A 72089-nucleotide genomic window follows, 5' to 3' on the forward strand; every position below is an offset into this window, starting at 1 on the left:
GGTACAGCTAGTGCCGGTTCATATGAAATGTGATGCTCTGCAGTCAGATGGCACTTGAGCTCACAGATTGGTCGAAAATGGTGGAAGCAACTGTGAAAATATCAATCAAGACAGTTCCAGATTAGCCGCTGTTCCTTTTAAATCCACTGTCACCAAAGCATTTCCCGCACAGTAACCCTCCAGTAGAAATGGCAGCATCATACCAGAGAGAAGAATCAGGAGCGGAGAGAAAGCAGTTGATTCCTTGTGGGTGTAATGCCATACACATTAGAAGACCAGCCAAACTCTCCAAAAGGTGTTTCATTAATCTTATGCGCTGGACTAATTGTATGGGAAGCTTAAAGGGGTTGGCCACTTTATAACTAACAGTCTGTAATGTGTAGCCCAAAGATAACTAATAAACTTTCTCATAGACATTCATTTTCAGTTCTGCTTCTGTCTCTTTATTTTTGAAGCCATGCCCCCACTTACCTTGCTCTGCCGGCTCTCTGACACTCCTCCTCTGACCACTGAGCTCATGACATGGAGGGGCATGTGACCCAGCTTGACCATGTCACGTGTCTGTGCCTGCTCTGCTCTTCTGCCTGGTCTTTCACTACTCAGCAAGGACCTTATGATGTCATATGACTCTCTAGTCTTGTTACTGGGTAGGCGTGTCTGTGATTGCAAGAAGGTCCTTGAACATGTACTGTATAAAAGTTGTATCCCATTGCAGTGGAGGAACATGCAGAGATGTGAGGTGCCGGGTGTAATGTGGGGATGTGAAAGATGTGGGGTTTATTGTGTAGTGTGAGTGAGATGTAGGGTGCATGGTGTGGAGGGGAGGACAAATCTGGGGGAGAGATCTGGGCTGCATTGTGTAGTGGGGCAGATCTCAGGTGCATGGTGTACTATGGGGTAAGAGTTGTAAGGTGCATGTTGTAGTGTGGAGGTGGAGAGATGTGGGGTGCATTGTCTAATGGGGAGAGATATGGGGTGTACTGGGGGGGGCAGATTTGGGGTGCATTGTGTAGTGTACTGTGTGGGGGGGTAAAGATCTTGAGTGCATGGTGTACTATGGGGTAAGAGTTGTCGGGTGCGTGTTGTAGTGTGGAGGTGGAGAGATTGTATAATGTGGGGTGTAGTGTGTACTGTGGGGAGAGAGATGTGGGGTGCATGGTGTACTATGGAGGAGAGATGTGAGGTGCATAGTAGAGAGGCACATGGAGAGCTGTGGGGTGGTTGTGTGTGCTCCTTGCACTGAAGATACATTCAGGAGGGGGGGGGGCTTGGCAATGCACAAGAGGCTCATGAAGAATGGAGGAATCTTTCATACCTGTGTTAGGGCTAGTTCACACGGGGACATGGAGGCGAATTTTGACAGCGGAATCCACGTCATAATCCGCCTCCATACAATGATAGTCCATGTAGAGGCTTTTTTTTTTTCGCTAGCGTTTTTTTACCCTAGACGAAAAAAGAAGCTACATGATCTTTCTTCAGGCTTTTTTTTACCGCACAGTTTTTTGCATACAAATGCGTCGTGTTTTTTTTTCTACAAAAAAACGTGCGGTAAAAATGCAACGCAGTTTTTGTGGCCCGTTCTCTTTTAAGGGATGGGGAAACCGCCTGGCCTTGTTGGAAGCAGTTTTTACAAAAAAAAGCTCCACAAAAACAGGCCAAGGTCCAAAAAAACGCTTCCTAATTAGGAAGCGTTTTTTTCCCGTGCCAAAATAAGCCACACGTAATTTACGTGTGAACTAAGCCTTAGGTTTCATGAGAGGCAAACGTTGGGCTTCGGCCATAAAAGACACATGGGGAGCTGTGTGAAACTTGTTTGGAGTGTTCTGAGCTGTGGAGTGCTTATTAACGCTATGGGGGTGCACTAGAGAGGTGTAGAATGCTTGTCTGGGGGTGCACAGGAAATATATAGCTATTGGTGAAATAACTGCTAGCAGTGCAGGGGTAGACTTACAGGGGCTATCTGCGACAAGTTATCCCCTCCCCTGTGGGTATCTTGCAAGGGGGGTCATAAGAATTTGAACTTTTCTCTGGAATTTGGACTGGTGAGGACCTGGCTGTGTATATATATATATATATATATATATATATATATATATATATATATATATATATACAGGGGTGAACCTGCCCCTCTCGCCGCCCGAAGCGAACGAGAGAAAGCCGCCCCCCCCCCCCGCCGGGGAGGGGCGGGGCTTAGCGGATGGGGCGGGGCTTAACGCCGTTCACAGGCATGAGAGCAGGCCTGCTCTCTGCCTGAGTGTGAGGGGAGGCTGCCGGAGCAGCGCTGCTTCAACGGCCTCCCCAATCCACCGCTCCGTACTAAGCCAGTCCAGGACAGCTTGTCCTGGACTGGCTTAGGGGAGCAAAAATGCCGCCCTCCCTGAGGCCCTGCCATAGCGCCGCCTGAAGCGCTCGCTTCAGGTCGCCTCATGGGAGGTGCGGCACTGTATATATATATATATATATATATATATATACAGTCACTGGTGAGGACCTGGTCTTTCTGGAGTAGGAGATTTAGCCATTTTACTGTGAGCTGGCTAAATACTACTTCAGTTCAGATCCTGACCACTAGGGGGGGAATAGGTCCTGACCAGTAATGTGAAATAGATCACACTGAGGCGGCTAATACTATAAGTGATAAGGACCAGGTCCTTACTGAGTATAGGATTTAGTCACAACCCTATTGTAATTGGTGGTGTCCAATGGCATTTTATTGATTGGTCCATTTGAATTTAGCGCTAAAGAAGGTGTTTTGGGGCTCCTTTCATATTGGATGAATCATAGCGGCCCTCAGCGGCTATTAGTTGTGCAGGACCCCTAGGATTCAGCCCAGTGTTGTGCCAGTGACAGCCATTGTGAGCGCATTCTGCTAGCCGGAGGTGCTGAGGTGAATGAAACTGTGATCACATCCTATGTGTGGGCAGCGGAGTGATGCGCCTCAGCCTGGAATGTAGGCCATGGTGTAATAGACACAATTTCTTTAAAACCTAGACACAACTAACTTTAACCTTAACAAGCATAAATAAAAACTCCACTACGACTTTATGTGGCAAAATAGGCCGCGATGTTTATTTGTTAAGGGTTACATAAGAATTTGTAAGCATTAAAACCAATTAATTAAAATTATTCACCAATAAATAAATAAATAATTAAATAATGAACCATAAATAATAAATAAATAAATAAATAATTGACCAATAAACCAACTCAATCAATCAAATCAATGACCAATAAGTATGAAAAGCCAACAATCTAGTCCACCCAGCATTAGCTGGGTGACCATTTCCCTCTAACCAAAACATCGCGACGGCGAAGAGTTCATCTCCCCTTATGGGAGGGCGGGCGGGAGCTCCGGTTCCAGTGACACTTTGACTAAAACTGCTTGACCACGGAGTTGCTTCATCCTATTTATACTCTATTTTTCCCGCTCTTTTACAGGTCCGGACCAATCACCAGCTGTTTGAAGAAATCTGCCCGGTGATGGAGAAGACTGCCCAGTGATGGAAGAAACATCTGCCCGGAGATAGAAACATCTGGAACCAAGGGTGAAGACCACTGCGACCAACTTCAGAGGGGGACCCTCCTGGTAAGTACCACTTTATTCCTGAGGAGAAAAGAGGGGAGAAAAAAGGGGGAAAAACACAACAAAACATACCCACATACACCATACATATTAAAATTAAAACTAAACCACTATCTAAATTATGTGCCATTACACCATGTGTCCCCCAGGCGAAAGCCTGGGGGGCCCCTTTGCATGGTGTAATAGACACAATTTCATTAAAACCTAGACACAACTAACTTTAACCTTAACAAGCATAAATAAAAACTCCACTACGACTTTATGTGGCAAAATAGGCCGCGATGTTTATTTGTTAAGGGTTACATAACAATTTGTAAGCATTAAAACCAATTAATTAAAATTATTCACCAATAAATAAATAAATAATTAAATAATGAACCATAAATAATAAATAAATAAATAAATAATTGACCAATAAACCAACTCAATCAATCAAATCAATGACCAATAAGTATGAAAAGCCAACAATCTAGTCCACCCAGCATTAGCTGGGTGACCATTTCCCACCCGCCATGTCTAGGACATGGCCCCACCAACCAAACATCGCAGCCAATTTTCAATTAGATTTTGTAGACCTAGATTGAATATGTCATTACCTATTTCCGACAGGTGTACCAAATCATCCCTGTACAATCCATCACAAAATCCCTCCAAATCCAGGTGCCTATAACTAAGGCCACCTAACACTGGCAGGAATTTCTCCATAGATTTATTGACTCATTTACGAATTTGATCTTTGAACTTAGTGTCCTTCAGGGACCACTGAAGCCGAGGGACAATCTCTGAAAATGCAACGGTACAGTACGGGAACATACTTTTTAAAACTGACATATCCCTTCTGATCTCAAACATTAATTGTAACGTTTTATAATTACCAATGTCATTACCTCCTGCACGCAGAATTAATAAATTAGGAACTGGCTATAACAAAGAAACTTTCTTTACCTCACTAATCAATCAATTCCACTTCAAACCCCTTACCCCATGCCAAAATACAGAAAAATTTTTAGAGTCCAGAGCCAGATTCTCAGAGTAAGGTCTCCTATCCGCTCTCTTCTTAGCTCAATAAATGAAGGAATGACCAGTAATCCATATGGTCAACTTTCCTACAAAATAAAACATTAAACTACAACTAAATCAGGTCTAATATACATCTTAAATCGATTTGAATCCCAACGCCCTAAACGCTTAATAACACTTTCATCAAGACCCAACTCAGCCGCTTCCGTGGCAGCGCCAATCCTAAAAGAGTGTGAGGAGAAATCCATATTATCTAACTTCAACTTCTTTAAACAGCCTTTAAAAACAAAATTAAATTGAAACTTTGTTACTGGCGAACCATCCATGTGAATCAGAAATCCTTCCTTACCATCAGGTCTCAAATTAATATACCTTTTTAATGTCTGAACCGGACATAACTGTGAACCTTGCAAACAATTCAATCTGATTAACCTACCTCTCCCTAATTGGTCAGTCTTTGACCGTACAATACGAAGCAAAATATGATCAACACCCATTTGCACATCGCTCCATAATAAACCCGATACCTTATTTCTACTTTCAGCGACTAATTCACCAATTATTAAAGCTGCAAAAAATGCCAGAATAAAAGTTGCTCTAAACAGACACGCCTCAAAACCATTACTACATACTTCCGGTAACATATCACAAATTTTTTCCAGTAGATTAAAAGAAACAGGTCTCCTACTAGGCAATTTAAAACTTCCTCTCTTATAACCCTTCAAGGCCTGTTTCACTATTACATGGGCTGTAATAGGTAACAAACCTGCTAATCTCAAAAAGAATGACACACCAGCTAAACACTTTGCAATTGAAGAATATGATAATCCCCTAGACAACAGTAAATTAAGAAATCTTACCGCTAATCCTACCTCTTGATTCCAACATCCAGCTTGATTCAGGCTACAAAATTCCATCCATTCCCTCCATGCGGCTGAATAATCAGCCCATGTTCTGGGCGCAATGGATTTCTTTAAATTAACCATAACTAATCCCAAATCAAGGTCCATAGGTGGGGTGGACACGGAATCCCCTGCGTCTCGGCCTCTGGAGCCAATTCCTTGAATTTCTGGAAGTTACGGCGAGATAAAGCATCTGCTAAGACATTTCTTTCACCTTCCAAATAACTAGCTTTCAACCAGATATTGAACTCTAAGCAACATAGCGTCAAATGTCTTAATAATTTAACTACGAGGTCACATTTAGAAGAGAGTGTATTAATAGCAAATACCACTCCCTTGTTGTCCGTGTGTAACAATATCCTCTTATTTCTAAAGTATTGACCCCAAATTACCATAGAAACAACCACAGGAAACAATTCTAAAACGACAATTTTCTTAACCACCTTATTAGTAATCCAACTAATTGGCCACAGTTCAGCTGACCATTGACCTTTAAAATAACACCCATAACCTGCACTCCCTGCTGCATCTGTAAATAATTCAAATTGATCTGCACTCATAAATGCACTTTGACAGATAGCATTTCCATTGAATTTTGATAAAAATTCTAACCAAATAGCAAGATCCTCTTTTAATGTTTTAGTGATCCTAATATGAGCCCTAGGCGATTTTAAACCCCTGGTAGAAAAATATAAACGCTTTGAAAACACTCTTCCAATCGGAATAATTTTTGCAGCAAAATTAAGCATACCTAAAACAGATTGCATCTCCTTCAAAGTGCATTTATTTTTTGATAATAAATTAATTACTAAACATTTTAATTTTATTAACTTATCATCAGGTAAACTAAACTGCATTAAACTAGAATCAATACTTACGCCTAAGAATTCTAAACATGTACATGGTAAAACCGTCTTATCATTAGCTAAAGGAACACCAAAATCAACAGCAATATCAATAAAAGCATTTAATAATCTACTGCAAACATTAGAATCAGCTGGACCTACAAACAAGAAATCATCTAAGTAATGCGCAATGCCCCCTTCCGGAACCAAACACTGAACAACCCAATGTAAAAAGGAAGAAAAAGCTTCAAAGTAGAAACACGACAGGGAAAAACCCATAGAAAAACATTTATCGAAAAAATACTGACCTTCAAATTGCAAACCCAATGAACTAAAACCGTCAGGGTCAATCGGGAGAAGTCTAAAAGCTGATTTAATGTCAGCTTTAGCTAACAAAGTGTTAGGTCCAAATTTCTGAAGTAACACTATAGCACTTTCAAAGGATGCATAACGAACAGATGCCTTAGACTTATCCACCTCATCATTAAGAGAACCATTAACCGGATAAGATAAGTGATGTATAAGCCTAAAAGCATTAGGTTCCTTTTTTGGAACTATTCCTAAAGGGGATAATCTGAAATTTTCAAAAGGAGGAGATGGAAATGGACCTTCCATCCTCCCCGCAGAACCCTCTTTCAACAATTTTTCTTTCACAATCTCTTTAAAACTGTCAACTGACTTTAAATTGTTAACCCATAAACAACTGGTACCTTTAAAGCTAGGGATTACAAAACCAGTATCAAAACCTTTTATTAATAAACTAGCTTTCTCCTGATCGGGATAGCGTTTTAGCCAGGGAAGCAGCTTTTCCAGCCTCACTGGCGTCGACGCTCTTGGAAAGTTGCTCTTTTGTGGTAGGTGTTTGTAGCTGGTTAGCTCTTTTATAACAGCGACACATCGGATGCGACCCACCACAAAAGCCGCACTCATGCCTATACCTACAACTAGCCATCCATTTGCATTGAGACTCATTAAAGGCAAAACAAACACCTTTACGCATAGAATTGGCAGTACTAGCCGACTGATTAACATTTGTATGACCAGGGTTTGCTTGTCGGAAAGACATTGATTTCTGAGGCAACATTAAATGTAACCATAATCCAATGTCCTTCGCTCCGCAAGACAAGGATGGGAAGACCGCTAACTTTTGTCTGAACATCTCATCGTAGGTATACCAAGCCATACCGCCAAACTGGCGGTATGCTTCTAGCACAATATCTAGATGCTGAAAAAATCCACAACATTTAGAGGAATCTTTCTCGCTGTAAACTGAAGCATATATACAAAACGCTTGAAGCCAATTGTTAAACGACCTCGGCGGGCCTCTCCTTTTATCCTCCTCTTTTTCTGACTTACTATCCTTAACTACATGCTCTCTAGTAGAAGGCAGAAGCGACAATAAATCTATATACTCATTCCGCCAAATACGCTCCTTGACAGCGGCTTTCAAATGGAAGCCTAAAGGCGAAACAGCACATGGCAGAACCTCTTTAGTAACACTCTCAGGCACCCCGATTCCTCTCTCCAAAACAGGCAACATGACATCAGGCTTGTTCAGCATCTCATTCTGACTACCCGACCATACTGAAGCAGGTGAACTAGCAGGTTTAACTAAATTCAGCATAACTTTTAAAAATTCAGACATTAACCCCAAACTGTTACTACTCTCAGCTACACTCTGATTATCAACAATATTAGTAGGGATAGAATTTATCTCACCCCTGACGTCCTCTTCTTCCACAGCTGGGCTTCTGCTCCTGTTTGCTGATCCTTCCCTTTGGGACCTTCTGGATGTTGTTCTGTTCCTGCTGGATAAGCTCCTTCCCCTAGAAGAACTGGCTGGAGGTGAGTATTGAACCCTTGATCTTCTGGCCCTCTTCTCCCTGATGTGCTCTGCTTCAGGCGCCGCTTCTAATCCAAATGAAGCCGGCGCCGCTGCTGCCTGCTCACCACTGCTCCCCCGGAGGGCGACCCCTCCCCTCCCTGCTTGAGAGGCCGCCACCGCTGCTGCCACTGCTGCTTCTGCCGTCGGCGCCTCGCTCCAGGATGCAAGCGCCAGTGGATACAAGCCAAGTGCCGGCACCTCCCCACGCTGTGCCGGCACTGAAGATGCTGCAGCCTCCGCTGCTACGGAGGTTGGTGACGTCAGCGCCCTAATCCAGGCTTCGGGCGCTGACGGAGTTCCTGTGAGCGCCGGCACAACATTCCTATGTGCCGGCGCCGGCCCCTGACTGCTTCCTGGAGCCGACGCCTCTTCCTCCCTGAGCGCCGGCGTCCTCCTCTTCCTGCCGCTGCGCTCCGTGTCTGCTCTGCCTGCCGCACTCCTCTCAGCCCCAGCTGCTTCTGATGGCTCCTCTCCACTTCTGCTGGCTAGCGGCTCCTCCAAGCACCGCCGCAGCCAGGCTTCACCGCCGTGGGATTCAGCTCTCCTGATGAGGTCTGTCAGAAGCTTCTCCATGGCAGGTTCAGCAGCTCCGGTTCCAGTGACACTTTGACTAAAACTGCTTGACCACGGAGTCACTTCATCCTATTTATACTCTATTTTTCCCGCTCTTTTACAGGTCCGAACCAATCACCAGCTGTTTGAAGAAATCTGCCCGGTGATGGAGAAGACTGCCCAGTGATGGAAGAAACATCTGCCCGGAGATAGAAACATCTGGAACCAAGGGTGAAGACCACTGCGACCAACTTCAGAGGGGGACCCTCCTGGTAAGTACCACTTTATTCCTGAGGAGAAAAGAGGGGAGAAAAAAGGGGGAAAAACACAACAAAACATACCCACATACACCATACATATTAAAATTAAAACTAAACCACTATCTAAATTATGTGCCATTACACCATGTGTCCCCCAGGCGAAAGCCTGGGGGGCCCCTTTGCAGGAGTTTTACTTTCAGTTTATTGATGTCCCGCCCACTCAGGCCGGCTGAGCTCACACTGCAATATCTCATTTTAATGGGGAACAGATAAGATAAATTTCATTTTTACCGCACATTTGTCCTATAACCATCTTTCTGAGTTGCCTGGGGCACTGTGGTTTTTTCAGCTTAAGGGTGGCCAACCCCTTTAAGCATACCTCCCAACTGTCCTGGATTTTGTGGGACATTCCTGTATTCCAGGTTGTGTCCTGTGGTCCCGATTGGTGGGAGGTGGCCATGATATTCTATCCTTAGAATTATCCTAAGGTTCTCGGTTAGATACTTCAGACGTAGACCTTATGTACTAAACACAAATCACATACATTATAGCAATAGATGGAATACTTGAATAGAGGCACAGAAAAGCAGAATGTGGCTGGAGCACATTTTTACTATATCTACTTATATAGTAAGGACGGACCAAGGCATAGCCTGAGGGGAGGCTGCCATGTCAGGGCCTGAAGGGGTCGGTGTAGGGTTGCTAGGGAGACTGGTAGGGGGTAGGCAGTGGCGGGAGTAACTAGAAGGGAGAGTATAAATAATCCTGCTCCTTTTCCCAACGGTCATTCACCACTGGGAAGGAGCTGCAGTCCCGCCCACTCTTAGTTTTTTGTAGTAGTAGGGGTGTTTCGTTTGTTCACAGCAGTTAGCGGGGTGGGGGGTCCTTGGAGTTGGTCAAATTTGGGGGTGGGGAAACATGGTGGGTAATTTCCCCAATATTCTAACTACTGCTGGTGGTTGGTCTAGCCACTTTTGGGCTCCTGCTGGGTAGTGTCCTGGGGAGTGGTTTTGGTTGTTTGTGGTGATACTTCCATCGGTGATTATGGCGCCCCTCAGCCTGTGGTTGCGGCTGGAGGTAACCTGTTATGATGGATAGTTTGGCGGCCAGATCTTTTAGCTCCAAGGGCCTCCCCCTCTGGGGATTATTCAGGAGGTTGTGTATTCTTGATTGGTTTCGTTGTTATTTATATATTTATTATATTTAAGGGGTATAGGAAGAGTTATTTATTTAGGTAGGATGTTTAAAATATACAAGTTTTATAGAAAGTGGTGGGTGTAAGGGGATTAAGTCTAGGCCGCAGTGATGGTAAGTAAAGGTTAGAGTAGCTGACAATGCCAATGTCAAGGATACACATACTTAGATGTAGCACGAAAACAATTAACCAATTAAACTCAACACATGAACTAAGCAAGCTATGCACAGAAAGACTAAGGGTAAGTTCACGCAGAGATTTTTGGTCCGGATTTTGAGGCCGTATCCTGACCAAAAAGACGGCTCCCATTGAAATCAATGGGAGCCACTCAGGTGTTTTTTCCGGGAGATGCTCATTCTTCAGACCTTTTTGCCTTGCGATTCAGCCTGAAGACACACCCTACTCCGGACTAGGCCCATTCATTGGTGAAAACTGCCATGAAAAATTTCTATTTTTATCTCTGTTTTGCAGCTGAGAGGCCCCTGTTTTCACAGATCCTTCATACATTGCAGTGTTTGGAGATGAAAACAGACAAAACTACAATATACAAGATCAACATTTTGCCATCAAAATATCAGTCTTGTGACTAGCCCCATTTCAAAGTGAAATAAATGTGGCCATTATAAAGGTTTAAAAATTGACTTATATTTTTTTGACTTTGACAAACCACAGGGAGGGTTGAATCTGTCACATGGGTTTGAATTCAGCGTACTGTCGGCTTTCCCGATCTGTGCCCTGGGTAAAGAGCTTTTGGTCCCGATGCCGTAGCTCTTTACAGTCAGAAGGGCGTTCCTGACAGTAAGTAAGGGATGTCCTTCTTCAAAGCAGCGCCTATCGCGCTGTACAGTGTGAGCGGGGAGGAACACCTTTCTGACTGTAAAGAGCTACAGTACCGGGACCATATGCTCTTTACCCAGGGCACAGATCAGGAAAGCCGAATTCAGCGCACTGTCAGCTTTCCAGCAGTATATAGAACTTCATGTGCCCCAAACCATGAAAGGTCCTCTTTAAGTAAGTTTTTTTTTATTAAAATTTTCCTCATAAAGAATGGAACATCTATCTATCTATCTATCTATCTATCATCATGAATCCGTATCACTTACCTCTGCTCCTCTTCTTTCCCCAGTCAGTATATATTTATCAGTAAACTACCGTATATACTCAAGTATAAGCCGAATTTTTCAGCCCAGTTTTTGTGCTGAAAAATCCCCCCTCGGCTTATACTCGAGTCAGCAAAAAAAGAATTTATTTTTTTTTTAGGAGGGGGGGGGGTCTATGACCAGCCACAATATTAATGTATACAATCTCCCATAAAATAGTGCAAAAAAAATAAAAGTTCTAAATCCCTCCTTTCCCTAGAATACATACAAAAGTAGAAAATGGCTGTGAAACACAAACACATTAGGTATCCATGTGTCTGAAAGTGCCCGGTCTACTATCGGGAAGGGGTTAATAGGAGCACTGCAGATACCCTATATTCAGCCAGACTGAATTCCAAGTGGGGGAAAATTAAACAGTCCTCAAGCTCAGGGAAGGGGCAGACAGACAACCAAAACACCCCCTCCACTTTCCCAGCACCCAGCATTTACTGCACCCAAAAACTCCGACCATTTAAATTTTTGAAATTTTCCAGTAGCTGCTGCATTTCCCCCCTAGGCTTATACTCGAGTCAATAAGTTTTCCCAGTTTTTTGTGGTAAAATTAGGGGGGTCGGCTGATATTGCGGTCGGCTTATACTCGAGTATATACGGTAGTTTATGACTTGACTCTAATAGTGAAATATTTATTTGACTTTTCTAATTCACTGAAACAAACACGTGATATATTGTATAACAAAATCACATAATACCTTTAATGTGTAAATTATCTTTTCTCACAATTCTGCCCTATACATGTTTTTACAAGTTTCTAACCTGTGGCCAAACATTCAGAACCTTAAACATGTTACCTAACAACTTGTAAAATAGTTAATTATTCATTCCACGAAGGTAATTTGAGGTAAAACTGCCGGGTACATATGACTAATCTGTCTCATCAATGTGAGATCCTGATGAAGAACGCAGAGAAGCATTGTACACCAGGCATTTCTCTCCGCTGATTTCCAGCATTTTCTGGCGATTTCGATTTCCACTAGAGACTTCAGCGCAGATGTGAGCTTAGCCTTACTGATAAATTTGGCCACCGTAGACACCAGCAAAACTGGCTTTAATTTCCCCTCCTCTTAAATTTTCCCCATTATCTATAGGATGGGAATCAAAAGTATTCAGGCCCCTTGAAATTTTTCACATTTTGTCACCTTATACCCACAAACTTAAATTAATTTTATTGAGATTTTAAGTGATGGACCAACCGAAGTAGCAGATATTTGTGAAGTAGAAGGAAAATGATACAAGGTTTTCAAAATTTTAATCAAATAAAAATCTGAAAAGCATGACGTGCAAAACTATTCAGCCCCCTGTACTCTGATACCCCTAAATAAAATCCAGTGCACACAGTTGCCTTCAGATGTCTCTTAAAGGGGTATTCCCATAACTCTTGTTCTACAGCCTGCAGGGCTCTCTGCTCTCTTCACTTCCTGCATTTCTCTGCACATTGGTTGGCGGGGTTTCACTTGCTTTGCTATCTGCTATGTTTGCAGTAGTAATGAGGGATTGGTTGTAAACGCAGTACCACAGTATAAAGCTGATGTGGAAACTGATGTAGCAGAGCTGGATTTGAGTCAGCTTGCATTACATACAGAGGTAACTGACTCCTTATCTCAGCCCTTATCAGCCAAATTCAATTAAACCGGCTGATAAGTTAAAGAGCTGAAGATAGACAGCACAATAATCCTGGAGCTCTCACCTCCCCTCTCCCTTATCTGAAGAGCTCCGTTGCTTGTCAGGTTGCTTGAGCCATTTTTTTCGGTGTGGACTGCTGGGGGAGCAGTATATCAACCAGGGACAGAAATAGACTTGACAGGCTGATCAGAAGGGCCAGCTCTGTCCTGGGGAGCCTCCTGGACCCAGTACAGGTGGTGGGTGACAGAAGGATACTGTCCATAGTGAGCTCCATGCTGGAGAATAAATCCCACCCCATGTATGAGACCTTGACAGCACTTGGCAGCACTTTAAGTGACCAACTTCTTCACCACAAGTGTGAGAAGGAGCGCTATCAGAAGTCCTTCCTCCCAACCGCTGTCAGGCTACATAATCTACATCAGACAAAGCAAGACCACTCCGCACAGAGAACTAAATGACTCTGAAGTCTTCCTTCTTTCTTTTCTTCCATAGCTGCTATGGATTCCTAGTATTTTTTTTATTTATTTATTTTTTTCTCAACTTATGTGTGTCTACGTCTGTAATATATTACTGTTTATTATCCTGTATCTGTATTACTATGCTGCTGTAATGCACTGAAATTTCCACGGTGGGACTTTTAAAGGATAATCTTATCTTATCTCTCTTGTATAGAACGTTTCAGTTTTTCTGAAGGCCGTGAAAAACTGTCAAAAAATTGGACATATCAATAGACAAATTGAAATAAATGTATTCACAATTGACCATGTAATAGCTGTTACAACAACGACTGTGACATAGCCATTTTTCATTGTCATGTGAATAAGGTCTAAGGATTCCACCACTTTAGGCTGGGGCCCCGCGTTGAGAAAAATGCAGCATTTTGCAGTACCTGCAAATCTCATCCACGCATTTCAGCAAAAAAACTAAAGCAGAAATACTGCAATTTCAAAAATGTTTGCATTTTTGTAAACTGCAGCATGTCAATTATACCTATGGAAATGGTGACATTTTCTATATAGGTATAATAGAAGCAGAAAGTCTGCAGAGGAAAACTTTCTATGAAAAGCCGTGCGGACAAAACCGCAATGTGTTTCCTCTATGGACTAACTTTTATTGGGTGAGTAACAAACCCACCCCCCCCCCCCCCCCCATAACAAACTGAGATTTTTTTCAGATTAGCGCATGCTGTAAGACTGTTTATTGGGTCAGCAACAAAAAACCTTAACAAATGGAGATTTTTGAATTTGTTCTTGAATTTTCTCTGATGTGTCGCACCTTTTCATATCTCTATTACTTGTGCCACAGACCCCTCACAGTTTACACTGCTAAAGATAAATATTCTTTTAATACATTTTAGTCTTATTTCTTACGTTTGCAATATGCTTGAGCAGGAGTTTTCTGAATCGACCCTTGCCAGAAAAGGAAGACTATGTGTTCCTAAGGTGCGCCCATCAAGATTTAAATAGGAGACAAAGAGCCGTATTGAAGTAAGAACTACAGAATTTTATGCTTATAGATGTTGGTAGAAGTGGGTGTTACTACTAAATGTGGATTATATGCCAAGAACTGTAATTGTACTAAAAAATAGAATTTATAGAATTTATCTTGAAAACAGATGTTCTATCATAGAGGGCTAGGTGTTTCCTTAAAGAGGTTGTCCCATGAAAAGCATACTATCTATACTGCTAGTTTATGTGGATTTAAGACTTTTCCTAAATATATTGCTTTATCAAAACTGCTTTATTTAGCAGCTATCTTAATTTATTCACTTCATTGTTGACACTGGGCTTCTATGGCCACTGGGCTTATCTGCTCATTTCTCAAGTGCTCTCAGGGGGGGAGGGAGGGGCTGACAAGCAATGGAGCTCCTCAGATAGAGGAGGGGGGAGGTGAGAGCTCCAGGATTACTCTGCTGTCTATCTTCAGCTCTTCCACTTATCAGCCGGTTTAATTGAATTTGGCTGATAAGGGCTGAGATAAGGAGTCCGAGTCCGTTACCTCTGTATGTAATGCAAGCTGACTCAAATCCAGCTCTGCTACATCAGTTTCCACATCAGCTTTAAACTGCGGTAATGCATTTACAACCAATCCCTCATTACTAACTGAAAACATAGCAGATAGCAGAGCAAGTGAAACCCCGCCCACCAATGTGCAGAGAAATCCAGGAAGTGAAGAGAGCACAAAGCCTGCAGGCCCCAGAACAAGAGTTATGGGAATACCCTTTAAGTACTTCTTTTCTGCACTTATCATTTTACAGTACACAAAGTATGTGCGCCCACCATTGTGATTGAATGTCCACTGAATGCAACTTCTCATCTTTTCATCTGTTGGAGAGAGATATTGCTGTGTTGAAACCCAAACCCTGATGTTTGGATTGAACTAAAGGCAATGTTTGTTCCATGCAGCTATATTGTGCAATAGCACATATTCCTGAATCTTAATTATGTGTAATTTTACAACATTAACTATTCAATGTAAATGGGCTAGACAAGACATGAACAGATTCAGATCTGTGGCAGATTTTTTTTCTTTTTTTTTTTAGAATAGCTGCATACACAACTCATAGACATAACTTATTAGATCTAAATTTGATTTAAGTATAAAATACTATGTCAAGGATGTAAAAAACTGGAATCTTGGAAACGTAACACATAAAAGTAACAAAGAGTATGTACACTCATTGACAAAAACCATAATGCAACAAGGAGAAGTGGTTGGTATGGAATAAGACTTTCTATGTGTGGCTGTAATAATATGTAAGTAATCACAATATTAGATTCAATGGAGAAGTTTATTGGGGAAAACTGTACAACTGAAAGAAGCTTCTAGCCTGGATACCAGATGGGATATTTTTGGACATGGAGACCTACTGGTTCCATATGGTATGATGTGGCACATTTACCCACAGACAGAGGTGTAGCTCTAGAGGGACAGATGTAGCAGTCACTACCAGGCCCTGCACCTCAAGGGGGCCCAAAGGTTCGACTGCCACATAAAATGTAACACTATTCAAAATACATGATAAATAACACTAAATACAAATTTTGCATTGGGGCCCATGAGTTTCAAGTTACACCTTTCCCAACAGATGTTGCAACAGGACCTGGAGTTCCTGTATGCTTACATTTTGCCTAAGTTATTCCAGCTAGTCCTGTAAATGCTCAATTGGCAAAAAATCTGGTGACCAGACATGCCAAGTAAATGTTGCAGTCTGGAGTTATTCATGAGAAACCTTTGTCGAGTGTGGGTGAGCATTATCCTGCTGAAAAATGCCAGTTGGAAGCCCTGCCATGGCTATTGTATCTGTTACACGTTAGTGTTCCTCGTATCATTACTAGAAGTGGCCGACTATCACATGTGATAGCTTCTTAGGTCATCACACCAGCAGTTGGGGCAGTGTTTCCCTCAGTAGCAAAGTCAGGAATGAGTTGCTCACCATGAGACCACATGAACCCATTGTCAGATCATAAACACAGCCTTGTCAATATGGTCCAGTCCATAGCAGTTTGGGCTTACCAATAATGACAACACTACTAACAAGGGCAACAATGCCTAGCTGTCTAAGTAATAGAGCTATGACACCAAATTTCCTAAGCACCTGTAAATGATCAGATACAGGGATATATAATGAAGGTGCCTGGTGTCTGGATGGTGGACAAGGAAGCTGTAGCAGCTGCTTGTGCTTGTTGGCAGATCAAACAATCTCTCTACTGGTGGTCTGTCTGAGCCTTCTGGAGTCTGTTCATCATTTGCGTGTGTGTTTACATAACTTAATCTCCCAATGCCTCCAGAACGGCAGGCAATTCATCAAACTGTTGTTTCTCTCAGTTCAATGATGTGCCCCCTCTAAAATTCTGTCAACTGAGTAAAATGTGTTGTAAAGGCTTGTCTCATCAAGATATCTCACCAAGAGGTACACTACCCAAAAGTGGCCTCTAAGTATTTTTATAGGCTAACAGTGGAAGCACATTTACATCCTCTTGTGTCAAGACCAATGTTTACTCAGGCCATACCTTTAATCATTTGCATATATGGTTGAGACATAACTATTTGCATCTGAGTTTTGCATCTCACATTTCTATCTGGGTGTGTTGTTTTTTTGTCTTTGAGTGTATTTGGTAGTAAACTATTGTCAGGGTCTGGGGTTGCTAGGTGGGGCGGCATAGACACACAAGTCCAGTTTCTTTAGTCCAAACAAAGGTAGAGTTTATTTTCACTCAAAACAAAATGGTGCAGCAACAAAAGGAAACAATACAAAAAGTAAATACCTGCCCGGCTAGGCTCTAACTAAACATAGAATAAGTTACCTCACTTAGAATAACAGCAATCCAAAAAGTCAGTAGAATCACTCAGGACACAGCTCCAAAAATATGACCTCTCTATTAGCTCTCCAGCCAAGCTCTGCCAAAGTGGTGCTGCTGGAGCAACTTCTTAAGCCTCCTTGACAAGGAGACTCTCTGCAGCTGAGTCGCTGCCGGAACATCCCCAAAGTGTGGACTGGAGGGGGGTGGAATGACAGGTCCCACCACCAATCCTACCTGTCATTCCTAAAAATCCAGCCCAATAACTGGAACTTTGAAATAACCCTCAGCAGACAATAGTTATCTGCTGAGAAATGTTCTTCCTGGAGTTTTCTCCTCTCACCCACCTTAATAGTCTGGGTGAGATGTACACCCCCTCCATTACCTGACCAGCCATCGGCTTACACTATGCATGTTGGAGATGGAAAAAATATGTACTGCTATGAATGCAAACCATCAAAATTATACAGTTAGTTATCTAATAGCTCAAGATTCCTATGTCAGCCACAGGCATATGGATATAGTGTAACAGCGCAGCATGTGATATTCATAAAAGGGCCATACGCCCAATATGAGCCATATTAAAGGGGAACTGATGATCCATAAAAGCACAATAAATGTTAAATAGACAAAGGATTCAGTGGCCCTCCCACAGTGAAAGATCACCAAATGCTATGTATGATATTTGGGAGGTGCCCCATTGTTCGGATCTGTACAATAGCCTGAATTTGCAAGTATGTGCTGAAACTATAACTATTGATGATAGTGCCCCATGATGATAGGTCTAGGTGCATGAAAAAGAAAAGGTGAAAACCAAGTAAGTGGTTCACATACTTTTAATGTTGAAATATAGATTTTTGAAGCATAATGGTGCAACAATCACACAAAAATAGTCAGCGTTCGCTAACAATCTGAATTATATGGACAGGTGCACGTGGTCATGGCTGCAGTAGTCCAACATTGGTCTCTAGCACCGAAATAATGCTGCAACACACTGTCCCTTCCTGCCTGCCTGCCCTATCCTAAGCAATAGGTAACAACTGGTCAACAAGTCCTTCCTATATATGTGACAACACAGACAAGACAAACAATAACAAAGGAAGGTCAGCTAGCCAAGGGTCCAGTAACAGTCGAGAAACGCAGTACAGGATCAAAATCCAAGAGAATAGTTGTAAGGGAAGCCAAGGGTCAGAGATCAGTAATAATAGAAGCAGAAAGAGGAGCTTAGCAGGGACAAAGTCTAAGGACAAAGTCACAATAGCCAGCATGCCTGTGTGGGCTGATGGTCTGTATATAGGAAGTCCAAGACCCGCTCTAGGCTTGATTGGAAGACAGGCTGTCAGTCACACAGGCTAGAATTAACCATTTGATGAACAGAGGAAACAAGGTGCAGGAGATGGGTGTAGTGGAAATTCACACAGTGCGGCGAAAAACACTAAGCAAAGAATCAAACTGAACTCGCCTCCTCCGCCACAGCGTGCGAGCAGAGGGAGGTGCAGAGATCTGAACAAGCAGAGACGTTACACTGATGTGAGAGATGATAAACTGTATGAGTTTGGGATATATAATTCAAATGAAACATGCTAAAAATATTAGGATTCCATTTTCCTTTCCATACCACTTTCATGCAAATTTTTTATTTTTTTTTTTTTCTTCAGCAAGTCACTCCACACTCTTGGAAATCTAAAAATTGTATAAAGCCTTAAAATTGTATGGTGGCAGAGTAAATATTGGAGCAAGTATTCTAGCTTTTTTCAGTTATTATATGTTTCACTAATAATATAGGAACAGATTTATACAGTCGGCTCCTTCTATTTGTACATGCGAGAGATTTTCATTTTTAACAAAGCATAGATCACATTATTATAAGCATCCATGTTGTATCCTGGTGTTCAGTGCAACATGAACAACACTGAGGCCTGCTTCACATCTGTGTTCAGTATTCTGTTCAGGAAGTCCGCTTGGGGACCCCCAAATGGAATACCGAATGCATTGGCAAGTGGTGAGCAATGAAAGCACATGGACCCCATAGAATATAATGGAGTCCATGTGTTTTCCGCACACTGTCCGCACGAATCATGCGGAGAGAAAAGTACTTCAAGAACTACTTTTCTCTCTGCATGATTGGTGCGGAAAACACACGGACCCCATTATAGTCAATGGGGTCAATGTGCTTTCATTGCTCACCGCTTTTTAATGCATTTGGTATTCCGTTCAGGGGTCCCCAAATGGAATACCGAACACAGATGTGAACCAGGCCTGCTAGCCAATGCTTTGTTGAGTGTCATGAAGAAGGTAAGGTGAAGATAGAGGAAGAAATCGAGTGTGGATCATCACTTAAGTCATTTAGTTTCATATACACAGCTATAGTATGTCTGTGCATGTGAACATCATAGTTTACTCCCATCACCCCATGTGAACAAAGTAGGTACAAAAGAAATTTGTTTTATTGTAATAAGATATAATCCTTTTCTTGGCACATATTACATTTATCTCATATAAAGCCATATTACAGATACGTGGGTGTGGGCCTTCCCTTACTGTGGTTTACGGGCATGGACATAGTAACAGGCATCATAATCACTGATGTCCATCCCTAACTTTTCAGATCTTGGCTCAACCTTTAATCTGATAATTTCATACCCGGCCTCCTTAAATGCTTGTTCCAGATCATCCTTAGTCAAGGACAGACAGGAAAACCATGTTTTACCCACATAGTAAAATGTGCAGTTGAGAACACTCTGAAGTATAATGTGACCTCCAGGTTTGAGAAGGTCCATAAATTTTTTCAGTAGATTGGTGAAGGCTTCCAGGTCCTTACATGGGGCTTCTAAGCACAGGCAGCTAATGAGACAGTCGGCTTCTGGCATGGGCTCGCCATACGGCTTCTTTGCAAGGGCATCACACTTCAATACTTTGGTTATTTTTTTCCTCAGTGTTTCTTCCTTTTTTTCCAAATTACTGTTAATAAAAATGTATAGACATATTTTCATTACTTTATAAAACTATGACTTCATTTTATTTTCTATGTTATTTTCTCTTTTAAGAACCCTACAATGTTTGATATACTTGCATGCTTTTACCAAAGAGTGGCTTAGCTATAGGGATTGCAGCAGAGGAGTAAATTGAAGTTCCCGGGTCCCAGAGCAAAATTTATAATAGGGCCCCTATCTACCTCATGACATTTCGACTAATGATATATCTTGTCTGTCAATGGAACATTTTGGGCCCCCTCAGGGTTTGGGCCTGGTAGCAACTTATACTACTGCACCCCCTACAGCTACGTCCATGGACGGCAGTGATCACACTTGTAACTACGCCCTTCAGGCAGGAGAGCACAAAGTGCTGCTGTCTGATGTAATGAATTATATAACAGCTTTCTCCCCAAGAAGCAGAAGCACAACAGGGTAGGAGACAGCGGGGTCATGACTAGTAAAATATTTATACAAGTTGTGCCCTGACTTCCAACCCCAACCCCCTTTGTTACCTTCTTGATCCCCAATAACAGACACGAGGCTGGAAGAAAAGGCCACGGCGGCATTTATTAAATTAACACTTTAAATAGCAATGAATTACCACTTTACCATAACAAATAACATCATCCACATTTAAATAATATGCAAATATCACGTAAATGTATAACAGCCCCAAATAAAACCAATGCCCCTCTCAATAGCTGCCAATTACCCTAGAAGGAGTGGCCCAGGGGCACCAGCATCGGAGGGTATATCCCTCCAGGGTACCGTGACCGCAGGAGTATACACCATTCTGATTCTCCAACCAGCATCCCCTTTTACCAAAACTACCAAATGGGTGGAGATAACCCCCTTGGTCCTTCACTCGCACTGCTGATTACATACCAGTAAAGCCTCCAGAGACTACTCCTTTCAATGCCGCCATGACAGAGTAAAATTAAGGGAGGGACAACTTTACTCTACCAGCTTCTAACAGTTGTGACCCACACCTCTGTCCACCACTATTTATCAAAACAACTTTTATTCCCCACCTCCTGTCCTTAACCTGACCTTCTGAACTTATTCTAACTAGAGATGAGCGAGTAGTATTCGATCAAGTAGGTATTCGATCGAATACTACGGTATTCAAAATACTCGTACTCGATCGAGTACCACTTGCTATTTGAGTGGAACAGTTTGATGCAGAACCAGCATTGATTGGCAAAATGCTATACAGTTGGCCAATCAACGCTGGTTCTTCTCATACCTTTAGAAGTCTTCTCCGTGCAGCTTCCCCGCAGAATCTTCCGGCTCTGAATTCACTCTGCCAGGCATCGGGCCTGGGCAGAGCCGATTGTGCATGTCCGCTTGTAGTGCGGACATGCGCATTCGGCTCTGTCCAGGCCCGATGCCTGGCAGAGTGAATTCAGAGCCGGAAGATGCCACGGGGACGCTGCAAGGAGAAGACTTCTCGGAGGATCCAGCCCGACCCTCACTCGTGGACTTGGTAAGTATAATTTGATCGAACGTTGCCTACCCCTGAAATGAGCATTTTCCCCCCATAGACTATAATAGGGTTTGATATTCGATTCGAGTAGTCGAATATTGAGGGGCTACTCGAAACGAATATCGAATCTCGAACATTTTACTGTTCGCTCATCTCTAATTCTAACCCATCTGCCCATCTGGCTCTTCTGCTATTTTCAGTCATGAGCCCCTTCTAGCTCCCCCCACGGGTCCGCTGTCTGGGGGCTATCTTTAAGAGAATAGAAGACACACACTGCATCTTTGCTGTATTGGGAGAAGGCGGTAATAAAATTCAATACATCATAGACCATGGCTTCATAGTATTTTAATTTCCAAAGTTTCTGTGTAACTTTCAATTGTACTTTACCAATTTTCCATGTTGTACCTGTTACCTTCCAGTTCACACACAAATTTGAAAACATGTGTCCAGTCTAAGGCATCTAGATCCTTTTTCAGCCACTTCTCCACTTGTTTTCGGTTTTGTTCAAGAAAATCTGAGGTTATGATGATGTTGTACGCTTCACAAGCAGAGATTAGATGGTAAATTGTAGGCCCACATCCAAAGTCGATGAGTATGTCTCCCTTTAGACCTCCTAAAGAATAAAACATCGAACAAGTTACAGATTAGCGACATGGAACAAAGCCTGACTATCTCATTCATTCCCATTGACAATGAATGGTGTCCTCGTCATGCGTGAATACTAAGACTCTCTTCACAGAGGAAACATGGAGCCCCCATAGTCATTACCACTGGTGGTTCTAATCCATGTGATTATGCCTTAATGCTAAGATCTTACAAATAATTCTCTACAGTCTCACAACCTCCAATTACATATTTTGCCTGACTAAATAACTTTGCCATCTTCAGCCTTATTTTGCTTACTGACATTCGACCATTGCTGATCCTTCTGTAGCATGATGAAACTTTGTTTATTGCATGATACAATACATTTGGCTTACAACTTGTGAAATAATCTTACATTCTACCTGATGGAACTCTCCAGGAAAAGATGATTCACTGTGTTACACTATGTGCAGGACCTGAGTGGACAGGGCAGTGAGAAAATCCTACCAGGTATTACACAATGAATCAGTTTTGCTTTAATTGTTCCTTTACTCTCTTCCGTTACTAACAACTAGCACCATTGAAACGGTTGTAGGGTTTGGCCGTGGCATAGTGATCATAGCTTTCTTATGCACACTTGCTGCTAAGAAATTCAACTTTTATTCCATATGTTGATGATCTGTTTGGTGAACTCTTGGCAGGACCTGTTAGGGAAGTGCCAGACAGCAGTTCCCCAGTGCTGTAGATGAATCCTGGAGGAAGGGGCACAAGAGACAGTGATCCCTGGTCTGACGAGGCAGAGACGTTACAGGACCACACCTGCTGGAGCACCGACATCTTTTGTGGTTAATGCAAATAGTAGTATGTCTGTTTTTCTGTTCTGAGGAGTGACAACCGCAAAAGAAAATGGATACTCACCATGAGTGCACCAAACAGGTCATTTGAATATGGAAGAAAAGTTGAATTTCTGTTATGACCCGGTCTCAGCCTGTTAGGTTCAGGTGTACAGTGTCTTAACAGCATTCAGCGCATTAATCATCTGACGCGCTACAGGGGAATATTCACATTAGGCAAGCGGTTTCTGCGGTAGCACTCATGCGTAGATCATGTGATGCGTTGCATTGTGGGTCAGTGCCTTAGTGTGTCTGACTCTGAATGGGTTAAGTCATCTGCAATGCTGAGGACTTATTACAGGCTGTGGGCAGTTCTGAGTGCATGCTGTCAATTGCTGGAGTTAAACTCCAGTTCCAGTGTTCCTGAAATTATCCATCTGCCTGAATCTGCTTCATCCATCTGTGCCTGAGTCCTGGCCCTTTCAGCTCACCTTGCTTACTGTTCATACCGTGTGGAGTTTTCATAAGTATTGAACACATATTTCCAAGCATAGTTCGGTTTTACCTATCAATTTGCATAGTGTCATTTTGCTGTGTTTCACGTTTATTTTCTGCTCTATACTTTGTGTTCCCTCATGTTCACCATTAGTCCAGTTGGACACCTGTGGGGGGCTTTCTCTGTATCTTGCCTCTCCTTCCTAAATGAGAAACAAGACAGGTTTTCTGTTTCTCTTGTAGGTGAGTTATTTCTCCGACTGTGTTCGCGCCCTCTCAGGTCAGTTAGTTGAGCCCAGGGCTACTTCTAGTGTGCCAGGCAGGGATTAGGAATATCACACACAAGTCATTCCAAATGGCTCATTACACTAGTTTAGCTTTTGTTTTTCTTACACTTGACTGAGAAATTATCAGTCAGGGGTCAGTCCATGGTCAGAGATCTCCTGATCATAACAATTTCTTAGCAGCAAGATTTCATTTCAACTCAAGAATGGTCTGTTCATTATTAAAGATTAGTGAACAGTGAAATTTTCGAGATTCGTTTCAAATAGTCCCTCAATATTCGACTATTCGAATGAATATCGAACCCCATTATAGTCTATGGGGAAAAATGCTTTGTTTCAGAGGAAGCCACACTTCGACTCAGGAGAGTCACCAAGTCCACTATGATACTCCAGGAAATGATGCCAACACCCTGGAATGCAACTGGGACAGCAGGGGAAGCATGCCTGGGGGCATCTAACATGCCCAAGTACCTGTATTATGCCACTATCGTCGGGATCCCTTTCAGCTTGCGATATGCGAGTGCTGACTTTTTCCCATAGGAAACCAGCAGGGTTCAGTGCACACTCAGATCTGCTACATCTCTGATGCAGCAGAGCTGAGTGTGCAGCAGGGTTCAGCGGTTCTCTGGTGTAGCAGCGGTTCTCTCGTGTAGCAGTGCTGGCCATGCGTTCAGCTCGGCTGCATCTCCTGTGTAGCTGAGCTGAGTGCACGGCCAGCACTGCTACATCTCGGCATAGGAATGCATTGACCAGCGTTGATTGGCGAATGCCATACAGAGTGCAGCATTCGGCCAATTAACGCTGGTTCTGCCAGAGGAGGTGGAGTCTAAGATCGTTCCACAGCAGTCTCCATTCTGGTCCGATCTCAGATGTAGCAGTGTTCAGTGCACAGCTTTGCTACACCGGAGATGTAGCAGAGCTGGCCGTGCGCTGAGCTTTGCTGCACCGGAGATGTAGCAGACCTGAGTGTGCGCTGAGCTCTGCTACATCCAGAGATGTAGCAAAGCTGAGTGTGCGCTGAGCTCTACTACATTCAGAGATGTAGCAGAGCTGAGTGTGCGCTGAGCTCTACTACATCTAGAGAGGTAGTAGAGCTCAGTGTGTGCTGAGCTCTGCTACACCAGAGATGTAACAGAACTGGCCATGCGCTGAGCTCTACTACATCTCTGGATGTAGTAGAGCTCAGTGCACACTCAGCTCTGCTACATCTCTGGATGTAGCCAGAGCTCAGCGCACACTCAGCTCTGCTACATCTCTTGATGTAGTAGAGCTCGGCACACACTCAGCTCTGCTACATCTCGGGTGTATCAGAGCTCAGCGCACAGCCAGCTCCGCTACATCTCTGGTGTAGCAGAGCTGTGCACTCAACACTGCTACATCTGAGATCGGACCAGAATGGAGACAGCTGTGGACCGATCTTAGACTCTGCCTCCTCCAGCAGAACCAGTGTTGATTGGCCGAATGCTGTACTCTGTATGGCATTCGGCCAATCAACGCTAGTCAATGCATTCCTATGGGAAAAAGTCAGCTCCCGCATATCGCAAGCTGACAGGGATCCTGACGAGGTAGAGCCCCGAGCTGTTTCAGTAATATTCCCACCTAAATAAAGGTAATCCCTACTTAACCCTGCCAGTACATCTATCCCTGTCTCACAGTCACATAGTTCACAGTCTCATATGACCCGGATATTAAATCCACTATTCGTATAAATTGGAGGTCACCTGATTTCGGCAGGCAATGGGTTTTTTAAATTTTTTTCAATGCCTCCGTAGTCATAGTTCCTGTCCCACCTCCCTTGCACAGTTATTGGTGCAAAAAAAGCGCCAGGGAAGGTGGGAGGGGATACGAATTTTTAGTGCGTTTGCCTCGTGGTACTCGATTGTAATCGAATACCTTGAACGGCCTGATATTCGATCGAATATCAATTCGAATGAATGCCGTTCGCTCATCTCTATTCATTATGTCACTGGCTGCCCTATAATAAGTGGTTTAAGAAGTGGTTTTTTGTGGTGTATACGTCCTTTAAGTTCTAATATATAATGCATTCTCCAATAAACTAACTAGCCAGTTGTAGCTTTAATTCTTCTTGAAACCTTGTCTCATTCCTTGGGCTCTTTGGAGTAGTGCCACTAGTACTTGCTAAATCATTTTGGTTGCCATACTAAATAAGATTTAAAGGAGTTGTCTAGGACCTGAAGGCAGTTGATACTGATGATCTCTCTAGGGGATCCCATCTCAATCAGGTGTTTCGGCCACTGGAAGCCATATAAAAGGTAGTCAGCTGGAAGCAATCTTGCTCCTATTGAAGTGATTGGGAGCAGGGCTAAAGTTCCAGGGGTCACCACCACAGTGTACCGAGTTCCACACACTGAATATAGCTTCTGAGCTGTATAATGCAGTGGAAGTTCAATCCTCAACTTATTTGATACTGATGACCTATCCTGTGGAAAGGTCACCAGTATCAATTACCTTCAGTTCCTGCACAACCTCAATAAATAATTTTGGTTACATAATGGAAAGGACACAAGGACTGAAGCCCATTGGAGCCCATACCAAATTGGTCTGTAATTGACCTACTCAATACAAAACTGTGTCAAACCTCATACTACAACTTTAGGTGAGGGCACATCAAAATGTGAGAACTATGGATCCAGAATAATACGCTTTTCTGTAAATGACACCTTCTGATAAATTCTGCCCTCCTCCTCCCTGAATATTCCTCCATCTGCCCCCCTCCTCCTTTCTCCATAGAACTACATCAAAATGGCCACTCGGACATGCCCAGTACTGTCCAAGTGGTCATTTTGGTGTCATTTTCTGGAGAACTGATCATACTGAGCAGTATGCTCAGTTTTCCAGAGAACTACACCAAAATGGCCGCTCGGATATGCACAGAGAACTACACCAAAATGGCCGCTTGGACAGTTTTCCAATAATACGCTTTTTCCAATGATATACTCCCTTAAAAGAAAAAAACTGTTAGTAAAGCAAGTTATTCAATAACATTAAACTACACATAAGCTCATTTACAAATGGGGAGGTGGATTTTTTACTGGAATGCTTCTTTAAGTTCAAAAACAAAACAAAAAAAAGTGATGTGTTCACCAAATGCATTTTAATAACTCACATCAAGGGCATTACAAGTATAACGGTTGGCAAGTAGTCTTTGACCATCTTTTTCTTTACTTTTAAATTCACAATGCTAAAATAAAAGTATAAACTATTTAATAGATATAATGTAGCAATATACTCAATACATGTTAATGAAAAGCTAGAACTGGACATTTTTTTAAGTATCTATTTTATATCTGAAATTATTTTTATATTTTAGGATTTTTTTTTAAGTATCTATTTTATATCTGAAATTATTTTTATATTTTAGGAATTCTATATAAACAAGGGCTTTCCCCAACCGCTATCATGGTGTTCCGTCTCAAGTTGGTCACGAGCCCCGAACCCTGTACCAATATCTCATTGCCGAGTGGGCCCACTCAGGATCTTGTGGCCCTGGCACTTGCTGGGTAAGCCGGGTGCTGATGACACCCCTGCCTAGTACCACTACTTGTCTTATGAAAGGGGTGGCCTGATATGTATAACATAATATACTTCGCATTATTCAAAAAAAAATCACATATATACAAAGGATATGCAAGTCAAATTAAGTTTTATATCTGTTAAGATATCAAATAAAGTTTACCTGGACCAAATGTTTCATGCATATTCCGTAACACAAATTCTGTCCATTGTCCGACAAAAACTCCTTGCCCGGTAGCATAGTATGTCTGGTAGTACTCTAGAGGATTAAAGTCATCTATATACCTTTGTGATACAGAGTATGATGACTCCATGTTGTTGTCTTCTCCAATTAAGCTGAACTGCTTTTCTTCAATGCTGGCAGCAAGGTATTCTGATCCTTACAAATTCAGTCCCTACTGCATAGTTTATATAGCATTGGCTTCGCCTGTTGTAACATACGATACCACTTTTATATGTTCCCATTTAATCCCATCCAGTAATTGAATATTCATAATGGAAAACTACTGGGCAAATACTTTCCTATGAGGATTTCCTCACATTATCTCGGTGATTAAGTATCTCTCATTTGATGCTTGGTTGGCAACGATGTATGTACAGGTCATGCCTTCTAGGCAATGAAGTTGAATACACCCAAGGTAGTTCGGCAATGCAGTTACATCAGACCATATTTCAGGTTAAGACATTCAGCATATCTGTAGAAGGTCACCAACTACTTTTTACACAATAAACATCTTATAAAGTATCATGGCCGTTTTAGAGGCAAAATCAGTGCCAGATTCCACAGTGTGAACAGGGCCTGATACTGTTAATAGTGCCATTAAACAGTGGCTCCCACACAGTATCTTAAATTTCACAGTGGCCCCCACACAGTGTCATATGCTCCACAGTAGCCCTTACACAGTATTATATGCTCCACAGTGGCCCCCACACAGTAACGTATTACATATGTTACACAATATAAACTACACTGCTTATACGATTCATAAGTGTCAAGCAGAAGGTTCCTCTTCACACACTGCATTAAGTGTACAGATTTGCAAGTTCAATCAGATTACTCTTACTCTTCACACCCCAGAAAATGAATAGGAATTGAGGTAGACTTCTATTTCAGATCCCTTTTAATTTTACAGCCCTCTGGCGGAGCATCAACTTTCAGTCAGTGATCAGCCCCAGATGAATGGGGTTAAAGAGCTGACTGTCTTGCACCGCAGCAGCAAGATCGAGCAGGACTCTTATATTTTCTGCATTGGGAGGTAGAATCAGGATGGAATCTGCTGCTGATTTGAGGGCAGAATCCATCTCTAAATCAGTAACAGAGGAGCTGAATTTGGGGATGGCCAGCTTGGCGGGACAGCAAATGCAGGACTGTCCCGTTGTCTCAATTAGTTCCCTGCAAACATAGCACTCAGTGCAAGTGCACCCTATGGTTAAAATATAGGTAATACAGTATAGTAATAGTAAAGGTATTTTTTGATCACAAGAAAACCCCAGCAGCTGCGGCATAATGTAAAGCAATTTGCAATCATGTCTTTGATACCAAAAGCCAAAGTTATAAAGTTTTAAAAAGCGTATTGAAATATACAGGTTTGATAGTAACTAGAGATGAGCGAACACCAAAATGTTCGAGGTTCGAAATCCGATTCGAACAGCCGCTCTCGGGTTTCGAACCCCATTATAGTCTATGGGGAACATATACTCGTTAAGGGGGTATCCCAAATCCGTCTCTGGAGGGTCACCAAGTCCACTATGACACCCCAGGAAATGATGGCAACACCCTGGAATGACACTGGGACAGCAGGGGAAGCATGTCTGGGGGCATATAAATCACTTTATTACATGGAAATCCCTGTCAGCTTGCGATTGTCGCAAGCTAACTTTTTCCCATAGGAATGCATTGGCCAGCGCTGATTGGCTGAATTCCATACTTTGGCCAATCAGCGCTGGCTCTGCTGGAGGAGGCAGAGTCTAAGATCGCTCCACACCAGTCTCCATTCTGGTCCGACCTTAGACTCCGCCTCCTCCAGCAGGGCCAGCGCTGATTGGCCGAATTCCATACTCTGGCCAATCAGCGCTGGCCAATGCATTCTATTGGCGTGATGAAGCAGTGCTGAATGTGTGTGCTTAGCTCAACTACGCCGGTGGAGTAGTTGAGCTAAGCACACAGATTCAGGTCTGCTTCAATCAGCGCTGGCCAATGCATTCTATTAGCTTGATGAAGCCGAGTGTGCACAAGGGTTCAAGCGCACACTTGGCTCTGATGTAGCAGAGCCGAGGGTGCACAAGGGTTCAAGCGCACCCTCGGCTCTGATGTAGCAGAGCCGAGGGTGCACTTGAACCCTTGTGCACACTTGGCTCTGCTACATCAGAGTTGAGGGTGCGCTTGAACCCTTGTGCACCCTCGGCTCTTCTACATCAGAGTCGAGTGTGCTGTTGAACCCTTGTGCACACTCGGCTTCATCAAGCTAATAGAATACATTGGCCAGCGCTGATTGAAGCAGAGCTGAATCTGTGTGCTTAGCTCAACTACTCCACCGGCGTAGTTGAGCTAAACACACACATTCAGCACTGCTTCATCACGCCAATAGAATGCATTAGCCACTGCTGATTGGCCAGAGTACGGAATTCGGCCAATCAGCGCTGGCTCGGCTGGAGGAGGCAGAGTCTAAGGTCGGACCAGAATGGAGACTGGTGTGGAGCGATCTTAGACTCCGCCTCCTCCAGCAGAGCCAGCGCTGATTGGCCGAATTCCGTACTCTGGCCAATCAGCGCTGGCCAATGCATTCTATTGGCGTGATGAAGCAGTGCTGAATGTGTGTGCTTAGCTCAACTACGCCGGTGGAGTAGTTGAGCTAAGCACACAGATTCAGCTCTGCTTCAATCAGCGCTGGCCAATGTATTCTATTGGCATGATGAAGCAGTGCTGAATGTGTGTGCTTAGCTCAACTACGCCGGTGGAGTAGTTGAGCTAAGCACACAGATTCAGCTCTGCTTCAATCAGCGCTGGCCAATGCATTCTATTAGCTTGATGAAGCCGAGTGTGCACAAGGGTTCAAGCGCACACTCGGCTCTGATGTAGCAGAGCCGAGGGTGCACAAGGGTTCAAGCGCACCCTCGGCTCTGATGTAGCAGAGCCGAGGTTGCACTTGAACCCTTGTGCACACTTGGCTCTGCTACATCAGAGTTGAGGGTGCGCTTGAACCCTTGTGCACCCTCGGCTCTGCTACATCAGAGCCGAGGGTGCACTTGAACCCTTGTGCACACTTGGCTCTGCTACATCAGAGTTGAGGGTGCGCTTGAACCCTTGTGCACCCTCGGCTCTGCTACATCAGAGCCGAGGGTGCGCTTGAACCCTTGTGCACACTCTGTTTCATCAAGCTAATAGAATGCATTGGCCAGCGCTGATTGAAGCAGAGCTGAATCTGTGTGCTTAGCTCAACTACTCCACCGGCGTAGTTGAGCTAAACACACACATTCAGCACTGCTTCATCACGCCAATAGAATGCATTGGCCAGCGCTGATTGGCCAGAGTATGGAATTCGGCCAATCAGGGCTGTCTCGGCTGGAGGAGGCGGAGTCTAAGGTCGGACCCGAATGGAGACTAGTGTGGAGCGATCTTAGACTCTGCCTCCTCCAGCAGAGCCAGCGCTGATTGGCCAAAGTACGGAATTTGGCCAATCAGCGCTGGCCAATGCATTCCTATGGGAAAAAGTTTATCTCACAAAAATCACAATTGCACACCCGATAGAGCCCCAAAAAGTTATTTTTAATAACATTCCCCCCTAAATAAAGGTTATCCCTAGCTATCCCTGCCTGTACAGCTATCCCTGTCTCATAGTCACAAAGTTCACATTCTCATATGACCCGGATTTGAAATCCACTATTCGTCTAAAATGGAGGTCACCTGATTTCGGCAGCCAATGACTTTTTCCGATTTTTTTCAATGCCCCCGTTGTCGTAGTTCCTGTCCCACCTCCCCTGCGCTGTTATTGGTGCAAAAAAGGTGCCAGGGAAGGTGGGAGGGGAATCGAATTTTGGCGCACTTTACCACGCGGTGTTCGATTCGATTCGAATATGACGAACACCCTGATATCCGATCGAACATGTGTTCGATAGAACACTGTTCGCTCATCTCTAATAGTAACATTGGGCAGTCACTTAATCTTAGGGTATGTTCAGACGGCAGAAAAATGATCCCGCATGTGAACATACCACACGGCTAGCCGTGACGGAATCCGGATGCAGTGCACCGGCATCCTATCGTGGCATTCTGCTCCGGATTGGGCCTGAATGAACAGGTCTAATCGGGAGGTCATTTCGCTTCTATTAGCTACCGGAAAAAAGAAGCGAGTGGCTCCCATTGAAGTCAAAGAGAGCCATTTTGGCAGGTGGATTTTGAGGCAGATTCCGCGTCAAAATCCACTGCCAAAAAACTCAGTGTGAAGATACCATTACTAGTCATGGAGCTGGGGCAGTTACATCTTTAGCAAATCACTGCCACAAGGCCTGAGACGACTCTGCTCAAATCAGAAATCCTTCTCCACTCTGGATAACTGTGTCTGAAATCTTGAGCGGGTGCAGACAGAGATGACTCTGCCCAAACTCCTTCTGGCTTCTGGAGGCTCCTGCACATACGTCTGCCTCCACCATTCAGAAGTAAACACGCTTGTCCAGCTAGGTCACTGCTGCAGAGACAGAACAGTGACCAAGTGAGCAAGTGCACACCTAGTCTGGCAATCTTTTTCATTTGCATTTGTTCGGGCCTTAACAAACCCACTTGGTTTGACCTTTAGTATGTCAGGGGTAGATATTACCAGGTCACCTACGACAACACTAACCTACAAATCTTTCTGATATTCCTTAGGGAAGACCTCCAAACTTAGGGTAATTTTACATTGTCGTTGTCGCAAAATAGCGCCACATATACGATCCCGGCTCCCATTTAACTCAATGGGAGCGTATACGGCCCACAAAAGCTCCCACGGCATAGACGTGCCACATTACGAGCCAAAAGACATCGTGTGAACCCTCCCTTACACACCTCATTCTTCTGCCTTATGCAGTAATCTTGGAATGTTCTTACCTGTAGGTTGTTTTTGTGCTGGCACAATTTGTTATATCCGGCTTTTTGCAGAAACTATGCATTTCAATATGACACACCCCATCAAATTTTTAACAAAATCCTTAGATTTCTAGCAGATATAGTGTATATTCTTTTTAAGAAAGATCTCACATGTACATTCAAATACAAAGCTATACCACTAGAGTCAGTGCAATGAGTGACGAACACCAGGTTGACATATTGTAGGAGACTGCTCCATTTTACTACTACTAGTGGACAGACCTATGACTTCACTACAAATCAACTACAACTGTCCTTGTAAAATTAGAGTAATAAAAACAAGGACTAGACATTTGGACTCATAATAGCTAAATACGAGCAAAAGGGTAACAATTGTTTGAACTTTTGACGTTCAGGATCCATAACGCTCCATCCACTACAGCTTCAACCATTTGTCTATAAAATGACGGTAGTCTGTCATCTAGAGATGAGCGAACACTAAAATGTTCGAGGTTCGAAATTCGAATCGAACAGCCGCTCACTGTTCGTGTGTTCGAACGGGTTTCGAACCCCATTATAGTCTATGGGGAACATATACTCGTTAAGGGGGAAACCCAAATCCGTGTCTGGAGGGTCACCAAGTCCACTATGACACCACAGGAAATGATGCCAACACCTCTGGAATGACACTGGGACAGCAGGGGAAGCATGTCTGGGGGCATCTAACACACCAAAGACCCTCTATTACCCCAACATCACAGCCTAACAACTACACACTTTACACACTCAATACCACCTCTCTGACAGTAGGAAAACACCTTGAAACATGTGTATTTGGCACTTGCAGTGAGGAGAGCTTGTCACCAGCAGTGAATTTGGCCCTTGTAGTAAGTTGAGGTTGGCACCAACATTTGTTTTGAAAATCAGGGTGGATTGAGCCTCTAACCAGCAGAGTTTGGGCAAATTCATGGTGGAGGGAGCCTCTAAAAACCCCAGTTTGGACCAATTCATGGTGGAGGGAGCCTCTAAAAACCCCAGTTTGGACCAATTCATGGTGGAGGGAGCCTCTAAAAAACCCAGTTTGGACCAATTCATGGTGGAGGGAGCCTCTAAACAGCCCAGTTTGGACCAATTCATGGTGGAGGGAGCCTCTAACCAGCAGAGTTGTGGGAAAGCAGGGTGGAGGGAGCCTCTAAACAGCCCAGTTTGGACCAATTCATGGTGGAGGGAGCCTCTAAAAACCCCAATTTGGACCAATTCATGGTGGAGGGAGCCTCTAACCAGCCCAGTTTGGACCAATTCATGGTGGAGGGAGCCTCTAAACAGCCCAGTTTGGACCAATTCATGGTGGAGGGAGCCTCTAAAAACCCCAATTTGGACCAATTCATGGTGGAGGGAGCCTCTAACCAGCCCAGTTTGGACCAATTCATGGTGGAGGGAGCCTCTAACCAGCCCAGTTTGGACCAATTCATGGTGGAGGGAGCCTCTAAAAACCCCAGTTTGGACCAATTCATGCTGGAGGGAGCCTCTAAACAGCCCAGTTTGGGCAAATTCATGGTGGAGGGAGCCTCTAAAAACCCCAGTTTGGACCAATTCATGGTGGAGGGAGCCTCTAAAAACCCCAATTTGGACCAATTCATGGTGGAGGGAGCCTCTAAGCAGCCCAGTTTGGGCAAATTCATGGTGGAGGGAGCCTCTAAAAACCCCAGTTTGGACCAATTCATGGTGGAGGGAGCCTCTAAAAACCCCAGTTTGGACCAATTCATGGTGGAGGGAGCCTCTAAAAAACCCAGTTTGGACCAATTCATGGTGGAGGAAGCCTCTAAACAGCCCAGTTTGGGCAAATTCATGGTGGAGGGAGCCTCTAAAAACCCCAGTTTGGACCAATTCATGGTGGAGGGAGCCTCTAAAAACCCCAGTTTGGACCAATTCATGCTGGAGGGAGCCTCTAAACAGCCCAGTTTGGGCAAATTCATGGTGGAGGGAGCCTCTAAAAACCCCAGTTTGGACCAATTCATGGTGGAGGGAGCCTCTAAAAACCCCAATTTGGACCAATTCATGGTGGAGGGAGCCTCTAAAAACCCCAGTTTGGACCAATTCATGGTGGAGGGAGCCTCTAAAAACCCCAGTTTGGACCAATTCATGCTGGAGGGAGCCTCTAAACAGCCCAGTTTGGGCAAATTCATGGTGGAGGGAGCCTCTAAAAACCCCAGTTTGGACCAATTCATGGTGGAGGGAGCCTCTAAAAACCCCAGTTTGGACCAATTCATGCTGGAGGGAGCCTGTAAACAGCCCAGTTTGGGCAAATTCATGGTGGAGGGAGCCTCTAAAAACCCCAGTTTGGACCAATTCATGGTGGAGGGAGCCTCTAAAAACCCCAGTTTGGACCAATTCATGGTGGAGGGAGCCTCTAAAAACCCCAGTTTGGACCAATTCATGGTGGAGGGAGCCTCTAAACAGCCCAGTTTGGACCAATTCATGGTGGAGGGAGCCTCTAAAAACCCCAATTTGGACCAATTCATGGTGGAGGGAGCCTCTAACCAGCCCAGTTTGGACCAATTCATGGTGGAGGGAGCCTCTAACCAGCCCAGTTTGGGCCAATTCATGGTGGAGGGAGCCTCTAAAAACCCCAGTTTGGACCAATTCATGGTGGAGGGAGCCTCTAAAAACCCCAATTTGGACCAATTCATGGTGGAGGGAGCCTCTAAAAACCCCAGTTTGGACCAATTCATGGTGGAGGGAGCCTCTAAAAACCCCAGTTTGGACCAATTCATGGTGGAGGGAGCCTCTAAAAACCCCAGTTTGGACCAATTCATGGTGGAGGGAGCCTCTAAACAGCCCAGTTTGGACCAATTCATGGTGGAGGGAGCCTCTAAAAACCCCAATTTGGACCAATTCATGGTGGAGGGAGCCTCTAACCAGCCCAGTTTGGACCAATTCATGGTGGAGGGAGCCTCTAACCAGCCCAGTTTGGGCAAATTCATGGTGGAGGGAGCCTCTAAAAACCCCAGTTTGGACCAATTCATGGTGGGGGGAGCCTCTAAAAACCCCAGTTTGGACCAATTCATGGTGGAGGGAGGCTCTAAAAAACCCAGTTTGGACCAATTCATGGTGGAGGGAGCCTCTAAACAGCCCAGTTTGGGCAAATTCATGGTGGAGGGAGCCTCTAAAAACCCCAGTTTGGACCAATTCATGGTGGAGGGAGCCTCTAAAAACCCCAGTTTGGACCAATTCATGGTGGAGGGAGCCTCTAAAAACCCCAGTTTGGACCAATTCATGGTGGAGGGAGCCTCTAAAAACCCCAGTTTGGACCAATTCATGGTGGAGGGAGCCTCTAAACAGCCCAGTTTGGACCAATTCATGGTGGAGGGAGCCTCTAAAAACCCCAATTTGGACCAATTCATGGTGGAGGGAGCCTCTAACCAGCCCAGTTTGGACCAATTCATGGTGGAGGGAGCCTCTAACCAGCCCAGTTTGGACCAATTCATGGTGGAGGGAGCCTCTAAAAACCCCAATTTGGACCAATTCATGGTGGAGGGAGCCTCTAACCAGCCCAGTTTGGGCAAATTCATGGTGGAGGGAGCCTCTAACCAGCAGAGTTGTGGGAAAGCAGGGTGGAGGGAGCCTCTAACCAGCAGAGTTGGTGGAAATCAGGGTGGAGGGAGCCTCTAACCAGCAGAGTTGGGGGAAATCATGTTGGAGGGAGCCTAGTATTAGCAGAATTGTGCAACGCTTATGGTGGATGAGTATGAGGATGCGGAGGAATTGGAGAGGTTGAGTACAGACATGGAGTTTCATGTTGGGGTGCTTTACACAGGTGGGCACAAAAATGAAGGCTCTATCCAGTGGTGGTTCATTTTTATCAAAGTGAGCCGGTCGGCACTCTCAGCTGACAGATGGGTGCGCTTGTCAGTGATGATGCCACCGGCTGCACTGAACACCCTCTCAGATAGGACGCTGGCGGCAGGACAGGACAGCACCTCCAAGGCATATAGGGCAAGTTCAAGCCACAGGTCCAACTTCGACACCCAATACGTGTAGGGCGCAGAGGGGTCGGAGAGGACAGGGCTGTGGTCGGAAAGGTATTCCCGCAACATGCGCCTATACTTCTCACGCCTGGTGACACTAGGACCCTCTGTGGCGGCACTTTGGCGAGGGGGTGCCATCAAGGTGTCCCAGACCTTAGACAGTGTGCCCCTCGTTTGTGTGGACCGGTGAGAACTTGGTCGCCTACTGGAGGAACTGTCCTCCCTGCCGCCAACGTCACATGCTGGAAACATCTCCATCATATTCTGCACCAATTGCCTGTGGCAAGCATTGATGCGATTGGCCCTCCCCTCCAACGGAATAAAAGACGAGATGTTGTTTTTATACCGGGGGTCAAGGATAGCAAAGATCCAGTACTGGTTGTCCTCCATGATTTTGACAATACGCTTGTCGGTTGTAAAGCACCCCAACATGAACTCAGCCATGTCTGCCACAGTGTTAGTTGGCATGACTCCTCTGGCCCCACCGGAAAGTTCAATCTCCATTTCCTCCTCATCCTCCATGTCTACCCATCCGCGCTGCAACAATGGGACGATTCGAAGTTGCCCGGAAGCCTCCTGTATCACCATCACATCATCGGACAACTCTTCTTCCTCCTCCTCCTCCTCCTCCTCCTCCATTAAACGCGATGAAGCGGACAGATGTGTGGACCTACTCTCCAGCTGTGACGGATCGGATGCTATCCCTGACTCCTCTGTGTGATCTGAGTTATCCCTGATGTCAATCAGGGATTCTCTCAGAACACACAAGAGCGGGATTGTAAGGCTCACCATCGCATCCTCAGAGCTCACCCTCCTTGTGGACTCCTCAAACACCCGTAGGATGTCACAAAGGTCTCTCATCCATGGCCACTCATGGATGAGAAACTGAGGCAGCTGACTTTGTGGCACCCTAGGGTTTTGTAGCTGGTATTCCATCAAAGGTCTCTGCTGCTCAACCACTCTATTCAACATCTGAAACGTTGAGTTCCAGCGTGTGGGGACGTCGCACAAAAGCCGGTGTTGTGGCACATGCAGGCGTTACTGGAGAGATTTTAAGCTAGCAGCGGCTACTGTCGACTTGCGAAAGTGGGCGCACATGCGCCGCACTTTCACCAGTAGCTCTGGAACATTGGGGTAGCTCTTTAGGAAACGTTGCACCACTAGGTTGAAGACGTGGGCCAGGCATGGAACATGTTGGAGTCCGGCAAGCTCCAGAGCTGCTACCAGGTTCCGGCCGTTATCACAAACGACCATGCCTGGGCCCAGGTGCAGCGGCTCAAACCATATTGCCGTCTCATCGAGGAGGGCATCCCTCACCTCGGAGGCAGTGTGCTGTCTGTCCCCCAAGCTGATCAGCTTCAGCACAGCCTGCTGACGTCTACCAACGCCAGTGCTGCAACGTTTCCAACTCGTAGCTGGGGTCAATCTAACAGCGGAGGAGGAGGCGTTGGCGGAGAAGGAGGCGGTGGCGGAGGAGGAGGCGGTAGAGGAGGAGGGGGGTGTTCTTCTCGTGTCCCTGCCAGGAATGTTAGGCGGGGAGACGAGGTACACCGGGCCAGTTTGGGAAGCAGTCCCAGCCTCAACTACATTCACCCAGTGTGCCATCAGTGAAATGTAGCGTCCCTGTCCGCATGCACTTGTCCACGCGTCGGTGGTCAAGTGGACCTTTGTGCAAAGCGCGGAACTAAGGGCCCGCCTGATGTTGAGTGACACGTGCTGGTGCAAGGCGGGGACGGCACACCGGGAGAAGTAGTGACGGCTAGGGACGGCATAGCGAGGTGCCGCAGTTGCCATCAGGTCCAGGAAGGCGGGAGTTTCAACAAGCCGGAACGCCAACATCTCCTGGGCCAGCAGTTTAGCGATGTTGGCGTTCAAGGCTTGCGCGTGTGGGTGGTTAGCAGTGTATTTCTGCCGCCGCTCCAATGTCTGAGAGATGGTGGGTTGTTGTAAAGAAGCGCCTGATGGTGCCTTTGATGGTGCAGGAGAAGGAGATAAGACAGGAACAGGGGAGGATGAGGGAGAAGTCAACAAAGTGGCGGAGGCAGATGAAGTGGTGTCCTGGCTCGTCCTCTGGAGTGCATCGCCAGCACAGTCAGCAGTGGCAGTGGCAGAGGCAGAGGCAGTGGCAGAGGCAGTGGCAGTGGCGTGAACGGCAGGCGGCCTTTGTCCTGCCGTTGCTGCCTGCCACTGATTCCAGTGCTTGGATTCCAAATGACGGCGCATTGAAGTGGTGGACAGGTTGCTCTTCTCAGAGCCCCTAATCAATTTCGAGAGGCAAATTGTGCAGACAACACTATATCTGTCCTCGGCGCATTCCTTGAAAAAACTCCACACCTTCGAGAAACGTGCCCTCGAGGTGGGAGTTTTTCGGGGCTGGGTACGAACTGGAACATCTTGGGAGATTCCGGGTGTGGCCTGGCTTCGCCTAAGCTGCTGACCTCTGCCTCTAGCTACCCTTTTTGGTGCTGCACTTGCCTCAACATCCACACTACTTTCCCCGCTTGACATCCCCCCTGTCCAGGTCGGGTCAGTGTCCTCATCATCCACCACTTCCTCTTCCAACTCCTGTCTCATCTCCTCCTCCCGCACAATGCGCCGGTCAACTGGATGCCCTGACGGCAACTGCGTCACATCATCGTCGATGAGGGTGGGTTGCTGGTCATCCACCACCAAATCGAACGGAGATGGAGGAGACTCTAGTGTTTGAGCATCTGGACACAGATGCTCCTCTGTTAGGTTCGTGGAATCGTGACGTGGAGAGACAGGTTGAGGGACAATGAAAGGAGCGGAGAACAGCTCTGGGGAGCAGGAACAGTTGGGGTTATTGTTCTGTGAAGCTTGGGAATTTTGGGAGGAAGGAGGACAAGACTGTTGGGTAATAGGAGGAGAGGAGGCAGAGTCTGACTGGCTGCTGGACAATGTGCTGTAAGCGTTCTCTGACAGCCATTGCAAGACCTGTTCCTGGTTCTCGGGCCTACTAAGGTTTGTACCCTGCAGTTTAGTTAATGTGGCAAGCAACCCTGGCACTGTGGAGTGGCGCAATGCTTGCTGCCCCACAGGAGTAGGCACGGGACGCCCTGTGGTTTCACTGCTACCTTGCTCCCCAGAACCATTCCCCCGACCTCGCCCACGGCCTCGTCCACGTCCCTTTCCGGGAGCCTTGCGCATTTTGAATTCCCAGTTAGAAATTGGCACTATATACCAGTAGCAAAAATTGTGGGTGCACGTAACCCCAATATATTCTTTAAATTCCCAGTCAGACAATGGCACTATATACCAGTAGCAAGAAATGAGGGTATTTATAACCCCAATATATTCTTTGAATTACCAGTCAGAAACTGGCACTATATGGCAGTAGCAAGAAATGAGGGTATTTATAACCCCAATATATTCTTTGAATTCCCAGTCAGACAATGGCACTGTATACCAGTAGTAAAAATTGTGGGTGCACGTAACCCCAATATATTCTTTGAATTCCCAGTCAGAAACTGGCACTGTATACCAGTAGTAAAAATTGTGGGTGCACGTAACCCCAATATATTCTTTGAATTCCCAGTCAGAAACTGGCACTGTATACCAGTAGTAAAAATTGTGGGTGCACGTAACCCCAATATATTCTTTGAATTACCAGTCAGAAACTGGCACTATATGGCAGTAGCAAGAAATGAGGGTATTTATAACCCCAATATATTCTTTGAATTCCCAGTCAGAAACTGGCACTGTATACCAGTAGTAAAAATTGTGGGTGCACGTAACCCCAATATATTCTTTGAATTCCCAGTCAGACAATGGCACTATATACCAGTAGCAAGAAATGAGGGTATTTATAACCCAAATATATTCTTTGAATTCCCAGTCAGAAACTGGCACTGTATACCAGTAGTAAAAATTGTGGGTGCACGTAACCCCAATATATTCTTTGAATTCCCAGTCAGAAACTGGCACTGTATACCAGTAGTAAAAATTGTGGGTGCACGTAACCCCAATATATTCTTTGAATTCCCAGTCAGAAACTGGCACTGTATACCAGTAGTAAAAATTGTGGGTGCACGTAACCCCAATATATTCTTTGAATTACCAGTCAGAAACTGGCACTGTATACCAGTAGTAAAAATTGTGGGTGCACGTAACCCCAATATATTCTTTGAATTCCCAGTCAGAAACTGGCACTGTATACCAGTAGTAAAAATTGTGGGTGCACGTAACCCCAATATATTCTTTGAATTCGCAGTCAGACAATGGCACTATATACCAGTAGCAAGAAATGAGGGTATTTATAACCCCAATATATTCTTTGAATTCCCAGTCAGACAATGGCACTGTATACCAGTAGTAAAAATTGTGGGTGCACGTAACCCCAATATATTCTTTGAATTCCCAGTCAGAAACTGGCACTATATGGCAGTAGCAAGAAATGAGGGTATTTATAACCCCAATATATTCTTTGAATTCCCAGTCAGACAATGGCACTGTATACCAGTAGTAAAAATTGTGGGTGCACGTAACCCCAATATATTCTTTGAATTACCAGTCAGAAACTGGCACTGTTTACCAGTAGTAAAAATTGTGGGTGCACGTAACCCCAATATATTCTTTGAATTCCCAGTCAGAAACTGGCACTGTATACCAGTAGTAAAAATTGTGGGTGCACGTAACCCCAATATATTCTTTGAATTCCCAGTCAGAAACTGGCACTATATGGCAGTAGCAAGAAATGAGGGTATTTATAACCCCAATATATTCTTTGAATTCCCAGTCAGAAACTGGCACTGTATACCAGTAGTAAAAATTGTGGGTGCACGTAACCCCAATATATTCTTTGAATTCCCAGTCAGAAACTGGCACTGTATACCAGTAGTAAAAATTGTGGGTGCACGTAACCCCAATATATTCTTTGAATTCCCAGTCAGAAACTGGCACTGTATACCAGTAGTAAAAATTGTGGGTGCACGTAACCCCAATATATTCTTTGAATTCCCAGTCAGAAACTGGCACTGTATACCAGTAGTAAAAATTGTGGGTGCACGTAACCCCAATATATTCTTTGAATTCGCAGTCAGACAATGGCACTATATACCAGTAGCAAGAAATGAGGGTATTTGTAACCCCAATATATTCTTTGAATTCCCAGTCAGAAACTGGCACTGTATACCAGTAGTAAAAATTGTGGGTGCACGTAACCCCAATATATTCTTTGAATTACCAGTCAGAAACTGGCACTGTATACCAGTAGTAAAAATTGTGGGTGCACGTAACCCCAATATATTCTTTGAATTCCCAGTCAGAAACTGGCACTATATGGCAGTAGCAAGAAATGAGGGTATTTATAACCCCAATATATTCTTTGAATTCCCAGTCAGAAACTGGCACTGTATACCAGTAGTAAAAATTGTGGGTGCACGTAACCCCAATATATTCTTTGAATTCCCAGTCAGAAACTGGCACTGTATACCAGTAGTAAAAATTGTGGGTGCACGTAACCCCAATATATTCTTTGAATTCCCAGTCAGAAACTGGCACTGTATACCAGTAGTAAAAATTGTGGGTGCACGTAACCCCAATATATTCTTTGAATTCCCAGTCAGAAACTGGCACTGTATACCAGTAGTAAAAATTGTGGGTGCACGTAACCCCAATATATTCTTTGAATTCGCAGTCAGACAATGGCACTATATACCAGTAGCAAGAAATGAGGGTATTTGTAACCCCAATATATTCTTTGAATTCCCAGTCAGAAACTGGCACTGTATACCAGTAGTAAAAATTGTGGGTGCACGTAACCCCAATATATTCTTTGAATTACCAGTCAGAAACTGGCACTGTATACCAGTAGTAAAAATTGTGGGTGCACGTAACCCCAATATATTCTTTGAATTCCCAGTCAGAAACTGGCACTGTATACCAGTAGTAAAAATTGTGGGTGCACGTAACCCCAATATATTCTTTGAATTCGCAGTCAGACAATGGCACTATATACCAGTAGCAAGAAATGAGGGTATTTATAACCCCAATATATTCTTTGAATTCCCAGTCAGACAATGGCACTGTATACCAGTAGTAAAAATTGTGGGTGCACGTAACCCCAATATATTCTTTGAATTCCCAGTCAGAAACTGGCACTATATACCAGTAGCAAGAAATGAGGGTATTTATAACCCCAATATATTCTTTGAATTCCCAGTCAGACAATGGCACTGTATACCAGTAGTAAAAATTGTGGGTGCACGTAACCCCAATATATTCTTTGAATTACCAGTCAGAAACTGGCACTGTTTACCAGTAGTAAAAATTGTGGGTGCACGTAACCCCAATATATTCTTTGAATTCCCAGTCAGAAACTGGCACTGTATACCAGTAGTAAAAATTGTGGGTGCACGTAACCCCAATATATTCTTTGAATTCCCAGTCAGAAACTGGCACTATATGGCAGTAGCAAGAAATGAGGGTATTTATAACCCCAATATATTCTTTGAATTCCCAGTCAGAAACTGGCACTGTATACCAGTAGTAAAAATTGTGGGTGCACGTAACCCCAATATATTCTTTGAATTCCCAGTCAGAAACTGGCACTGTATACCAGTAGTAAAAATTGTGGGTGCACGTAACCCCAATATATTCTTTGAATTCCCAGTCAGAAACTGGCACTGTATACCAGTAGTAAAAATTGTGGGTGCACGTAACCCCAATATATTCTTTGAATTACCAGTCAGAAACTGGCACTATATGGCAGTAGCAAGAAATGAGGGTATTTGTAACCCCAATATATTCTTTGAATTCCCAGTCAGAAACTGGCACTGTATACCAGTAGTAAAAATTGTGGGTGCACGTAACCCCAATATATTCTTTGAATTCCCAGTCAGACAATGGCACTATATACCAGTAGCAAGAAATGAGGGTATTTATAACCCCAGTATATTCTTTGAATTCCCAGTCAGACAATGGCACTATATACCAGTAGTAAAAATTGTGGGTGCACGTAACCCCAATATATTCTTTGAATTCCCAGTCAGAAACTGGCACTATATGGCAGTAGCAAGAAATGAGGGTATTTATAACCCCAATATATTCTTTGAATTCCCAGTCAGACAATGGCACTGTATACCAGTAGTAAAAATTGTGGGTGCACGTAACCCCAATATATTCTTTGAATTACCAGTCAGAAACTGGCACTGTATACCAGTAGTAAAAATTGTGGGTGCACGTAACCCCAATATATTCTTTGAATTCCCAGTCAGAAACTGGCACTGTATACCAGTAGTAAAAATTGTGGGTGCACGTAACCCCAATATATTCTTTGAATTCCCAGTCAGACAATGGCACTATATACCAGTAGCAAGAAATGAGGGTATTTATAACCCCAATATATTCTTTGAATTCCCAGTCAGAAACTGGCACTGTATACCAGTAGTAAAAATTGTGGGTGCACGTAACCCCAATATATTCTTTGAATTCCCAGTCAGACAATGGCACTATATGGCAGTAGCAAAAATAGTGGGTGTATATAGCCCCAATTCTATTGCTAGGGGACTTGCAGGGTATTTCTGGGGTGAAGGTGGGGGGGCACACCGTTGGAACGGGTATCGGGGGTATATATCGGGTATACGGGAATACACTGACAGTGTATTCCATTCAGGATCCTGGGAAAGCTGGGTTGCGGCGATTGAGCCCGTCAGTGCCACGTTACACTGACAAGCTTCTCCCTGGAATTTAGCTCTTACAAGAGCTGTTGGTTGTCTTCTCCTTCCTATCCTAGCCTGTCCCTGCCTACCCAGAATCTAAGCCCTAGCTAGCTGGACGGAAACCTCCGTCCTCGGTGAATTGCAAGCTCAGAATGACGCGAACCTGGGCGGCGCTGTTCTTTTAAATTAGAGGTCACATGTTTTCGGCAGCCAATGGGTTTTGCCTACTTTTCTCAACGTCACCGGTGTCGTAGTTCCTGTCCCACCTACCCTGCGCTGTTATTGGAGCAAAAAAGGCGCCAGGGAAGGTGGGAGGGGAATCGAGTAATGGCGCACTTTACCACGCGGTGTTCGATTCGATTCGAACATGCCGAACAGCCTAATATCCGATCGAACATGAGTTCGATAGAACACTGTTCGCTCATCTCTACTGTCATCTTCTCTAGTTCATAAATAAATTGACTTGTAACTATTTAGCATATGGTTAGTTATGCAGATTCTTGTCATGTAACTGCATTGTTGTTTTACATCCTACGTTCCCTAATAGCTCAGCGTGCTATTAGGTTGATTTCCAAAGGAAAAGCCAAAATATCAGAGTGTACAAGTCAGTTCATCACAAAGTCTGTCAGTTCTGGTGCAACAAACACAGCAGTGGAGGTGGCTCACATGCTTCGTAATAGTGAAAACACAGACATCCATGAAAGTAAATAGACTGGACTCTGATGGGTGCAAATGGTTCTGGAAATAACAAGGGAAAAGGGGGCTAACAGATCGAGAAATTGTGGAGCTGTCAAGTTTGGTGAAGGATGCCAGATGATATGGGGTTGTTTCACAGCCAAAGGCATTGGATACTTGACCTGGATTGATGGTGGTCTCAATGCTGCGCTATATGTGATTATCCTACAAGATGAGATACTTTGTACTAAGGGTATTACAAGGATGACATAGTGTTCCAGTTGGACAACGACCCAAGGCATACTTCAAGATTAGTGAAGAAATGGTTCAATCAATGACAATGAAGTAGAGGTGCTGGATTGGCCAGCACAGTCTCCAGACCTCAACCTAAACAAACACTTGTGGGTAGAGTTTAAGAAAAAGCTATAATTGTACCCAAATGATTCAACCAGTATGCACCAACATTGGGATCATATAAAAGAGACCTAGGATTAGAGATGAGCGAGTAGTACTCAATCGAGTAGGTATTCGATTGAATACTATGGTATTCGAAATACTCGTACTCGATCGAGTACCACTCGCTATTCGAATGGAAAAGTTCGATGCAGAACCAGCATTGATTGGCCGAATGCTATACAGTTGGCCAATCAACGCTGGTTCTTCTCTTACCTTTAGAAGTCTTCTCCATGCAGCTTCCCCGCTCTGAATTCACTATGCCAGGCATCGGGCCTGGGCAGAGCCGACTGCGCATGTCCGCTTGTAGTGCGGGCATGTGCAGTTGGCTCTGCTCAGGCCCGATGCCTGGCAGAGTGAATTCAGAGCCGGAAGACGCCGTGGGGACGCTGCAAGGAGAAGACTTCTCGGAGGATCCAGCCCGACCCTCACTCGTGGACTTGGTAAGTATAATTTGATCGAACGTTGCCTACCCCTGAAACGAGCATTTTCCCCCCCTAGAGTATAATAGGATTCGATATTCGATTCGAGTAGTTGAATATTGAGCGGCTAGTCGAAACGAATATCGAATCTCGATTTTTACTGTTCGCTCATCTCTACCTAGGATCAGATTTCGATTGAACCATTAATTGAATCTGATCGAGGGCATGCCCAGAAGGATTCAGGCAGTGTTGAAAGCCAAATGTGGATTTACAAAATACTAACAAATAAAAATTAAAATATGGAGCCTGAAATATAAAAAAAATAATAATTTTTGAGTAGTCTTCAGTAGTTGATACCTTTATTAATGACTAACTAAAAATAATGACATATTGCAAGCTTTTGGGATTACTAAAATGATCCCTTCATCAGGCTGGTATCATTTTAGTAATCCCGAAACCTCGCAATATGTCCTCATTTTTAATTAGCGATTAATAAAGGTATCAACTACTGAAGACTAATTTTTTTTATATTTCATATCCACTGGCTAACACGGTACAAAGATATTTTTCCTTATACAATATAGAGTCTGAAAGTCTAATTCTGTATGGATAATGGCAGGTATTTTTTTTTTTTTTTGCAAACAGCCACTTCACTTTTGAACCAGGCACAACAATCTACCATGAAGAGTGAGGTCAGGAATGGACTTCAGCTAGGGATTAAGCAGTGCTGCCACCAGGGGGACCACACACTCAGGTATCCATCATGGTTCTGCATTTTCCTGCTGAGAATTTCTTCATATCTAGCTATCTGATGTACTTTTTCCCTACAAAGTTGAATGCTAGGAGGGGTTGTTTGAAGCCAGAAGAGTGGTGCTAGCATCTCGGCAGCTTCAATGAGATGGGTAAGGAAGTCAGTCTTGGATAGGCAGAGATTCTGTTGTGGTCTGGAGAGAAGAACGTTTCCTGAGAAAGTTGGATCTGTTGGCCCTTATCTCTAGAAATCTGGGTTTCCGCTTCAGATCAGAACTGCTGTATGATCTCACAGGACCACCAAATATAACTCATGCTTCCTATTTGTTTCTGAGAGTGCCAGAAATTTTTAAAACAAATTTTTATTTGAGGCAAAGTGGTGAAACAGGAAGGCTCCTCCGATATTGGCAGACCGGTTGCAATCTTTAAAGACCCCAAATCTAATGTAATGGTATTATGCATGTAGGAAAAGGGTTAATAGTTACGGCAAAGTATGTAGTTAAAGTAGCAGTTTGTATCCAGGGCCTATCATCAGTTTTCCCATAAACATACGTTACTGTCACTCTGATATTACCTTGGCTATGTTTGCCTAAAGCTAGGTTCACATGAGTGTTCGGCTTTCCCTTCACTTGTGGTTACCTGTGGAAACCCACAAACCTCATAGATTATAATGAGGTCCACCAGGTTTCTGCCTAGTTTCCACACGAAAAATACGGAGAGAAAAGTCCCGATTGCAGGACTTTTCTGTTTGTATTTTTCAAGTGCATTCAGGGATGGAATTCCCGAATGAAGTTCAAACGCTGGTGTGAATCCAGCCTTAGAGAGATAGAAATGGGTAGATAGAGACCTAGGAGACCTGACCGTGTCATGTGCTAGATTCACAACTCTGATTTGACCCACATTTTTTGACCGAAAATGTATCATGGGACTGTACCACCTGAACCAAACACAAAACAAATCTTTAGAGGCTCATCCATCTCTCTCAGGGATCATGCCAGGATCTCCACCACTTTTTTAATCCATAGCAAATTTATGTCCCTTTAGATTATTTGTGTACCAGTAACTCGCCCTTCTACAGATACTCAGAGTATTTTTTCTGCAAACTGAAGCAGTCATTAGATTGTTAATTCAGGTCTGCATAATATGATATGATGGAAACACTTATTTAAATGGCCCTTTAGACATGATGTGGAAACGTTTACACATAACACCAAAAAGTTTACACCAAAAAGTACATTATAGATAGAGATAATAAACAGAATAAAGATTGCCGATGTGACCGCTACACTCCACAATGAGGCCCAAAGAGGTAACGGAAGGTGAGTATGAAAATGGGTCTGGGCCTACCTTTTATGATACCCTGGCAGCTAAAGAGATCCCAGTGTATAATAATTTAACTTTTTACTTTATTATAACTTTGACTGGGTTTGCCTTATTGCATAGATAGGTTACTAGGAGCCCAGGTGCGCATGCGTGCGGCGGGCTGGTCCGACGCATGCGTTCTCTACACCGCTGGACGCCGCTCACACGTGCGGCTGTCCACGCATGCGCCCGGAAAAGGCGCCTAAGCATTCACTGCCACCAATGTTATTTAAAGGTCTAGACCTGGTCAGCTGGATCAAGCATCCAGCTCGACGTTAGCTACAAGGTAAGACCTTTTTTGAGTGACTATTCTTGACTGTTTGTGACTGTTCTATTGTTGGCATTGTATTTTATCATGCATAGACTCCACTCAAATTGGATTTAGCCTAAGGCTGGTTATAGAATGATTCCATGTACCTGTTAGTTTTTTTCACAATTATCATCTTTGATGTAAATTTTATACATAAACTAATTAAGTTTGGCAACACGCTGAATGTTTTAGTATATATATAGAAAAATGATGTTCTGTCAGTTTTATGCTATAGTAGCAACATGTCTTGCAACACATCTTTCAAATTGCCACAGCACATGTGGATGCCTTTTCGGATACTTGGGTGTATATATATATTTTTCATTACTTTGTACTGGTTTGCTTATTGCTGCTTTTCCCCTTTTGGGGCTATTGTTCTTATTTTTGTTTAGTCTATACACTTGAAAAAGGGCAGCTAGCCCGAAACGCGTTGTGTGTACTTTTTCAAAATAAAGAGAGATTTTAAAGACGATGGATTGAGCGCAGGGATCCTCTATTTGTCCGGTCCATTTTTTGCCATTACCTACACCTAGGGTGACGTGGATTCTGCTGGCTCCCCTCCAGGGGCATAAGACCTCCCCTCCATAAATGGTCTACAAACTGACAAAACGGTTGTGATCACAACCTTACAAGGTGAGAAGCTTTCTTGTCTCATTGACCTCTTTACTGTACGGTACTTCACTATGTGCAGCTCGGTGCTGTTTTTTGTCTATCCACACTGTGTTTTATAGATCGGTTCCTGGGAGCCCTGACAGTGTTCTACACTATGTTTTATAGATATGTTCCTGGGAGCCCTAACAGTGTTATACACTATGTTTTATAGAAAGGTTCCTAGGAGTCCTGACAGTGTTCTACACTATGTTTTATAGAAAGGTTCCTAGGAGTCCTGGCAGTGTTCTACACTATGTTTTATAGATAGGTTCCTGGGAGCACTGACAGTGTTATACACTATGTTTTATAGAAAGGTTCCTAGGAGCCCTGACAGTGTTCTACACTATGTTTTATAGATAGGTTCCTAGGAGCCCTGACAGTGTTATACACTATGTTTTATAGATAGGTTCCTGGGAGCCCTGACAGTGTCATACACTATGTTTTATAGATAGGTTCCTAGGAGCCCTGACAGTGTTCTACACTATGTTTTATAGAAAGGTTCCTAGGAGCCCTGACAGTGTTCTACACTATGTTTTATAGAAAGGTTCCTAGGAGGCCTGACAGTGTTCTACACTATGTTTTATAGATAGGTTCCTGGGAGCACTGACAGTGTTATACACTATGTTTTATAGATAGGTTCCTAGGAGCCCTGACAGTGTTCTACACTATGTTTTATAGAAAGGTTCCTAGGAGGCCTGACAGTGTTCTACACTATTTTTTATAGATAGGTTCCTAGGAGCCCTGACAGTGTTCTACACTATGTTTTATAGAAAGGTTCCTAGGAGCCCTGACAGTGTTCTACACTATGTTTTATAGAAAGGTTCCTAGGAGCCCTGACAGTGTTCTACACTATTTTTTATAGATAGGTTCCTAGGAGCCCTGACAGTGTTCTACACTATGTTTTATAGAAAGGTTCCTAGGAGCCCTGACAATGTTCCACACTATGTTTTATAGATAGGTTCCTAAGAGCCCTGACAGTGTTCTAAGTGTTTTAAGCCAGTTTAAGGTGTGGATTGCACCAAATTTGTTTGATTAAAAAAAAAAACAGGGACCTGAGCTGTCAAACCCATCTCTAATCATAGGCAAACATGCTTTTTCAAATAACAAGGTCACATGTGAAAATGTCAGCAATAAAGGAATTAGTAGTATACATATTTACCATGGGATTTCAATATATTAACAACTAATTATTAGAAAAGACTATAATTATTATTTTTCTTTGAGACAGAAAGTAGGTATTAGGTAGGTTCAGTAGGACAGAGCTATTGCTGGACAATTTTCAAGCAATGTATTGAAACCAATTAAAAGTCTAAGATTATTCTTGCCTACCTGTACTTCGGTTGGATATAAATACTTTACATATTAGTAAAATGCTTAAAGAGGACCGTTCGTGGATTTGGGCACAGGCAATTCTATATACTGCTGGAAAGCCAACAGTGCGCTGAATTCACGATCTGTGCCCCGGGTGAAGAGCTAGCGGTACCGGTACCGTAGCTCTTCACAGTCAGAAGGGCGTTTCTGACAGTCTGTCAGGTACGTCCTTCTTCACAGCAGCGCCAATGGCGCTGTACAGTGTGAGCGGGGAGGAACGCCCCCTCCCCTCCTGATAATATTCATCTATGGATGAGCACTGTGAGCAGAGGGAGGGGGCGTTCCTCTCCGGTCACAATGTACAGCACTGTAGGCGCTGCTGTGCAGAAGGATGTTCCTGACAGAGTGTCAGAAACGCCCTTCTGACTGTGAAGAGCTACGGTACCGGGACCAATAGCTCTTCACCCAGGGCACAGATCGGAAAAGCCGACAGTGCGCTAAAGGTCCTCTTTAATAACCCCCAAAGCAATATAACAACACACTTTCACCAGGAGATCATAACCTGACACTTCCAATCTAAGTATGCAACATTGTAGCTATTAAATTGTAGGTTCTATTACTTTTACATATAGACTCTATTACTGCCCATGTTCCCCAGTAGAGCATTCATTTAGTTAAGTGATTTTATCTAACCCAGATCACTTGTTCACTAGTTTTTTGCATCATTATTGCAAACTAAAATGTGCAGATGTAGAAAAATGTATCTTGACACTTAGCATAAGAGTTTTTAGAATTACATTGGTTTACGGGCATGGATAAAATACAGAGTATCAAAATCAGAAATATCCCATGATTTATCGGCACGCGGCACATACACAGCTTTTTCAATTTGGTAGCCAGCTTCTGTAAATGCCATCTCCAGATCTTCCTTATTAGTGGTCAATGACCTAAATGGCTTTTCACCAACATTGTAAAAAGTAGCATTTAATCCACTAAAAATTAAAAGGTGACCTCTAGGTTTTAACAAGTCTTGGAAATTCTTCAGAACATTACAGAATGTCTTTATGTCTTTACAAGCACATTCAAGACAGAGGCAAGACAGGAGACAATCGACTGGTGGCACGATGAGCGGATCATAAGGGTTTCTTTGCAGAGCATCACATTTCAGGACTTCTTTCACCTTACTGCGGAGTTTCTCTGCCTTTTTCTCATAATCCTCCCTTTAAACATACAAGAATAATGAGTTACATTGTATGATGTAACTTGCATGTTAATGAAACATTATAAGAAAAAAAAATAAAAAAAATAGTTCCCTCTAGATGTCGTACAATACACTAAAGAAATAAGGTGAAGCAAAGCATCCGTGGAAGTACCAAGTATATGGAAGATGCCCAGGTACTATTGGTTTTTGGGGTGAAACCCTATCAGTGCACCTCACACAATAGAAGTGCCGTGTTTCCCTACCCACCCCTTTAACTAGTCCTAAATTTAACTTTTTAACACAGAATTCTGTAATCTGTCGAACATTGGCAGCATTAAATCTTGACAGGTCTCAACTAGCAACTTTGCTTCAGTGTAAAACCCTACAGTCTTTGAGAGAAAACAACTTGAGGAAATGTTCACACCTAGAAATGTACCACGGAACCGGGAGTGGAGCCGTACAGATTCAGTCTCCAATCTGCCTCCCTTTGCTTTCAATGGGAGGCAGAGATTGTAGCAGGACGCTGAGAAAAAATCAACATCCTGCTAGATTTTGCCACAGATTCCATAGCTCAGGAGCTCCTGACGGTTAGGCCGATTCATCTGGGGATAAACAACAGAGGAAAGCCACAACAGAATGGCGATGTACTGCATTGGCCTTCCATTGTGGCAATCCCATGAACACTTCTTATAGTTTGGCTCTTTTTTGAACTGTTCTCCCTGAAACATTGTAGTGTTTCAGAGTAAGACACACACACGTGGACAAAATTGTTGTCCCCCCTCGTTTAATGAAAGAAAAACCCACAATGGTCACAGAAATAACTTGAATCTGACAAAAGTAATAATAAATAAAAATTCTATGAAAATGAACAAATGAAAGTCAGACTTTGCTTTTCGCTTCAACAGAATTTTTTTTTCAAATAAACCTTATGAAACAGGCCTGGACAGAAATGATGGTTCCCTTAACTTAATATTTTGTTGCACAACCTTTTGAGGCAATCGCTGCAATCATACGATTCCTGTATTTGTCAATGAGACTTCTGCACCTCTCAGCAGGTATTTTGGCCCCCTCCTCATGTGCAAACTGCTCCAGTTGTCTCGGGTTTGAAGGGGGCCTTTACCAGACGGCATGTTTCAGCTCCTTCCAAAGATGCTCAGTAGGATATAGGTCAGGGCTCATAGAAGGCCACTTCAGAATAGTCCAATGTTTTCCTCTTAGCCATTCTTATCAGTGTGTTTTGGGTCATTATCCTGTTACTAGCCCCATAACCTGCGACTGAGTCCAAGCTTTCTGACACTGGGCAGCACCTTTCTCTCTATAATCCCTTAATAGTCTTGAGATTTCATTGTACCCTGCACAGATTCAAGACCCCCTGTGCCAGATGCAGCAAAGCAGCCCCAGAACATAACAGAGCCTCCTCTTTGTTTCACAGTAGGTACAGTGTTATTTTCCAGATATGCTTCATTTTTCCTTCTGTGAACATAGAGCTGATGTGCCTTGCCAAAAAATTTGATTTTTGTCTCATCTGTCCATAGGACATTCTTCCAGAAGCTTTGTGGCTTGTCAACATGTAGTTTGGCAAATTCCATTTTGTCAGATTCAAGTTATTTCTGTGACCATTGTTGGTTTTTCTTTCATTAAACAAGGGGTACCAACAATTTTGACCACGTGTGCAGATATGATGAGGGATATCATGCAGCCTGATTTTATTTAGCTCTTTTTATATGGCCTGTACAGCTTCATGATACTTTTAGCTGCATAGTGACAAACACTCACTGTCTAAGAGACTTATTTCTTTATCTTCTCTTTCTCTACATTTCTCTGCAACTCTGTGTAGTGAGATTGTATGCTGTGCATTAACACTAGCCCTACATAACCTCATTGCATATTGGAATTATATTCTTTTCTAGTTATAGCATACCCATATACATCAGTATGTAATAAGAAAGTGTACGCTTGATAAAGAACTTACCTGTTTCCCTCCAACTCACAAACAAATTTTATAATATGAGTCCAGTCAAAAGCTTCTGGATCCTTCTTCAGCCATTTCTGGAATTCAATACGGTTTTGCTCAAGGAAATCGGAGACAATGATTTTATCGAACACTTCACAAGCCGAGAGGAGTTGATAAATGGAGGGTCCGGTGCCAAAATCCAGCAGTGTCTTTCCTCTTATGTTACCTTAAAAAAAAAAAAAAATAGCACAATAATTATAATGTCAGGATTTTGATCATATATAACATATTATATGAGGCCTGGTTCACATAAAAGCAGCACTTTTCTCTCTGCATGATTCATGCAAACACCGAGCGGAAACTACAAAGACCCTATTATAGTCTATGGGGTCCATGTAGCTTCTTTGCTAACCGCTTTTTAATGCGTTCGGTATTCCGTTCGGATTTTCCCAAGCGACCTCCGCAAATGGAATACCGAACGCAGCTGTGGACTGGGCCTTACTTTGCTTCATTTTGCTTTTGCAATAAAAACAGTAGCCAAAATATACCAAAATACAGTGCATATACTATTACAGCGGATGTCGAGAAGGGGTGAATGAAATGTAAGTCGTCTTCTCCACTCCTTCGTAAGAAAGACACTACTGTATTATCTGTGCATTATCCTGACTGAGAAGCTCCTATCTCTCTAATCTCTCCTAACAAAATACATATCTTCTCTTTCTACCTGGGCTTTCTTTACTGCCTATGAATCATTAGTCCTATGAACGTAGACCAGGGGTGCCCAATACGTCGATCGCGATCTACTGGTCAATCACGAAGGACGTATGGGTCGATCGCGGGATGCAGCCAGGGATCCCCGGTGTCTGCTTGTTCACAGCGCAGGCTGAGAATTATCTCTTGCACTCGTTCGCAGTCAGGGCTGTGGCGGCCCCACCTGCAAGTGTCCGGAGATGATTCTCAGCCTGCGCTGTGAACAAGCAGACACCGGAGAGCTGTCTCCTGCTCTCACGCTCTGCCCCGCCCACAGGCCCCGCCCTGGCCCCCTGGCCCCACCCCCACCACAGGCCCCGCTCACAAGAAGTGGGTAGTAGATCTTATCCCTTGGTCAGTTTATAAAGTAGCTCACATGCTGAAAAAGTGTGCGCACCCCTGACGTTCAAACCATAGTCCTTCATTATTGGCTGCTCCTTGGGATGAGGGCTGCTTGGTTGCAAGGCATTATGGGAGAGCCGTTAGATCCCCAAGGTAATGTGATCATTCTTTTCTGCTTTTTCTATGCTTCCACCTCACCATTTTAGCTGTCTTGAATAAACTGTACTGCCAAAGGTTTGCTTGAATCTGATCTTTTTGCAAAATCCACGCCAAACCATGCTCAAAGCAAATCACTTCACTTATCTCGAATAATAAAATGAAAATAGTGAATGACTTACCTATTGTGAAAGTTTCATGCAGATGTCTTAATACAAATTCTGTCCATTGTCCTAAAAGCATTCCTTCTCCTGCCACATAGTATGTCTGTAAATAATCTTTGGGGTTAAATTCATCAATGTAAGTTTTCTGAGAGGTAATAGAGTTGGCCATGTTCTTCTGTCCTCTGGGCTATCTTCAGATTCTATTAAAGAATTCAGAAATAGACCTGATTATAAAATAATGAAATTAACCCTTTCCACAGAAAAATCATATACATTATAGCAATAAGATAATATTTTGTGTAAACATAAACTCTCGAGCTAACTAGAGATGAGCGAGTAGTATTTGATCGAGTAGGTATTCGATCGAATACTGCGTTATTCGAAATACTCGTACTCGATCGAGTACCACTCGCTATTCGAATGGAAAAGTTCGATGCAGAACCAGCATTGATTGGCCGAATGCTATATAGTCGGCCAATCAACGCTGGTTCTTCTCCTACCTTTAGAAGTCTTCTCCGTGCAGCGTCCCCGCGGCGTCTTCCGGCTCTGAATTCACTCTGCCAGGCATAAGGCCTGGGCAGAGCCGACTGCGCATACCCGCGGTACAAGAAAATGGCCGCTTTGACTGTAAGCACGACCCTCACTCGTGGAGTTGGTAAGTTCAATTTGATCAAATGTTTCCCTGAAACGAGCATTTTCCCCCCATAGACTATAATAGGATTCGATATTCAATTCGAGTAGTCGAATATTGAGGGGCTACTCAAAACGAATATCGAGTATTTAACTACTCGCTCATCTCTAGAGCTAACCCCCCCTACACTATTAACTCATATACTCTCTTGTGTCCTGGTCTGTACTAGGATGGATATTTGTTGTCAGGAATCATGAGACCCATGCCACCGAATCTTACAAGTCAGACAATGAGACTTTGACAATGAATATTTCACTAAAAACGATTGACAACAGGCACCATAAATGTCAGGATACGGAGTCACCGTGGTCTCCTTGCTGCGCGGCGTCTCCCTGGGAGACGTGTTAGGAGTTCTATTGGGTGTGCTTAGGTCATTAAGGGTTAATCTTTTCCTTGCCTTCAGTCTCCATGCCGTTAGCCATCAGGTGTGTTCTCTGCTGCTATTTAAACCCCACCCAGGCATGGATCTTTGCCAGCCATTCACTTTGGGTTTCCTGGTCCCCCTGCTCAGTCTGATTCCTTGTCTGTTTGTATTTCATATGTCTCTTGGTTTTTAGACCCGGCTTGTATTTTTGACTCTCCCTTGTCTTTTGATTCGGTACCTTTATTATATCTCCTGGCTTGACCTCTTGCTCGTCTGACCTCGCCTTCTCTTCTGTGTCTTGCTGGGACTTGTGGTCCTCCCTGGTTCCATGCTGTTTAGTCTTTTGTTTTGCATTGTATTGACACTGTGCTTTCTGTTTAGGTGTGACCCCCATGACTCCAGTCCCTAGGACTTTCAGGGCCTCCTCTTCCCTAATCCTAGCCGCCGGGATAGAAGCGTAAGGAGTCGTGGTAGGCGCACTTCAATTAGGAAGTGCATTGGTCTGCCTCATCTCAGATATTACAGCATAGTTATAGCTGCAGGGCCTACGACCCCTTTTGTCATTAGTTGCACAGTGTTGCTTTCCCAGCTGTGTCACTTTGCACTGCCTGACCCTGACTCCAATCCTTACAATAAAACTAAAACCTACTTATAAGTAGGTCCATCCATAGACCAGTAACTATATAGTCACCACTTCCCTAGGTCTTAATAACTACATTGTCATGGATGGGGGTGGGATGGCATTCAGTTTATGCAGTTTATGCATAGTCCATTTTCCAGAGAATTAACATAAAGTTAACTTAAATGGTCATTAACAGTCCCTGTTACTAGGGAAGGTCTGTCTTTAGAAACTATTAGTCTCAAGATGGAAAACAAGATGTGGACGAGGAAGGGTCACAGTCTCTGCATTTTTACACACAATAATAATTTGTGCTCCCTGCTTCTACGCTGCTCGGAAAGGAATCTGCAGCATTCTCACAGTGATTTTAAGGAGAGTCAATCTATTTCTCAATTGCTTCTTATATTATTGCTCATGTTATAGACGTAGACAGCAGCATTCCTGATGGTGCTCAGATTTCTATTTTTCTGTGTCAGGGCTCTTTGTAACTACATTATAGCCCTTATGTTCACTTGGGCTTTTCTTAACTATTTGTTGTCTGCTATTTTACAGTCACTTCTGACAAAATGACATGTAAATAAACCAGTAGTATTAATAATGGATTGGGGACAAACTGGTCTGTATTGTATATGCCCCCTGCCTCAGAGAGAAATGCAAACTGTATTACAAAAAAATTCACTAAACACCCCCTTGAAACAACAGCTATACTTTAACATACAAACATATCTGGACTTGTCCTGCCAAGATGACTGCTAAGGATGCACCCTTATGTATGTTGGACTGACAACATACATAAGGTTCAAGAGGGGATTGCATGTCAAATCAAAAGTTATGGTTACTAGTATTTTGGGATAAGAAGTTGATCCAAGGATTTATTATAACTTCTACATTTGGAGTTGGGAAGGAAATTTTCTGCTAATATTAAGCAATTGAAATCTGAGTTTTTGCCTTCATATGGATCAACATGGTACATTCATAGGTTGACTTGATGAATATGTGTAACATCTTTGCCCATCCGGGCGTTGGCGTCATCATCCGGCCGCACGCTGCGGCACAGGAGATGTGTTCGGTTGTAATTTATTCTGTTGGTTTCTCTTTGCACTGTCTGAACACTGCCCTATGCCTTTTCTTTGGTAATTGATTTCCCACCACACCCATCTCCTTCACCTTCAGTTGGTTCTGATCCTCTAATGGTTAATCTGACCTTGCCCTGTGATTGACGGCCTGCCGTCCTGTCAACTCCATGGGCGGGTTCTTCCTACCTATATAGCCTTGGCTCCCAGTCACACCAGTGCTTGTTATTGCCGTGCGTATACTTGCTCTGTACTGTCTCTGTTCTGATTACTCTATTATACTTGACCTTTGGCTTTTCCTCACTGACTTCTCTTTTTGGACTCTGATTTGGTACTGTTTGTCCGACTGTTACTGACCCTTGGCTAAGTTGACTTCCCATTGTTGTTGTTCGTCTTGTCTGCGTTTTGTGTGTCACATACTAAGGGAGGGAACGTCTTCGTGGTTGCCGCCTATTACGTAGGATAGGGCCTGGCAATAGGAAGTGAGAGCGGGGGGCATAAGCTTAGGGCTCACTGTCTCTTGTGTCCCCGTTCCAAGGTTCCCTAACATAATAACAAGCCCATAAAAAAAATAAAAAAAATTTCTCCCTCCATACTATGGCTTCTGTTCAAGACCTGGTATCTCGGATGGAGGGTTTAGCAGGTTTGGTGTCTGAACTGGCTAATCAGGTGCACAACCTCTCCCAAAAACAAGCAAAGACTGCAGCTACACCTACTAATGTCATTTCCCTTCCCAGGGTTAAAATGTTACTCCCGGACCGGTTTTCTGGGGACAGAGGGAAGTTTGAGACATTTCGAGAGTCATGTTTGCTATACTTTCGTGTCAATCCTCATGCATCTCAGTCTCAGATGGTGGGGGTAGTCATCTCTCTCTTACAGGGGGATCCACAGACTTGGGCCCTGAAACTTCCCCCTGAAGCAGAGGAGTGGGCAGATTTGGGAAGATTTTTCAAATCTTTGGGGGCCATTTATGCAGAGCCTGACCAAATTGGACTTGCTGAATCACAACTACTTACCCTCCGGCAGGGTAAACGCTCCGCTGAACTTTACTGCTCTGAGTTTCGGAAACTTAGCATAACCACAGGTTGGTGTGATGCAGCGTTGGGGGCTCTCTTTAAACAAGGTCTCAATGACTCAGTTAAAGATGTTTGGGTAGGTCACCCGGATCCCCCCACCTTAGAACAGGCCATGACCTTAGCTGTTCGCATTGACCGGAGACTCCAGGACAGACGTAAAGAGAGGGTAGGGTCTGATTCTGTTAAGCCTTCTGTCTACCACTCTTTTCCGTTTAAAAAAACAAATTCTCCTCCTGTCACCCCTGGGGACGAGCCTATGCAGCTGGGAGCGCTGGATACCAAGGCTAGACGGGAATATCGTGTCCAGAATAACCTCTGCCTGTATTGTGGTAAACCAGGTCATTTCGTCCGAGACTGTTCCCTCAAACCACGCACACCAGCAGAAAAACTTCAGGGCCTGAGTGGTAATCGGGAGAACCACTCAGGCAACCAGGTACCTTCCGAATACTCTCATAGATTGATGTTACCTGTTTCTCTGTCCTCTGGAGACAGATCTGTGTCCGGGCAGGCCCTGGTAGATTCTGGGGCTGCCACTAACTTTGTTAAATTTTCATTTATTTCTGCTTTGTGTCTTGATCTTGTGCCATTAGACACCCCCCTAGTGGTGACTGGAGCGGATTTTACTCCCCTGGCCAGGGGTAAAATTTGTTTTAAAACACCGCTGATCTCATTACAAGTGGGCTCAATACACACTGAGATCATAAGCTTTTTTGTTATGGAAAATTTGTCATCTGATATAGAGATGAGCGAACAGTGTTCTATCGAACTCATGTTCGATCGGATATTAGGCTGTTCGGCATGTTCGAATCGAATCGAACACCGCGTGGTAAAGTGCGCCATTACTCGATTCCCCTCCCACCTTCCCTGGCGCCTTTTTTGCTCCAATAACAGCGCAGGGTAGGTGGGACAGGAACTACGACACCGGTGACGTTGAAAAAAGTAGGCAAAACCCATTGGCTGCCGAAAACATGTGACCTCTAATTTAAAAGAACAGCGACGCCCAGCTTCGCGTCATTCTGAGGTTGCAATTCACCGGGGACGGAGGTTTCCGTCCAGTTAGCTAGGGCTTAGATTCTGGGTAGGCAGGGACAGGCTAGGATAGGAAGGAGAAGACAACCAACAGCTCTTATAAGAGCTAAATTCCAGGGAGAAGCTTGTCAGTGTAACGTGGCACTGACGGGCTCAATCGCCGCAACCCAGCTTTCCGCGGATCCTGAATGGAATACACTGACAGTGTATTCCCGTATACCCGATATATACCCCCGATACCCGTTCCAACGGTGTGCCCCCCCCCCTTCACCCCAGAAATACCCTGCAAGTCCCCTAGCAATAGAATTGGGGCTATATACACCCACTATTTTTGCTACTGCCATATAGTGCCATTGTCTCACTGGGAATTCAAAGAATATATTGGGGTTACATATCACTTCAATTCCAGGGAGAAGCTTGTCAGTGACTGGGAATTCAAAGAATATATGGGGGTTACGTGCACCCACAATTTTTGCTACTGGTATATAGTGCCATTGTCTCACTGGGAATTCAAAGAATATATGGGGGTTACGTGCACCCACAATTTTTGCTACTGGTATATAGTGCCATTGTCTCACTGGGAATTCCACAAATAATTTGGGGATTCATTCACCCTACATCTCAGGCTCTTGCCATATTCACCCAGGTTGTCAGTGCTGCACCAGCTCGTTCCCAGACAGCTCGGCCCGAAAAACACGTTACCTATATAGAGGATTTGGACAATGAAGACAACATGTTCTAAATCAAATGTCTGCACCTTCTCCAGAATTAAAATAAAGGCAGCGTTTAACTTTCAAATAGCACTGCACAAAGGAAGAGCTTATCAGCTTGTCTCATGACATGCTACTGAAAAGTGTCATTTGTGTATCTTAATGTAAATATAGTTGTATAAGCTTTTTGGGTTTTAGGCACTGCCAAGTTATTTATTACCACCCGCTCCCTTATAATGATGATGACGCCAAAGTCACTGTGGGTGTTCAGAGCTCACAGCTTTGGTTGACATTTGTCTTGCTCTCTGTCGGTACCAGCTGTCTTTTTGGATACCGTAAAGTTATGTTGACTTTATTAACAGCTATAGAAGCTTTTGCCAGGTTGTGACGGTGTGTAACCCTAACAACACTAAGTGGGATACACATTAATAGTCAGTCTATGTACGCTAAACGTATCACTGAAGTAATTTTTTTTCCCTCTCCCCTAATATAACAAAGGAACAGACATTAGACCTAGACCGGGGTTCGAGGCTTGTAAAAATCCAGTATTATTTGTTCTTCATGATGTGAAATATGTGTTGAAAAGCAACCCAAGATGAAGTCAGCCATGTGTGCCAGTGTGTTACTTGGCATGCCTTTGCTGGCCCCAACTGTAAGGGTCACTCTCCATTTCCTCCATTTTCCACTCCCCTTCACACCATTTGTGGTGAAGCAATGGGATGCACTGAAGTGCACCCTCTAGCCTCATGTGGGACAGGGACATCAGATGCCACTCCAACCCCCTCGTCTTCCTCCGCCAGCCAACGGTGCGAAGATGAGAGGAGTGTGCTCTGAATGTTTTCTGCCTAGCAGAGGCTAGTTCTCACTTACGAAAATGGCCCCACTTTGACCTGTATATCAGGCACAATGGTGTAGGTTTCAAAGAAACATGGCACCAACAAGTTGGAAAACGTGGGCCATGCGTGGACCGTGTTTGAGTCTAGCAAGCTCCAGATCTGCTACCAGGTTCCAGCCATTATCACAGGCGCAAAAATGCCAGGCCCCAGGTGTAGCAGGGAAAAAAAAATGCCATCTCAGCCAGGATGGCATCCCTGACCTCGGAGGCACTGTGCTGTCTGTCCCCCAAGCTGATCAGTTTCAGCACGGCCTGCTGACATCTCCCCACGCCAGTGTTACAGTGTTTTCCGCTAGTAGCTGGGGTGGAGGTTGCAGCATCGTAGGGTTTCAGTCTACTCCTGCCATGAATTTTGGCCTGGGAGAGGAGATAGGGTACCTCAGTTTGCACCCCGGGACCAGACTCCACCACATTCACCCTGCCTGTCCTTAAAGATAAGCAGCATCCCTGACCACAGGCGCTTGTCCAAGTGTCGGTGGTCAAGTGGACCTTGCAGCAAAGCGCAGAACTAAGGGCCCACCTGATGTTGAGTGACACGTGCTGGTGCAAGGCGGAGACGCCACACCGGGAGAAGTTGTGACGGCTAGGGACGGCATAGTGAGGTGCCACAGTTGCCATCAGGTCCGGGAAGGCGGGAGTTTCAACAAGCCGGAACGCCAACCTCTCCTGGGCCAGCAGTTTAGCGATGTTGGCGTTCTAGGCTTGCGTGGGTGGGTGGTTAGCGGTGTATTTCTGCCGGCACTACAATGTCTGAGAGATGGTGGGTTGTTGTAAAGAAGCGCCTGATGGTGCCTTTGATGGTGCAGGAGAAGGAGATAAGACAGAAACAGGGGAGGATGAGGGAGAAGTCAACAAAGTGGCGGAGGCAGATGAAGTGATGTCCTGGCTCGTCCTCTGGAGTGCATCGCCAGCACTGTGAGCAGAGGCAGTGGCATGAACGGCGGGCGACGTTTGTCCTGCCGTTGCTGCCTGCCACTGATTCCATTGCTTGGATTCTAAATGACGGTGCATTGAAGTGGTGGACAGGTTGCTCTTCTCAGGGCCCCTACTCGATTTCGAGAGGCAAATTGTGTAGACGACACTATATCTGTCCTCGGCGCATTCCATGAAAAAACTCTACACCTTCAAGAAAGGTGCCCTCTATGGGGGAGTTTTTCTGGGCTGGGTACAATAAGGGAACATCTTCGGACATTCCGGGTCTGGCCTGGCTTCGGCAAAGCAGCTGACCTCTGCCTCTGGACATGTCTCTGCCTCTAGCTACCCTTTTTGGTGCTGCACCTGCCTCAACATCCACACTACTTTCCCAGCTTGACATCCGCCTTGTCCAGGTGGGGTCGGTGTCCTCGTCGTCCACCACCTCCTCTTCCAACTCCTGTCTTGCCTCCTCCTCCTGCACAATGCGCATGTCAACTGGCTGCCCTGACAGCAACTGCGTCTCATCGTCGTCGATGAGGGTGGGTTGCTGGTCATCTGCCACCAAATCGACCAGAGATGGAATGGAGGAGACTCTAGTGTTTGAGCATCTGGACACAGATACTCGTCTGTTAGGTCCGTGGAATCGCGAAATGGAGGGGCAGGTTGCGGTACAGTCAAAGGAAGGGAGAACAGCTCTGGGGAGCAGGGACAGTTGGGGTTATTGTTCTGGGAAGATTGGGAATTTTGGGTGGAAGGAGGACAAGACTGTTGGGTAAGAGGAGGTAGAGGCTGACTAGCTGGTGGACAATGTGCTTTAAGCGTTATCCGACAGCCATTGCAAGACCTGTTCCTGGTTCTCGGGCCTACTAATCTTTGTACCATTCAGCCTAGTTAATGTGGAAATTTTGTGCAAAGCGCAGAACTTAGGGCCCGCCTGATGTTAAGGGACACACGCTGGTACAAGGCTCAACTCACCCTAAGTGCCAAAAACACTGCTGGTGCAAGGCTTTACTCATGCCAAGGGCCTCAATCTCTGCTGGTAGCTCAGCTTAAGGTCCTGTAACTTTGTTTGGAAGGGCTCATGTTAAGTGCTAGAAAAGTGAATTTTGGAAGGTCTTACCACATCACACACACACACACACACACACACACACACACACACACACTCAAAATGACAGTTAAGGGTGAGGGCTTTTGGAATTCCCATTTCCTATTCCATTTGTGGTTGTCATGGGGAACGTGATTTAAAGGGGTGGTTGTTACTGTTTGTTGAGCTTAAATTGGGGTTTGTGTCCATCCATTTGGGGAGTAAAGAAGGTTTCCAGGTATTTTCCCACTTTGATAGAGGTTTTTTTGAATGTGGAAAGTGTGTAGTTGTTAGGCTGTGATGTTGGGGTAATAGAGGGTCTTTGGTGTGTTAGATGCCCCCAGACATGCTTCCCCTGCTGTCCCAGTGTCATTCCAGAGGTGTTGGCATCATTTCCTGGGGTGTCATAGTGGACTTGGTGACCCTCCAGACACGGATTTGGGTTTCCCCCTTAACGAGTATCTGTTCCCCATAGACTATAATGGGGTTCGAAACCCGTTTGAACACACGAACATTGAGCGGCTGTTCGAATCGAATTTCGAACCTCGAACATTTTAGTGTTCGCTCATCTCTAATCTGATATTATCTTAGGACTTCCCTGGTTAAGTCTCCATAATCCTACTTTCGATTGGGCCTCTAAAGAATTGGTAAAGTGGGGAAATCAATGCTCTTCTCATTGCATAGCTTTGTGTACCTCCAATTGTCTCAGTGAGGAGACGATTATTCCTGAATTCCTGTCTGACTTCTGTGATGTATTTGATGCTAAATCTGCTGAGGTGTTACTCCCGCATAGACCATATGACTGTGCGATTGAGCTCCTTCCGAATTCTAAATACCCAAAGGGAAGGATTTTCAATCTCTCTGCCCCTGAACGTAAGTCTATGCGGGAATACATCCAGGAAAGCCTTCTGAAAGGTCACATTCGTCCATCTAATTCTCCCATGGGAGCTGGTTTCTTTTTTGTGGATAAAAAAGATGGGGGTTTACGACCATGCATAGATTATCGTGAACTAAACAAAATTACTGTTAGAAATCAGTATCCACTTCCACTGATTCCAGACCTATTTAATCAGATTGTGGGGGCCTGCTGGTTTTCTAAGGTAGATCTCCGTGGGGCATATAATCTGATCCGGATCAAGGAGGGAGATGAGTGGAAAACTGCATTCAACACCCCAGAGGGGCATTTTGAGTATCTGGTTATGCCCTTCGTGCTGTGTAATGCCCCAGCAGTGTTCCAGCATTTTATGAATGATGTTTTTAGAGATCTCTTAGGTCAGTATGTGGTGGTCTATCTGGATGACATCTTGGTCTTTTCTCCAGATTGGGCTACACATGTGCAACACGTCAGGAATGTTATGTTGCTATTACGCCAAAACAATCTGTTTGCTAAGTTATCCAAGTGTCTGTTCGGAGTCCAAAAAGTCACCTTCCTGGGTTATGTCATTACCCCTGATTCATTCTGTATGGACCCACTCAAGGTCATGGCAATAAAAAAGTGGGAACGCCCTTCTAGTCTGAAGGCACTGCAACGTTTCCTGGGCTTTTCCAACTACTACCGAAAATTTATAAAAAACTTTTCTATTATTGCCAAGCCACTAACTGATTTAACAAAAAAGGGTGCAGACTTGACCAACTGGTCTTTTGAGGCAGAACAGGCATTTGAACGATTAAAGACATGTTTTGCGGAAGCTCCGGTCTTAGTGCCACCAGACCTGGAGCAACCCTTTATTGTGGAGGTTGATGCATCAGAAGTGGGGGTTGGTGCGGTTTTGTCCCAGGGTACAGAGACTCTCACATGTTTGCAGCCTGTGGCATTTTTCTCCAGGAAATTCTCCCCTGCAGAGTGCAACTATGATGTGGGTAATCGCGAACTTTTAGCCATCAAATGGGCGTTCGAAGAATGGAGACACTTCCTTGAAGGGGCTAAACATAAAATTACAGTAATTACTGATCACAAGAATCTGTTGTATTTAGATGGGGCTAAACGACTATCCCCTAGACAAGCTCGATGGGCCTTGTTCTTCATGCGTTTTAATTTTGTGGTAACTTATCGTCCTGGTACAAAAAATGTGCGAGCTGATGCTCTTTCCCGTAGTTTTTGTCCCAGTGGGGACCAAGAGATTGTGCCAGAAAAAATCCTGTCCCCTGGTGTGGTAATGGCCACTATAAACCCTGACCTGGCTACGTCTGTGGTTAATTCACAAGATCTGGCTCCCAGAAATACGCCGACTGGGAAACTATTTGTACCCCCCAACCTTCGTCTCCGTGTGTTGGAGGAAATTCACTGCTCCCCTTTGGCAGGACATCCTGGCATCTCTGGTACCAAGTATTTGCTCTCTCGCTCATACTGGTGGCCTAGTTGGTCCCGGGATGTGCATGAATTCGTAACTGCATGTGAGGTATGCGCTAGGATGAAGGTACCTAGAAGGTTACCAGAGGGCCTTCTCCATCCTCTTCCTGTACCTAGTAGACCGTGGTCCCATCTGTCAATGGATTTTATTACTGATTTGCCCTGTTCCCAAGGGAAAACTGTGATTTGGGTGGTTGTGGATAGATTCTCAAAAATGTGTCACTTTGTACCGCTCAAGAAAATCCCAAGTGCTCCACGTCTAGCCTCGCACTTTATTGATCACATACTCCGCCTACACGGCATCCCTGAAAATATTGTATCTGATCGTGGTGTGCAATTTGTATCTAAATTTTGGAAGGAATTTTGTGGTCGTTTGGGAATCTCTCTGTCTTTTTCATCAGCATTCCATCCTGAGACAAATGGTCAGACTGAGAGATTCAACCAAACCTTGGAGCAATATCTAAGGTGTTTTGTATCTGATGCGCAGGAAAAATGGAGAGCCTTCCTTCCTCTAGCAGAGTTCGCAATAAACAACAGGGTTAATGCCACCACTAAAATGTCGCCGTTCTATTGTAATTATGGTTTTAACCCCAGGTACTCCTCTCTCTATAGTACTGAGTCTGTTAATCCCAATGCTGAGCAGATTTATCAACGACTGTGCACAGTCTGGGCCCAGGCTCGCCTGAGCCTGGTAAAAGCCCAAGAATACCAAAAACGTCAGGCTAATAAAAGACGCTTACCTGGTCCAGAATACAGGGTGGGAGATCGAGTTTGGTTGTCCTTCAAGAATTTGCGTCTTAGAGTTCCCTCAGGGAAATTTGCGCCGCGTTATATTGGGCCTTATGTCATCACAGAACATATTAATCCAGTTTCTTTTAAATTACAACTTCCTAATACTTTCCGTATCCACAATGTCTTCCATAAGTCGCTCTTGAAGAAATATGTTTCGCCCGTCCTTCCTTCGTCTAGTCCACCTGCGCCTGTGGTGATTCAAGGGGAACTAGAATATGAAGTAGAAAAAATTCTAGACTCCCGTCGAGTGCAGAATTCAGTCCAATACCTCGTACATTGGAAGGGGTATGGTCCAGAGGAGCGGACTTGGGTTTCTGGTGTGGATCTCCATGCACCACGTTTGATCAAACTTTTCCATCGCCAGAATCCCTCGAAACCCGGTCCATCTGGCAAGGGTCCGGAGGCCCCTCGTAAAAGGGGGGGTACTGTAACATCTTTGCCCATCCGGGCGTTGGCGTCATCATCCGGCCGCACGCTGCGGCACAGGAGATGTGTTCGGTTGTAATTTATTCTGTTGGTTTCTCTTTGCACTGTCTGAACACTGCCCTATGCCTTTTCTTTGGTAATTGATTTCTCACCACACCCATCTCCTTCACCTTCAGTTGGTTCTGATCCTCTAATGGTTAATCTGACCTTGCCCTGTGATTGACGGCCTGCCGTCCTGTCAACTCCATGGGCGGGTTCTTCCTCCCTATATAGCCTTGGCTCCCAGTCACACCAGTGCTTGTTATTGCCGTGCGTATACTTGCTCTGTACTGTCTCTGTTCTGATTACTCTATTATACTTGACCTTTGGCTTTTCCTCACTGACTTCTCTTTTTGGACTCCGATTTGGTACTGTTTGTCTGACTGTTACTGACCCTTGGCTAAGTTGACTTCCCATTGTTGTTGTTCGTCTTGTCTGCGTTTTGTGTGTCACATACTAAGGGAGGGAACGTCTTCGTGGTTGCCACCTATTACGTAGGATAGGGCCTGGCAATAGGAAGGGAGAGCGGGGGGCATAAGCTTAGGGCTCACTGTCTCTTGTGTCCCCGTTCCAAGGTTCCCTAACAATATGCGTCTTTGTTAGTATGTAAGCTACCATGTTTCTATATAGTTTTATAAGCCTAAAGAATAAAACCACCTAATATTGTATAAGCATTGGCTCTACAATGCCTCTGAAGATGCCACCAGGATATTAGTGGCCATGGATTGGACTTATTTTTCAAGCTCATTCCTTAGATGCTCAGTCAGATCAAAATCTGTGGAATTGAGAACATGTTGCAGATTTTTTACTAAGTGTCAGGGCCTAAATTACCATTCTAAGTATAAGCAGAACCTTCAATTACAAAACTATTTTTCATAAATGAATAGTGCAGGTGAATATGATAAGCTTGGTAATATGTCATATTAATACAAAGTTTCCTTTTCCACTTATAAGATTGAGTTACATTTACACAGAAACCTATGGAGAGGGGAAAAGACACCCAAATAGCTGCAGCTGCTAAACTCTGCTGCACTATTATGTATCAATATATCATTAAATCATGACACAAAATGAAGAGAGCCCTCTGCTGGCATAGGGGGCACCAAAATATACCAATCTTGATTTATTCCCCAGTATGTAAATATACATGTATCTCTTTGAAAGTTTTTATTTTTGATTAATAACAGTGAGGTTATATGGCCAGAGAGGTAACTTGTCACTCCACAGCCCAATATAAAATCTGTAATGGGGCTCTTGCATACTCTGAGCCATTTACAATAGTGGGGCCCCTATCTACTTCTGGGGCCCCTCAAGGTCCAGGGCCTGATAGCTGCTACTACTACCACTGTACCCCATATAGCTAAATCCTTGATTCTAGCACACAGGTAGTAAGGAATAAAAAAAAATGTTTAGCCTGAATGTAGTCTGTTCAGTGGCGTAATTAAAGTCTTGTGGCCCCCAGTGCAATCTTTTGTCTGAGGCCCCCTACCTCATCCCTACAGTGAATTCTTGATAGAGATGGTTACGGGTGCTAAGGAGTTTACTCAGCCTTAGTGTGGTTATGGTAATCTATGGGTCTCCTTGGCTTATGGGCCAGATGGAAGCTGCAATCTCAATACTGATGCCAGTGCTTATAGGCCCCCTAAGGCTTCTGAGCCCCAGTGCGACTGCACCCTCTGCACCCCATCAAGTTTTGCCCCTGAGTCTATTGATCTTATGCAAAATGCTGAAAAGTTCTTCCCATGAAAGATAAGGATAGGATATCGGAATCTCTGTTCTACTCTATATTCAAGTTATTATGCAGAGAAAAAAAAGTTCTCCTTCTACATGGGTTTCATAATATCTTTCCTTATTTTAGATGACTTACTTGTCACTTCCTCCATGCAGCCCGACTACTTATAGCTCGTCATTGGAAATCCACTATTATACCGTCCCTTGTAGAACTAATATCTATAGTTTCTACCAATTATACACAAGAACACATGATAACCTGTCAGAAGGGCAAACTGAAGTCCTTTCACTACGAGTTGTCCTCTTGGTTGTCAAATAACAAAGTTTTATTTCTGGTATTTCTAACAGGTTAAATGGAGCTTATAGGGATTTCTCTAATTGATTTACTCTTTGTCGCTCCTAAATTATAACTATTATAATTATGCTGATATCACCTACTTTCAGTAATATCAATTGACTTCATAACGAGAAGCAATGTGAAAAATTGGTGGCACATACTGTACCTTCTGTATGTACAAGCAATTTTCCACCATGCTCTGTAGTGAGGCACGAGCACTACAAGCTTCTAAATATACAATTCCTCACAGGGATTCCATGTCTCTTGGTTTAATACATGCAGATCTGCTATGTATAATACTGGAGTCTTGTGGGACACATGGGGCATCTATAGCTTATTGAATTCCTATTGTGACATAGTTGTGTACTGTATGTAACCTCTGCTCTTCACAACTTTCCTTGACCATGAAGCATTACTAGATACCAAATGCATTCAAAATCTGTCGTGTCCTATTTCTAAGACTACATACACACTACCATTTTTCCCACTGTTCTGATTCAACAGAAGACCAGAAAAATGGAAGTAAAAGTTTCCTTTATGACAGATATGAATAGAAGCGTTTGTATCTATTTCTGCTCAATTTAAAATATAATGGTCACACTTCCAAAAACAAATGATAGAAGGGATAGAGGCAAATGGTGAAGAAAAGACGATGATAAAAAAAAAAATACCACTGAAGTCCACTGTAGATTGAGTTATGAAAACTTACCTTTCCATAAACAGACAAAACCCTTAAAGGGACTCTGTCCAAAGTATAAAAGTTATGGTATGGAACCCAACTGATCCCAAAACTGCTTAAGGGTCCATTCATACAGAGGAAAATGGCTCTGAATTTGGTGTAGAATTTCAGTGCTGAAAAAAGCCTCCCATTGAAGTCAATAGGACGCTTTTTTTCAGCGCTGAATCTGACGTGGATTCCACACCAAATTCAGAGCCATTTTCCTTCGTGTGAATGCACTCTAAGGGCTCGTTCACACGGTGTAACGTGCCACGTGATGTGGCACGTGTACGCCGCGTGACCCTTTGCGTGCCGTACACGCTCCCATTCATTTCAATGGGAGCGGGGATCGTATGCGCTGCGCTAGTTTGCGGCCGTGCATTTATTCACGGCCGCAAACTAGCGCGGTGCATACGATCCCCGCTATCAAAGGGTCACGCGGGGTACACGTGCCACATCACGCAGCACGTTACACCGTGTGAACGAGCCCTAAGGGTCAATGCACTCAGAGTTATTTGGCGAGGAATTTGATGCTAAATCCACCTCCAAAAACCGCCTCACAATAGAGTCCTATGTAATCCGCTAGCTTTCTTTTTCTGCTAGCTGAAAAAAGAATCGAGCTGACCTTTCTTCAGGCGGATTCCCCCTGAAAAAAAACGAGAGTCAATGGGAGGCGAAAAAAACGCTAGCGTTTTTTGACACGTTTTATTTCAAGGTCCATTCACTGTGCTAGAGAAAAAAAAAAATGCCCCAAAAAACGCCTCATGTAAAACACTACTTCAAAAAAAAACATTTCCTTATTCCTGAAGGAATATTTTTTTTCTCGCCAAAAATCTCCGTGTGCATTTACCCTAAGGGTGCATTCACATGGAGGAATATGGTGAGGAATTTGGTGTGGAATTTCAACGCTGAAAAAAAAGCCTCCTATTGACTTCAATGGGTTTCTTTTTCTGGTAGCCATCCCCTATGTGGATTGTAGCTGAAACAGTAACATTCACTCTCATACCTTTGCACTCTGTAGCACGTGGAATTAGCCTGGGGCTACATAACATTGGCCACAACAGACATCACACCTTTTAAGATTGCTGTGTCACCCTGCAACATCCTAATCTATGTAAGGGGGCATTCACACGGAGTAACGCTGGGCATGTATTACAGCCGTACACGCCGGCGCTACGGCAGGCTGCCGAACACTTCCCATTCACTTCAATGGGAGCACTTGTAACAGCGGCGTTTACGAGCCCTCCCATTGAAGTGAATGGGAAGTGTTTGGCAGCCTGCTGTAGCGCCAGCGTGTACGGCTGTAATACACGCCCGGCGTTACTCCGTGTGAATGCCCCCTTAGGGAATGAGATTGTATTGAGACTCTGTAGTTGCCCAGAATCTTTTTTCCTTTGCAACTGAAAGTAGGATCACACCATGACCCCATTCACTTACATTACTTACAATATTACAAGGAGACAAAGTGATCTTCGACATGTGACAGCTGGTGTAGCCAGTTGCAAATGGACCATTAGGGTTAGTTCACACAGGGTTTTTTGGTCCGGAACCAAAATATGGACCAAAATACGGGTAGCTGCGACTGGAGGCCGGTGCAGCGCATACTCTGCTCTGGATTGGGCCAAATGAATGGGCCTAGTCGGGAGGACGAATCGCGAGGCAAATCCACGTGAAAGAATGAGCATCTCGCTTCTTTTTCCGGGAGCCGGAACAAACAGCTCCCGGAAAAAAAGACTGAAATCAATGGGAGCCATCTTTTTGGTCAGGATTTTGAGTCGGATATGGCTTTTTTTCATGCCCATTACACAATCCTATTGATTTTAAATGGAAATTCATTGACTATTTTTCTGTGAAGAAAAAAATGCCCTACATGCTCTATTTTGGTCCTTTTTGTTAACCAATCACACCCATCTACATCAGTGGGTCAATGAAAATCACAGACAACACACGGATATCAGATGTGCAGTTTACATTTTTCAAGGGTTCTAGATAGATTGTCAAGTGTACCAATTTTGTTATAAAAAAACGGTTGATCCATTTCTTAGTTGATGGGAAAAAGGAATCAACCACATCCAAAAGAATCTATAGGAAGAGTTTTCCTCTATGGGCCTTCTGCTTCCATTATACCTATAGGGAAACCGTGGCATTTCCATTGGTATAATTGACATGCTGCGATTTTCAAAACTGCAACAGTTTTGGAAATGTCAGCAGTTCCACTGCGTGTATTTTTCTGCAATGTGTGTATTTGCTAGATCATAAGTATGTTTCCCTTTGTTTTAATACCTTTAACCCCTTCCCAACATCCACCGTACTATTACAGCAGATGTCAGGTGTTTAAACATGGCGAACGCTTGGGAGCCGGGTGGCCACCATAGACACCGGGTCTCTACTGGTTTATGCAGTAGACACCCAGCACTAATGTCCACGGTTGGTGCCCTCACCAATCGTG

At 44.2% G+C, this 72089-nt stretch overlaps 2 protein-coding genes across 2 annotated transcripts; both read right to left on the minus strand.

Moving 5' to 3' along the window:
* Window positions 1-19863: 19863 nt before the first annotated feature.
* LOC142210560 (indolethylamine N-methyltransferase-like) lies at window positions 19864-27835 on the minus strand. Its single transcript, XM_075279818.1, has 3 exons — window positions 27682-27835; window positions 22193-22400; window positions 19864-20287 (listed from the first exon to the last, which is right to left on the minus strand). Exons 1-3 carry the CDS (start codon window positions 27830-27832, stop codon window positions 19864-19866), a joined length of 783 nt encoding a protein of 260 aa, XP_075135919.1. The 5' UTR covers window positions 27833-27835.
* A 23179-nt stretch (window positions 27836-51014) lies between these two features.
* LOC142209496 (nicotinamide N-methyltransferase-like) lies at window positions 51015-54959 on the minus strand. The gene is made up of 3 exons (XM_075278493.1): window positions 54807-54959; window positions 53395-53602; window positions 51015-51441 (listed from the first exon to the last, which is right to left on the minus strand). The coding sequence occupies exons 1-3, from the start codon at window positions 54955-54957 to the stop codon at window positions 51015-51017; spliced, it is 786 nt and encodes a 261-aa protein (XP_075134594.1). The 5' UTR covers window positions 54958-54959.
* Window positions 54960-72089: the final 17130 nt, after the last annotated feature.

The sequence above is a fragment of the Leptodactylus fuscus genome, chromosome 6, assembly GCF_031893055.1.
Source record: "Leptodactylus fuscus isolate aLepFus1 chromosome 6, aLepFus1.hap2, whole genome shotgun sequence".
In the NCBI taxonomy this organism is placed as follows: domain Eukaryota; kingdom Metazoa; phylum Chordata; class Amphibia; order Anura; family Leptodactylidae; genus Leptodactylus; species Leptodactylus fuscus.

What these genes read in the sequence shown, in the direction of transcription:
- LOC142210560 (XM_075279818.1), bottom strand. Translation starts at nt 27,832, where the DNA reads ATGGAGTCATCATACTCTGTATCACAAAGGTATATAGATGACTTTAAT. An exon ending in GCATGAAACATTTGGTCCAG is followed by an intron (nt 22,401 to 27,681) that starts GTAAACTTTATT and finishes TTTATTCTTTAG; the next exon opens with GAGGTCTAAAGGGAGACATA. An exon ending in TGTGAACTGGAAGGTAACAG is followed by an intron (nt 20,288 to 22,192) that starts GTACAACATGGA and finishes TTTTATTAACAG; the next exon opens with TAATTTGGAAAAAAAGGAAG.
- LOC142209496 (XM_075278493.1), bottom strand. Translation starts at nt 54,957, where the DNA reads ATGGCCAACTCTATTACCTCTCAGAAAACTTACATTGATGAATTTAAC. An exon ending in GCATGAAACTTTCACAATAG is followed by an intron (nt 53,603 to 54,806) that starts GTAAGTCATTCA and finishes TTTTTTTTTAAG; the next exon opens with GTAACATAAGAGGAAAGACA. An exon ending in TGTGAGTTGGAGGGAAACAG is followed by an intron (nt 51,442 to 53,394) that starts GTAAGTTCTTTA and finishes GTATGTTTAAAG; the next exon opens with GGAGGATTATGAGAAAAAGG.